We start from the raw sequence: 58353 nt of genomic DNA, 5'->3' as shown, positions 1-58353 counted from the left end.
TCTGCACACAGTGGAACTGGTTACAGTAAAAACAATGAATGCAGTCAAGGTGATTGCAGGAGAATCCTTGGAACTCGAGATAATTATATTGTACCAAATGTATCCAGTCCCACAGAAACATCTTCTTATCCTGTCTCACTATGAGGATCCTTGGTGACACATCTCTACATATAGACATTCATGAAATTGTAAGCAGTAGTATAAAGCAGAAGAACATTGCCTAAGATATTTGGTGAGAGCTAAGGAATGGCCAGGTGGTGGGAACTGAGTGCTGTTGTCAGTATACAATATACAGAATAAAATCTGTTCATTGAATAAATAGTACAATGAGACTTAAAGTCCATGAGAAGAATTCAGTACATCTTTTTGTTAATTGCTTTAATATGTAAAATAATTCCTGAGCTTTGTTCAACAAGTGTTATTCTACCAGACACTTAATTTGAAAACATAAAGATTAAAATAATCATCTTAACATGAATGTATATCCATTCAAATGCCTTTCTGTTTTTCTGAGGAGTACAGTGAAGCCCAGTAGACTCACGGAGTCCCAAATTCTGTAGTTAAAAAACACAGAGAGAGTGATCAAACAAGAGACCTCCCTAAACTATTGCTTTCCTTCATTCTCTTGTAGTCAATCGTGCCCCTGTCAGGATGCTTGGATACAGGTTGTGGGATCCTTTCCGGCTGGCTGTGTTATATTTATCTAGACCAGTAACTCTGGACAGCAAATAGGCTTTGTTAGAATGGACAGTATTGTGTCTACACAGTAGCTGGGGATTACCTATTGAGAAAATACAAACACCATAAATATCTAGGGACAGGTTGAATACATTCCTTGAGTCAAATCCAGATGTTGTACTATCTGGAAGTAGATAGGCATTGTCAGAAGTCCAGCCTACAAGTGAAACAAAGGTACTGTCAGAAAAAAGAATCTGAGTTGAGTTGCAGTTGTAAATACATACAGCTAAGTCAATACATTCAGTTAAGTCTCTTGTGATTTTAGGTCAGTAGCAAGAATCGCCTTGCCTACACATGGACTCTTCATCAAATCATGCTGGGAAACCTGGTGATCCACATGTACAGAAAGAATCTTGATTCTACCTGCATTGTTGAAGCACATCTTTAGTCGCAGCACTCTTGAGGCAGGGACTCAAAAGACAGAGGAAGCGGCAGAGGCAGAGTCTAGCAGATCACTGAGTTCAAGGCTAACCTGGTCTATGATGTTATTACCAGGACATATAGTGCTTTGGAGAGAAGTCTCTCTCAAGGAACTAAAAGAAAGTGAATAAAGGTCACCCTGCGAATATCCAATGCCACTTCCCCAGAGATCAAAGTTCAATAAACTCTTGTAATAATAGAGTACAGAGTAGCAGGAAGAGTTGACAGAGTTCAGGGGAGGCCAGTTTTCTTCTCTCACTTCCCCCAAAAGAGGTGAAAGCCCTTACCGGACTCCCGCGTGTGCATGCTGGGGTGGGTTCGAGGCTTCTTAAAGCTGTGGTGGCTGAGCACAGGTGGATTCCTCCTCCTTTTGTTCCTGGGATGGTGTGCTTCTCTTCTGACTTGACTCTTCCTAAACTGCTTCAGCTCCTCTGTTTTCTTGAAGCTGTTTTCTCTGGTCCTCTTGGTTTTGTCTTGCTCATGAGCCCCAGCTTATTCCCTCCTGATGACTATGGAGTCTTTGGATAAGGATGCTGTGCATCTCTGAATATGTTTAATACATTGAGTTATTTGAAAAATTGTGGAAGGTGAATATCTGGCCCCGGTGTAGTCATGTCAGCAAAGTCTATGCTGGAGACCATCACAGTGTGCATGTGCCAGGCTCATGATGGCCAAAGGTGCTGCTTAGCAAGGAGAACAGCAAGCTTCTGCCTCAGGGTGTTAGTGTCAGTAAAGCACAGCGTGTGCTGCAAGTTGGGGTGTGCTAAAGGGAGAAGTGATGGGACTAGGTTTCCTGTGTGCCTTTAAGGGATCCTTAAGCATTGATAGATTGGCTGTCGTCTAATTCACATTGTTTTCTTTTTTTTCCGCCTAGGATGAGAGCTGTTGGCAAGGCCAGGAATTTGGGAGACCTTTGGATAGGGGCAGTCAATGACCTGTCCCTATCAACAGGTGGCATCCTCATCTGTGAATCCAGGGTGGAATACTAGCAACATTGTGGACTGCAACTGATGGACTGTCTGTCCTGAGGTGTCAGTCCCAGGGACACCCCCTTCTCCAACACTGAAAAAGAGTCAAGGAAGAAGTTAGTGACTGGTAAGTGAGATGCTCCCCTCCTTCTGTGCCCTCTCCACTTAGGCCCTTATAGTGATGGGGAAGGCGTTCCTATGATCTCTGTTTGAGTAGCAATTTTTCAGAACAATGAACCTGTGTTGAATTACAGTTGTAAGCGCAAGCAGTTCAGCCTCTGTGACTTTTGGTAGCTATCAAAAATGTACTGTTGCTAACATACATCCTCACATAATCATGGTGGGGAAATCGGTGACCCACATATACAGAAAGGAAGGTGCTTTCACCTGGGATTTTGGTGCATTCCTTTAGTCCCAGCACTCTTGAGGCAGGGACACAGGCAAAGGCATTACAAAGGCAGTGTCAGGCAGATCTTTGTGATTTCAAGGCTAGCCTGATTAGCGAGGTCAGTTCCCAAATATTCAGTGATATGAAGAGAAACATTGTCTCAAGAAACTAAACTTATATATAAATTAATTCTATTTCTTATGTGTCACCCCATACAAGGTTAATGCCATATGCCTCAGAGGACAATGTGTTACAAACTCTGAAACAGTTAGAGCACAGAATAGTGCAAGGAGGTTAAGATTCAGGGACAGGTCAGGATGGAGGAAAATATCAGGCGATCAAATGTCAGTCCATTATGTGTACTCAACTCGGGTTCGATGAGATGGCTCCTTAGAGAAGAACACTTGATTTTCTCGCAGAATCCCCAGGTAGAATTCAGAGCACCTCATGATGGTTTTCAGTCTCTCTTAATTACAGACTCCAGAGAACTGATGCCCAGGTTTGGCCTCTCTGGGCACTCCATACATTTGTTACGCAGTAGTTCATGTGGACAACACACACACACACACACACACACACACGAAAAACAAACATGTTAAATGGATAATTTCAAAGATTGATACAATTTGAGACAAACCCAGTAATCCAAATCAACCCATCTCAGAAAGATACTCCGCCTTGTAGAATTTCTTTCAAGGTAGGATCTTGATTATGCACACATGGACCCTATGTTTCATATCATGAAATGCAGGCAGAGTACTGATGTCTAAAGGGCTCGTGTTTGAGGTTTGAAATGGGAGGAGATGTGGCGACAGCAGTAGTGTGTTCACTTTACAGTATGCACTCTAGGAAACTTACCATGTTCAGTAACTCTGACGTGAATAATCAGACAGAAACCACATTAATTACAGTACTGTTCGGCCAATGACCCCAGCATATTCCTGGCTAACTCTAACATCTTAATAAAGCCAAGTAATATTAACCTGTTATCACCGTGAGTCTGTGACCTATTGGCAATGTTCGGGCATTGAGGCATCTTTCTCCTTCGGCAGCTACATGGCATCTCTTTGAGTTTGCCTGCTTTCTCTCTACATCTCAGTTCGAATTTCCTACATGGCTTTGACCTGCTCAGTCATTGGCTGAAACAGATTTACTCATTAATGACCAGTGGTAATAAAACATATTCACAGCATACAGAGGGGACTCCCACATCATCCTAGAATCCTGAAAATTAAATTCCAGGAAAATAATCTTATTGCCACTAGAGCTTTTTGCTACAGATTTAACATTAAATAAGTAGTACCACTGACTTATAGCATATGTTGTATCTATGTCACATGTATTATTACATAATTAGGAAACATAAATTAATAATAGTAAAGTTCTAAGGAAGACATCAAAGCCCTCTCTATATACTCATGGATAAAATCGCAGTCTTAAGTTTCTACAGTCACTTATAGTGTCTTCAAGTATTTATAAATTTATAAACTATGTCTTTCCCTTCACATATATGCATATATCTAAATATTATTCTGCATTACTATGTATGTATCTACATATCTACACATTCAGCTAAGCCTCTAAACTTCGTGTATGCATGAATATCTATGTGTATCTACATCTTACCTGTGTGTGATGAATAGCGTTGTGTCCCAAAGGTTTGGGCAGCACTTACACTGCATAGCCACAATATCTCGAAATTTCCATATCTTTCTCCCTCTGAAGGAAAAGCTGTGGTTTTCCCAGAGAGGTACACTTGGCAGCATTCTCTCTCTCCTGTTGAGCCCGCCTCTTCATGGCCTCCCTCTCTGGCCTCTGCTCTTCAGTGATAGGCTGTGAGATGACTGGCCCCGGAATGTTGACTTTCTTCCAAGGAATTGGTAAGTGGCTGAAATCTTGCCGCAGGTATTGGGATTGAGGCTGGGGAGGATCTAGGGTCTTGTTTGTGGCAAAAGCAAGAGGCTCCCTGTGGAGTGAAGTGTGAGATGATGCTCTGTAGGGTGCAGGCAAAGAGGCAGGCGGTTGAGGCCCAGGGCAAGACTGGATGGGCTTGCTTCTAATTGGACGTGTGGCACTGGTGGCAACTGGCAGAGCCGACTTGTCAGAGGCCATCAGTGATGTGCTGGCAGGAGCTGGTTGGGATGACTTGAGTTTGGGTTGCCTAGCAGTGTGGGATTGAGACCTCACTGGGTAAGCTGTAGTGGGCCTGTGCGAAGCCAGGCAGTGAAGCTTTCTGGAAACAGGTCTGTCTTGAGGCTTGTCCAGGGCTAGGAAAGGCAGAGGTACTAATTTGACCTTCCCAGCTGGGGACAGCTCATCCAGGCACAGAGATGGACACCACTTGGGAGCACTGCTCTCTGTTCTCTGAGCATTGCCCGGGATTCTACCAGGGCCTCGACCCTCACGGGGCGCATCTCCCAGGGATGTGGCGGTTGGGCCTGTCCTGGGATCTTTGTTGCTGCTCAAGTTCAGCAGAGCCCGGGAGGAGGAGACGCCAGTTTTCCTCTCACTCTTCTTCCCCAGTGGGTGAAAGACCTGCACAGACGCCAGCATGTGCATGCCGAGGTGAGTTCGAGGCTTCTTAAAGCTGTCATGGCTGAGCTCAGGTGGATTCCTCTTCCTCTTGGTCTTTGGGATGGCGGGCTTCTCTTCTGCCTTGACTCTGTGACTTGATGGCTTCAGCTCCTCTGTTTTCTTGGAGCTGTTTCCTCTGGTGTCCTTGGCCTTTTCTTTCCCCTGTGCCCTTGCTACGCTGGGCCTCTTGGGTACAAATATCTGAGATTTGCTCTGCACGTGGTTGGCCGTGTTGTCTATGGTTCCAGGATCATCTTCCTTCAGCATATCCTCGTGATGGGTTCTGGCCTGAAGAGCTCCATGAAATACATCAGAGACTTTCTGGTTTTTCTTGATGCCCAGTTCAGATAGTCCACTAAAGATGCTGGTGCGTGAGTGGGCCTGGTCCCTCCTGATGTCTTTGGAGTCTTTGGTTTGGCTTGCTGTGTGATCTTCCATTTGGTCAAGGCCAGTGTTGAAGTTTAAGAGTTGGGGAAGGTGAATATCTGCCACCAGAGTAGTCATGTCTGCAAAGTCATTGCTAGACTCCATGACACTCTGCAGAGCCTCAGGGTCTTCCAGACCAAGGCTACTGTTTCCCAAAGTGGCATTTTGAGAAGCTAGCTTCTGCCTCAGGCTCCCAACATCACTGTAGTTCAAGGGCTGCTGCATGCCAGGGTATGCTGAAGGGAGGGGTGATGCGTCTTGGTTACATTTTGTGCCCTCATAGGAATCCAGAGGTGTTGATTGCTCAGCATTCATCTCATCTGCATTGTTCTTCTGTGTCTTTTCCAGGCTTGGGGCTGGAGGCAAGGCCAGGAATTCAGAAGGACTGTGCATGAGGGCAATTAATGACCTGTTCCCACTAGCAGGTGCTGTCTTCATCTGGGCATCCTGGGTGCAGGCATTGCCGAGGTCTGGACTCTGCAGCAGACACAGTGTCTGCCCTGAAGGTGTCAACCCCAGGGTTGTCTCCCTCTCCACCACTGAAAAAGAGGAAGTTCGAAGTCAGTGCCTGGTAAGTGAGATGCTACCCCCGCTTTCAGTGCACCTGAGCACTGAGGCTCCTGCAGCAGTGTTGCAGGCATTGCTATGAGCTCTGCTGGAGGAGCAGGGAAAGCAGCCCTCTTTGGAGACACATAGTAACTACTCATTTGTTTCTCATGACCGTGTGAGATCACGTTTTCACTTGTGTTTGTGTGGTGTGTACATGCTTAGTGATCATGGGGAGGTGACAGAATTCCTTGGTGTGCGCTCTTCCTTTTCTCCCCCATTTTCCTTTGAAACAGTGCCTCTCATTGCCTTGGGAGTTTGCTCTGAGACAGGTTGTGTTGCTCACTGTTTCCTAATCTTACTCATCTCCACCAGTTTCTTTCTGTTCATTGTATTACTCATATGGCCCCTGAAGCCTGGATTTTTATTTGGGTTTAGGTATCCATATCAGTTCCTCAATTCTGAAAGGCAAGCGGTTCAAAAGCCCTGACATTCCTTAAGGTTCACGTTTCACAGAATTTTTGTTACTGATGTCAAAATGTAAGACTGCGAAAGCTTTGAGCATCAACTTTGTAACAGAGAACATGTCTACATAGTCTTGGCCTTGGGTCACTGCTGAAGATTCAGAAAGAAAGAGTAAAAGAAAAAGAGAAAGTGGAAGAGAGATGTAGAGGAGGAAAAGAGACAGAGAAAAAGAGAGAGGTTGATCGTGACAGATAGGGTGAGATGCTTCAACCCTGCTTATCAATATTACACAGGTCAAAGCAGACTGTCACTAGAGCTTAAGTGTTAGAGAATGTCACAGCAGACACTTGGAGTGTGGGAGAAGACTTCCTCCAGGTCAGATTCAGGGTTCCATTTCTCTGGATACTAGTTTCAACTCAGGGGAAACTTAGTTGTACAAAAACAGATAAAATTCTCGATGTCATCTAGAATCTGGAGACATAGATTAGGAAGGAGGTGATTTTAGTGAGCTGCTGCATGGGCCTGATTAGCCTTGGCAGTGAAATGCGTTCCTGTGGTGTGGTCCTTGGACATGTCTTAATGAAGGTTGAATGTCACTCACTTTCCTGTATTCTCTCTCATTATAGAGACTGAATTTAGGGGTAATGAGCCTGAGCCACAGCCTACATGTCAGGACTCCCATTCTTCCTCTGTGTGGACATCCACTTCTGAAAGGTAGAGCTGTGTCTCCTCTGAGGGCTGATCTCACACCTCCCTTCCTGACTTTACTCACCTTGAAGACTGGTGTCTGGCATGGTTTGAGCAGATGTGGGCCAGTAGATGGGACAGGTGGAGAGAGGTGTTTGGATGTTCATTGGCTGAATCTCCTGTAGTGCCATCACCATCCCTGGGTGCAGAGAGGAAGCCTGATTCCCAGAGCAGGACACAGAGCCATAGGCCTGCAGGCACTGCCAGAATTCTTCAGCCATCGGAGGACCCAGGCTGTTCTGGTCATTGTAATAGACCTGACTTCCATCCAGGTAGCAAGGTGCCAGGATATATCGTTGATCTGGTAGATTTGATGGCGTTGCCTCTACAAGGCAGGCAGACAGTGTTGGATAGGATGGCGGTAATGCATTGATATGGAAAGTATTGTCACACTGGGCTGTTATAGACCTAGACGAGGGGGTGGTATTCTGGTCAATGACAGTTACAGGGGCATCCAGGAATGGAGCTTCCCTTCTGGTGGTGCTTTCTCTGAGATCCCAGTAGAGAACACCTGGATAGGAAAATGTCGAAGTAGAGATCTGGTTCTGGTCAGGTGGCTCAGTCAGCATGGTCGTGCCAGCTCGTTGGTAAAGACAGGCACTGTCCATGAGCTGCTGGCAGCATGTGCTGGAGTCTGATGACAGGAGCCATGCTGAGCTCACAGCTGGGGTGCAGACCCCGTAGAAATTGCACACAGTTCCTGCTGAGGGTGTGGCATTCCTCAGCACAGGCACAGAGGGCTGCAGAGCACATTCTGTCCCAGTGAAAGGTGCACTTTGGCAATTTTCTGTAGGAAGCAAGAAGAGAGTTGGAAAAAGTTGAGATGGAGGCTTTCTACCCCCTGGGAGGGACTGTGTTATCTCCAGGTTGTACTGAGTGGGAGAGTCTAGCATCTATGTTCCCTTACATATGCCAAGCAAGTGGGTTAAGATTGATCGGTGGGGCTATGAAGGATGACAATCACGAGATGAACTGTCTGCTTTTTCCTGTGTGGGCATGGAAATCCTGGTCAATCTGGCTTAATCCTCACTCAGATCTAGACACGATGCTCCTTTTCCCTGATTGTAATATAATAATGCCTGTTGGGACACTTCCTCGCAAATATATTCTACAACAGAGGTTATTATTGGGAAGAGACCCATAGGCATATTCCATACCTGGAACTTTGTCCTGTTCTCTGCAGATCTTACAGTATAGAGTGACCTAAACTCACTCTACGTTGATCAGTCTGGCTTTGAAATCACACAGACAGGTCTGCTTCTGCCTCTAAAGTGCTGGTGCTGGAGCCCCTGCCATGTCCACCAGGCCAATCTCTATTTTATTGAGTTTTTTTCTGAAATGATGTTTAACAAATGTGTACCAAATTGAGGTAATTATTCCTGCCCCCTCTCTCTTTTTTCCCCTTGCATTTCTTGTGTAATTGAGGATCTCTTATAATCTTATAACTTTTAAGCATTATTCAAATATGATTTCAGAAATACAACCTACTGACAACATTTCTTCTTGTTTGCACCAGTTTAGTGTGTCCTCTTGAGACTGCTAATGTTTTATGGGGTTCATCTCTGAATATGATTGCTTCTCAATTTAATATCTGTTGATTAAATTGTTTTCTTAACAGCTCCTCAGTAACTTAGTTTTTTTATCTCTTCTAAGGGGGAATCCGTGTGAGAATCCCCCCTCACAACAGCGTGTCAGTTGCCATGGTCAGACTCTAACTGACTGGACTTCGCAGCTTCAGTTGATCCTATCCAACACCACCAGTGCACATGAGACATGGGGAACTGGGCAGAAAGTGGTCTGGATGGAGTGTAAGAGCCAGGGACCAGATCAGGATATTCTTTCTATATGTGCCAGGGAACCTTTGTATAGACTAATCTGAACAGTACGTTTGGTTAAACATGGCTTGGGAAATGACAATGCCTTGTCTGTTTTGATTATAATCTGTGGTCGTCTTCAACATTGTGTTCTAAACTACCATTGTGGACCACCAGGGTCCCCTCTGCAGTGTGCCTTCATATATTTATATACTTTCTAGACCCGTACTGTGTTTGCCCCCTTCCCTGACTTCCTGTGGGTCTGTCCTTCCAGCAACACTGTCAATATTAATTTCAGTACAACAACTGCCTTCTCAGATTCCACAGTCCTCTTATTCTCTTCCACTCTCCATGTTTAATCCAGGGAAGTCCAAGTGACTGCACAACATGGCAGTCGCCATTTTGTCCATAGTCAATATTCATTTGGTGAGTATGGAGAGAGGCCAGTGTAGAGCATGTCAGACTTGAACTGATCTCCATCCCACCCAGTTCTCTCTGTGTTGTGATTATAGTTGTGTGCCACCATCCGTGGTGTGACCAATACTGTTAGAGTCGCCCTGAATTTTAAACTAAGACTGGAAACAGTAGTGGGGGGAGACTGTCTCATTAGTGGTGTGGAGTGCTAGATCTCTGCGTGCCTTGTTCATGTTCCCGTGTCTCTGTAGTTTAATACCATCCAAAAGAGCCTGATTTTATTCCCTCTTCACTTTCTTCTGAAAACCCAACAGTACAGGACCCAAGCATAGTGACACTGTTCACTCCTTGAGGCGGATGGAAAACACTTGAGAATAAACTTTTTGTCTAAAATCACCTACTTAGTAAGAACCAAAGCTAAATGTGACATTCAAATCTAGATATCTATATCAACATCAATACTATCCACATTCAGCAAAGATTTATTAGTAGAGTAAAAGTCAATGGAGAAGATCACATGTTTTAAAGTCTCTATCCTTACCTGACATGGTCAAGGGGAGAGGATCAGCAATCCAAAGTACAATGGAGCAAGATGATCGGTCGGCTTTTTCTGATCAGCAGACCTCAGTGGCAAGTGTGTCCAGTATCAGACAGCACTCACTGGTCACTGGTCACCTGGACCTGTGATGATCCAAAGTTGTTTACAGTCATCACCATGGAAACACCAAGATTCTACCAGGTGCTGGTAGGGTTGGAGGGAGAATGATGTCATAAATGAGGCAACAGCCAATGGGAAGGTTCGATTCCTAACTAGAAGATGGGATTGGTTGGAGAAGATGCCAGGAGACCAACAGTAGCCATGGAGGCTGAGGTGTGGGCTAGTGAAAGAGGCAGTCATGGCATGGACGTGCCACTTCCCATGGCGTTTAGCCTAGGCTATCATGGCAGTGCTCTCATAAGGTTCACTGATGAAGTGGTGTGTAATGTACACATGATGCGTCACCTTCCAACAGAAAGTGTCCCATCAGCCTACACTTACATACAGTGAGTAGTCTTGGGCAGGAGGGAGAACTGCTGTTGAGGGAACTCAGGTGATACGCCATTGCAGTGCGTCTGGCTATTGTGCCATCAGCATCTGTCCATGACCCAAGGAAGAGATCAAAGTGTTCCTTTGTGACTATGTGCAAGGTCAGGGCTCAGTGTGCTGTGTGCATGTTGATGAACTCTAAGACACTTGTCTTCTTGTTGCTTCTGTTATTCTTTTTTGTCTTGTTTGTCTGTCTGTGGGGTTAGAGAGTGGAGACATTACGCGAGACACAGGGCGATTTGGGGTTAGGAAGGAGACACAGACACGCTGCGGTCCCACGTGGGTGCACTTTAATGGGGGGGTAACAACAAGTAAGGGACAGGTGTGCAGAGATGAAAGGAGAGAAGGGCAGAGAGAGAGAGAGAGAGAGAGAGAGAGAGAGAGAGAGAGAAAGAGAGAGAGAGAGCTAGTGGTGACCCCTGTTTTTAACGGGGAACTCACAGGCGTCTGGAAGAAATGCCCTGTGCTTTTGGGGCTTCCAGTCCAGGGGGATGCTGGGAGCTGTAGTCTCCAAAAGGAAGAACAGCTTCTCCTACAGTCCTTCCTTATTCTGTGCTGGCCCATGCTGGACTGACAACTCTCTCGTATTCTTTCATCCCTTCTTTGTATGTTTTTACTCTTGGACCAGCCTGACCCATCATCATTACACTCATGGGTGATGCCACTTTGATCTTCCAGATCAGTGGTCCACTGAGTATCATGAAGATGCTTTTATTTGGATGCTGCTGGTAGGAACAGGCAACCTAATGGCTGAAGGTGGGCATGGATACAACTGTTCCCCTTTTCAGTCTCTTGTTGCTGTTGTGCTGCCTAGACTCAGCTACTCTGAATGGTTTTTAATTGATTATGTTTTAAAAAATTACCAATCCAAGTTACCACTTCTTCCCTTCTCCCAGTCCCTCCTCACATCCTCCCACACAACCCTTATCCAGTCCTCAGAGAGGGTAATGCACATTGGTTTGTGGAAAGTCCAAGGCCCTCCCTACTATATCTAAGCTGAGCAAGGTATACATCCAAAGAGAATGGGTTCCCAAGATGCCAGCCCAAGCAGTAGGGATAAATTCTGGTGCTATTGTCAGTGGCCCCTCAGTCTGCCCCAGCCATGCAACTGGCAACGACTTTCAGAGGGACTAGTTTGGTCCTATTCTTTTTTTTCTTTTCTTTATTCTTTTATTATTTTTCTTTTTGTTTTGGCTTTTCTTGTAGGGTCCTGGTCCCCCTATTCCTGGGGACAGTTTATGATCAGCTAACTAAGCTTCCTGTGTGTTTCTGTGCTCTCCCTGCCCTGCCTGGTGATTAGCTGCAGGGCATTTACTCCTTTGTTAATATGGTCATTTCCCACCTGCCTGGGCAGAGATGCTTGTGCAGTAGTTAGGAACATAAAGATCTCCCCAAGTCTGAATAAATGGCATTTGGCTGATCTTCCTTTGAATGACACTGGTCTCTGTGTGTTGTTCTTTTCAATCTCCATGCTCTTGCTGGACTCGCGTTCGGTACAGTGGCTCGCGAACTGTACCGAGGGTGTAACACAAAATCGGGTGTTACATTTTCTTTTTATTTATTTATTTCTTTATGGAAAAAAAAACATTTCTGCCTCCTCCCAGCCTTCCATTTCCCTCCCAGTCCCCCCACTTCTCTCCCCCTCCCTCTCCAGTCTGAAGAGCAGTCAGGGTTCCCTGCCCTGTGGGAAGTCCAAGGTCTCCCCCATCCATCCAGGTCTAGGAAGGTGAGCATCCAAACTGGCTAGGCTCCCACAAAGCCAGTACATGCAGTAGGATCAAAACCCAGTGCCATCGTCCTTGGCTTTTCATCAGCCCTCATTGTCCACCATGTTCAGAGAGTCCGGTTTTATCCCATGCTTTTTCAGTCCCAGTCCAGCTGGCCTTGGTGAGCTCCCAATAGATCAGCCCCACTGTCTCAGTGGGTGGGTGCACTTCTCGCGGTCCTGACTTCCTTGCTCATGTTCTCCCTCCTTCTGCTCCTCATTGGGACCTTGGGAGCTCATTCCGGTGCTCCAATGTGGGTCTCTGTGTCTATCTCCATCCATCGCCAGAAGAAGGTTCTATGGTGATATGCAAGATATTCATCAGTATGGCTATAGGATAGGGCCATTTCAGGTTCCCTATCCTCAGCTGCCCAAGGAACTAATCGGGGGACATTTCCCTGGGCACCTGGGAGCCCCTTTAGTTCAAGTCTCTTGCCAACCCTAAGATCCCTCCCTTAATTAAGATATATACTTCCCTGCTCCCATATCCACCCTTCCTGTATACCAACCATCCCATTCCCCCAAGTACCCCCCATCCTCCCCTTCTCACTATTCTCTCCCCATCTCCCTTTACCCCCATCCCACCCCACTCCCAAGATCCCAGTTTTTTGCCCGGCAATCTTGTCTACTCCCAATATCCAGGAGGATAACTATATGTTTTTCTTTGGGTTCACCTTCTTATTTAGCTTCTTGTTCCTTCCCAGTATGGCTGGATTTGGTGAGCTCCCATTAGCTCAGGTAGACTGTTTCAGTGGGTGTCCCCATCATGGTCTTGACCTCTTTGCTCATATTCTTACTCCTCCCATTCTTTAACTGGACTTTGGAAGCTCAGTTCCGTGCTCTGATGCAGGTCTTTGCCTCTGTTTCCATCAATTGCTGGATGAAGGTTCTATGGTGATATTTAAAATATTCATCAGTTTGTTCACAGGGCAAGGCCAGTTCGGGCACCCTCTCCTCTGTTGCTTAGAGTCTTAGCTGGGGTCATCCTTTTGGATTCCTGGGAATTTCTCTAGAGCCAAGGTTTCATACTAGTCCCATAATGGCTCCCTCAATCAAAATATCTCTTTCCTTGCTCTCATCTCTGACCTTCCTCCATCTAGACTATCCTATTCCCTCAAGTTCTCCTCACCCCTCCCCTTCTACTTTCCTCTTCCCCTTCCATCCTCCATTCTCCCCTCTACACCGATATTCCCAATTTTGTCAGGTGATCTTGGCTATTTCCCCTTCCCAGGTGGATCTATATACGTTTTTCTTAGGGTTCACCTTGTTCCTTAACTTCACTAGGATTATGAAATATAGCCTCAATATCCTTTGTTTATAGCTAGTATCCACTTTTTTACATACATACATAGTGAGTACATACCATATTCATCTGTTTGGGTCTGGGTTACCTCACTCAGGATGGTGTTTTCTAGTTCCACCCTTTTGCACGCAAATTTCAAGATGTCATTCATTGGTTGAGGTTATTTCCATGTTCTGGCTATTACAAATAATGCTGCTATGAACATAGTCAAACAAACGTCTTTAGAGTATGATTGAACATCTTTTGGGAATATGCCTAGGAGTGGCATTGCTGGATTCTGAGGTAGGTTGATGGCCAATTTTCTGAGAAACCACCATACTGATTTCCAAAGTGGTTGTACAAGTTTTCTTTCCCACCAGCAATGGATGAGTATTCTCCTTATTCCACATCCTCTCCAGCATAAGCATCGTTGGAGTTTTTGATCTTAGTCATTCTGACAGGTGTAAGATGGTATCTCAGAGTTATTTTGATCTTCATTTCCCTGACTGCTAAGGATGTTGAACATTCATATCTATCCCCATGCACAAAACTCAAGTCTAAATGGATCTTAATATAAATCTGACCACACAGAACCTAATAGAAGAGAAAGTGGGAAGTAGTCTTCAATGCATGGACACGTGAGACCACTTCCTAAATATTACCCCAGTAGCACAGACCCTGAGAGCAACAATTAATACATGGAACTTCCTGAAACTGAGAAACTTCTGTAAAGCAAAGGACACAGTCAATAAGAGAAAAAGGCAGCCTACTGAATGGGAAAAGATCTTCACCAACCCCACATCAGACAAAGGACTGATCTCCAAAATATGTAAAGAACTCAAGAAATTAGACATCAACATTTCAAATAACCCAATTAAAAAATGAGATACAGACCTAAACAGAGAAATCTCAGCTAACTTGGTGCAGGATCAAGTGTCTTTCATGTTATGCTTTACAGACCATTGTTTAAGCAATCCAGAACAGGAGACCAAGGCAGTACATTGAGGTAAGAGGTAAATCAGAGACCACAGGGGATTTCTCCTTCCTGGCACTCTTTAGATTTGCTCAGCCAACATTCTTTTATATTCCAAGTTCCACTGTGTTTGTATAGTATTGCCGAGCATAGACTAGGTCCTTCTCTGTCATTTAATGATAAAGATCATGTTCCAGGGGCTGGAGAGATGGCTCAGAGATTAAGAGCATTGCCTGCTGACTTCCAAAGGTCCTGAGTTCAATTCCCAGCAACCACGTGATGGCTCAAAACCATGGGTAATGGGGTCTGGTGCCCTCTTCTGGCCTGCAGGCATACACACAGACAGAATATTGTATACATAATAAATAAATATTCAAAAAAAAGATCATGTTTCACAATCAGTCTGAGAGGCTACTTCCGGGAGGCAACCACTGAATTGAACTATCCTCTTTCCTTAGGATCCTGGTTTGTTTTATGCTATATAAGCTAAATAGGAGAGTGTGCATTGGTACTTGAAGTCGTCACTATTGCCCCTCTGTTGTATCTCAGTTGTGCTCCAAGTAGCATCGCAAAGTAAGCATTTTTCTGACCAATTTGTTCATTATTATTCAATTTTGGGGTTCCCATTAATAACATGGTCCAGAGGTGTCAATGGAATAGTGCATTGTGGGTGATCTCTGATGTCTTTCTTGTGCCTTGCCCCATTACTAGGGGAGCACTTTACATAGCTGTGTTGCTGGCTTCCATTAATGAAAGAGCCCTAGGGACTTTGATTTCCTGTCCCATATACCATATCCATGTGAGTTTTTGCTTTATTTTACACATCTACATATAAAAATGATGCCCAGTGCTTGTAACCCAACATTCCTTCACTTTCAAGTAACGTGGGTAATCCCACAAGATCATTACTGTTGACTTGGGTGAGAAGGTGTTTGTTCTCCCATTCTGTAGGAATGTACATTGTTAGGTGACATTACTCACGCTGACTGCATTTTATGAAAGAAATTAACTAAAATCCACATACCCTGTCAATGAACTCCTGAAGTCTTTAACTCAAAATGACAAAACTCTTAGTTGTGCCAAGTATATAGGTGAGAGCAAACTAAAACACAGACCATGCTGTGTTCAATAATACACTCAAGTAAATTCAACACTGCATTCATGTGGATGGGTATATGATGGCCATGTTCTTGTCTTTGAGTCAGTGTAAAGAGATTGGTTTGATACTACCAGATGCGTAAGAGCTGTTATGATGTGCCCTGGCCCCATGAGAATCCTGAAAACTAGGAGCTGAAGGGACTTGTTGTATTATCTAGATTACAAAATTCCATGTGAGGGGATCTTTGCAAGCTGCAGTGGAATAGACTGCCCTCCCTATTTAGAGAATCTGCTTAGTGTGTGACTTTGCACAAAGGCTATCCCCTGATAGAATTGGCATTGGCAGGTCTGCACAGAGCCTGCTCACATGTGTACGAAACATTTCTTATCGTCGGTGGTACCGTGGTATCGTCACAGTGCCTGAAAATTATGGACTGCATCTCCAAGGAGAGCAAAAGTAAGTTAGAGAAGTTGAGAAATGGGACCCTGAATGAGTGGAAATGTGGCACTCACTGAAGCCATATGCCTGCTATATTCTATGTCCCAGAAATGATCTTAAGACTCAGGAGATGTCGGTCAAGAAACTCTTCAAGACCTCCCAAAAGATGAAGCTCTTTGGATCCTTTTATTTGGTATGAGTAAGAAGTAGATGATTGTCCCGTCCCTCTGTTTCAGATGTAGGATATCTAGAAGTCAGACTTGGACTGAACTGTAATCTCCCTTCCTGCTAGCAGGCTGGCTTTCATAGAAGGGAATTTTTATGTTGTACCGTGATGCACAACAGAATCTCCTGTGACTCAGAGGATCACAGGTCACAGTGGGAAGGGAACTCCTACTGCTTTATTGAAGGGAATGGATGGGCCTTTGTATTTCCCTTCTAAACCTTTGTGCTTCTGCGTGAGATTAGTGTAGCTGCAAGTGTTGATGGAACTGCTCCAGTCTGTCTCCTTTCTCGACTTCCTTTTCTGTGTGCTTTTGGTGCTGATGGAAAAACTGTAAAAGTTTTGGCTGCTGATACTCAGTGGCTGTGGCTGCTGTTGTGGTGAGATGATTGCCTCTTATGCCAAAATGGATCATGTACAATGCAGTCCATCCAAATATCAGGGGCTGTCATGCAAGCAGGAATGCAGTGTAAGAGCTAATGCAGTCAGGTAGAGTAGTGTAGCCTGGTGTTTTACCCTAGAATAAAATGACTATCCCATCGAGATATTTTAGCTAAGATCAGTTGGACTTGATCTTTCTAGATGGTACAGAAAAAAAGAAGTGGAGAGTTATCTGAAAGTTGGGGACTTGCAAGTATTGCTTCCGTAGGAGCAGGAGATCAGTTGGTGGGTGTAATGTGAAGTATTGTACCCTCTGTGTATTTCAGTATACAGTGTCTTTAAACACCAAACCAGGTCTACCACTCCTCCTGTCCATGCTGTTCCAAGGCGTTGGATGGGTTATTTCTCTGCACATTGCTGTACATTGCAGTTTGTTCAGGATTCGGATACCTGTGTTAGGGCCTGAACTTGGTGTCCAGTAGCAGAGCAAATGATAAGAAATACGTGACGTCTGCACACAGTGGAACTGGTTACAGTAAAAACAATGAATGCAGTCAAGGTGATTGCAGGAGAATCCTTGGAACTCGAGATAATTATATTGTACCAAATGTATCCAGTCCCACAGAAACATCTTCTTATCCTGTCTCACTATGTGGATCCTTGGTGACACATCTCTACATATAGACATTCATGAAATTTTAAGCAGTAGTATAAAGCAGAAGAACATTGCCTAAGATATTTGGTGAGAGCTAAGGAATGGCCAGGTGGTGGGAACTGAGTGCTGTTGTCAGTATACAATATACGGAATAAAATCTGTTCATTGAATAAATAGTACAATGAGACTTAAAGTCCATGAGAAGAATTCAGTACATCTTTTTGTTAATTGCTTTAATATGTAAAATAATTCCTGAGCTTTGTTCAACAAGTGTTATTCTACCAGACACTTAATTTGAAAACATAAAGATTAAAATAATCATCTTAACATGAATGTATATCCATTCAAATGCCTTTCTGTTTTTCTGAGGAGTACAGTGAAGCCCAGTAGAATCACGGAGTCCCAAATTCTGTAGTTAAAAAACACAGAGAGAGTGATCAAACAAGAGACCTCCCTAAACTATTGCTTTCCTTCATTCTCTTGTAGTCAATCGTGCCCCTGTCAGGTTGCTTGGATACAGGTTGTGGGATCCTTTCCGGCTGGCTGTGTTATATTTATCTAGACCAGTGACTCTGGACAGCAAATAGGCTTTGTTTGAATGGACAGTATTGTGTCTACACAGTAGCTGGGGATTACCTATTGAGAAAATACAAACACCATAAATATCTAGGGACAGGTTGAATACATTCCTTGAGTCAAATCCAGATGTTGTACTATCTGGAAGTAGATAGGCATTGTCAGAAGTCCAGCCAACAAGTGAAACAAAGGTACTGTCAGAAAAAAGAATCTGAGTTGAGTTGCAGTTGTAAATACATACAGCTAAGTCAATACATTCAGTTAAGTCTCTTGTGATTTTAGGTCAGTAGCAAGAATCGCCTTGCCTACACATGGACTCTTCATCAAATCATGCTGGGAAACCTGGTGATCCACATGTACAGAAAGAATCTTGATTCTACCTGCATTGTTGAAGCACATCTTTAGTTGCAGCACTCTTGAGGCAGGGACTCAAAAGACAGAGGAAGCGGCAGAGGCAGAGTCTAGCAGATCACTGAGTTCAAGGCTAACCTGGTCTATGATGTTATTACCAGGACATATAGTGCTTTGGAGAGAAGTCTCTCTCAAGGAACTAAAAGAAAGTGAATAAAGGTCACCCTGCGAATATCCAATGCCACTTCCCCAGAGATCAAAATTCAATAAACTCTTGTAATAATAGTGTACAGAGTAGCAGGAAGAGTTGACAGAGTTCAGGGGAGGCCAGTTTTCTTCTCTCACTTCCCCCCAAAGAGGTGAAAGCCCTTACCGGACTCCCGCGTGTGCATGCTGGGGTGGGTTCGAGGCTTCTTAAAGCTGTGGTGGCTGAGCACAGGTGGATTCCTCCTCCTTTTGTTCCTGGGATGGTGTGCTTCTCTTCTGACTTGACTCTTCCTAAACTGCTTCAGCTCCTCTGTTTTCTTGAAGCTGTTTTCTCTGGTCCTCTTGGTTTTGTCTTGCTCATGAGCCCCAGCTTATTCCCTCCTGATGACTATGGAGTCTTTGGATAAGGATGCTGTGCATCTCTGAATATGTTTAATACATTGAGTTATTTGAAAAATTGTGGAAGGTGAATATCTGGCCCCGGTGTAGTCATGTCAGCAAAGTCTATGCTGGAGACCATCACAGTGTGCATGTGCCAGGCTCATGATGGCCAAAGGTGCTGCTTAGCAAGGAGACATGGTCAACAGCAAGCTTCTGCCTCAGGGTGTTAGTGTCAGTAAAGCACAGCGTGTGCTGCAAGTTGGGGTGTGCTAAAGGGAGAAGTGATGGGACTAGGTTTCCTGTGTGCCTTTAAGGGATCCTTAAGCATTGATAGATTGGCTGTCGTCTAATTCACATTGTTTTCTTTTTTTTCCGCCTAGGATGAGAGCTGTTGGCAAGGCCAGGAATTTGGGAGACCTTTGGATAGGGGCAGTCAATGACCTGTCCCTATCAACAGGTGGCATCCTCATCTGTGAATCCAGGGTGGAATACTAGCAACATTGTGGACTGCAACTGATGGACTGTCTGTCCTGAGGTGTCAGTCCCAGGGACACCCCCTTCTCCAACACTGAAAAAGAGTCAAGGAAGAAGTTAGTGACTGGTAAGTGAGATGCTCCCCTCCTTCTGTGCCCTCTCCACTTAGGCCCTTATAGTGATGGGGAAGGCGTTCCTATGATCTCTGTTTGAGTAGCAATTTTTCAGAACAATGAACCTGTGTTGAATTACAGTTGTAAGCGCAAGCAGTTCAGCCTCTGTGACTTTTGGTAGCTATCAAAAATGTACTGTTGCTAACATACATCCTCACATAATCATGGTGGGGAAATCGGTGACCCACATATACAGAAAGGAAGGTGCTTTCACCTGGGATTTTGGTGCATTCCTTTAGTCCCAGCACTCTTGAGGCAGGGACACAGGCAAAGGCATTACAAAGGCAGTGTCAGGCAGATCTTTGTGATTTCAAGGCTAGCCTGATTAGCGAGGTCAGTTCCCAAATATTCAGTGATATGAAGAGAAACATTGTCTCAAGAAACTAAACTTATATATAAATTAATTCTATTTCTTATGTGTCACCCCATACAAGGTTAATGCCATATGCCTCAGAGGACAATGTGTTACAAACTCTGAAACAGTTAGAGCACAGAATAGTGCAAGGAGGTTAAGATTCAGGGACAGGTCAGGATGGAGGAAAATATCAGGCGATCAAATGTCAGTCCATTATGTGTACTCAACTCGGGTTCGATGAGATGGCTCCTTAGAGAAGAACACTTGATTTTCTCGCAGAATCCCCAGGTAGAATTCAGAGCACCTCATGATGGTTTTCAGTCTCTCTTAATTACAGACTCCAGAGAACTGATGCCCAGGTTTGGCCTCTCTGGGCACTCCATACATTTGTTACGCAGTAGTTCATGTGGACAACACACACACACACACACACACACACACACACACACGAAAAACAAACATGTTAAATGGATAATTTCAAAGATTGATACAATTTGAGATAAACCCAGTAATCCAAATCAACCCATCTCAGAAAGATACTCCGCCTTGTAGAATTTCTTTCAAGGTAGGATCTTGATTATGCACACATGGACCCTATGTTTCATATCATGAAATGCAGGCAGAGTACTGATGTCTAAAGGGCTCGTGTTTGAGGTTTGAAACGGGAGGAGATGTGGCGACAGCAGTAGTGTGTTCACTTTACAGTATGCACTCTAGGAAACTTACCATGTTCAGTAACTCTGACGTGAATAATCAGACAGAAATCACATTAATTACAGTACTGTTCGGCCAATGACCCCAGCATATTCCTGGCTAACTCTAACATCTTAATAAAGCCAAGTAATATTAACCTGTTATCACCGTGAGTCTGTGACCTATTGGCAATGTTCGGGCATTGAGGCATCTTTCTCCTTCGGCAGCTACATGGCATCTCTTTGAGTTTGCCTGCTTTCTCTCTACATCTCAGTTCAAATTTCCTACATGGCTTTGACCTGCTCAGTCATTGGCTGAAACAGATTTACTCATTAATGACCAGTGGTAATAAAACATATTCACAGCATACAGAGGGGACTCCCACATCATCCTAGAATCTTGAAAATTAAATTCCAGGAAAATAATCTTATTGCCACTAGAGCTTTTTGCTACAGCTATAACATTAAATAAGTAGTACCACTGACTTATAGCATATGTTGTATCTATGTCACATGTATTATTACGTAATTAGGAAACATAAATAGTAAAGTTCTAAGGAAGACATCAAAGCCCTCTCTATATACTCATGGATAAAATCGCAGTCTTAAGTTTCTACAGTCAATTATAGTGTCTTCAAATATTTATAAATTTATAAACTATGTCTTTCCCTTCAAATATATGCATACATCTAAATATTATTCTGCATTACTATGTATGTATCTACATATCTACACATTCAGCTAAGCCTCTAAACTTCATGTATGCATGAATATCTATGTGTATCTACATCTTACCTGTGTGTGATGAATAGCGTTGTGTCCCAAAGGTTTGGGCAGCACTTACACTGCATAGCCATAATATCTCGAAATTTCCATATCTTTCTCCCTCTGAAGGAAAAGCTGTGGTTTTCCCAGAGAGGTACACTTGGCAGCATTCTCTCTCTCCTGTTGAGCCCGCCTCTTCATGGCCTCCCTCTCTGGCCTCTGCTCTTCAGTGATAGGCTGTGAGATGACTGGTCCCGGAATGTTGACTTTCTTCCAAGGAATTGGTAAGTGGCTGAAATCTTGCCGCAGGTATTGGGATTGAGGCTGGGGAGGATCTAGGGTCTTGTTTGTGGCAAAAGAAAGAGGCTCCCTGTGGAGTGAAGTGTGAGATGATGCTCTGTAGGGTGCAGGCAAAGAGGCAGGCGGTTGAGGCCCAGGGCAAGACTGGATGGGCTTGCTTCTAATTGGACGTGTGGCACTGGTGGCAACTGGCAGAGCCGACTTGTCAGAGGCCATCAGTGATGTGCTGGCAGGAGCTGGTTGGGATGACTTGAGTTTGGGTTGCCTAGCAGTGTGGGATTGAGACCTCACTGGGTAAGCTGTAGTGGGCCTGTGCGAAGCCAGGCAGTGAAGCTTTCTGGAAACAGGTCTGTCTTGAGGCTTGTCCAGGGCTAGGAAAGGCAGAGGTACTAATTTGACCTTCCCAGCTGGGGACAGCTCATCCAGGCACAGAGATGGACACCGCTTGGGAGCACTGCTCTCTGTTCTCTGAGCATTGCCCGGGATTCTACCAGGGCCTCGACCCTCACGGGGCGCATCTCCCAGGGATGTGGCGGTTGGGCCTGTCCTGGGATCTTTGTTGCTGCTCAAGTTCAGCAGAGCCCGGGAGGAGGAGACGCCAGTTTTCCTCTCACTCTTCTTCCCCAGTGGGTGAAAGACCTGCACAGACGCCAGCATGTGCATGCCGAGGTGAGTTCGAGGCTTCTTAAAGCTGTCATGGCTGAGCTCAGGTGGATTCCTCTTCCTCTTGGTCTTTGGGATGGCGGGCTTCTCTTCTGCCTTGACTCTGTGACTTGATGGCTTCAGCTCCTCTGTTTTCTTGGAGCTGTTTCCTCTGGTGTCCTTGGCCTTTTCTTTCCCCTGTGCCCTTGCTACGCTGGGCCTCTTGGGTACAAATATCTGAGATTTGCCCTGCACGTGGTTGGCCGTGTTGTCTATGGTTCCAGGATCATCTTCCTTCAGCATATCCTCGTGATGGGTTCTGGCCTGAAGAGCTCCATGAAACACATCAGAGACTTTCTGGTTTTTCTTGATGCCCAGTTCAGATAGTCCACTAAAGATGCTGGTGCGTGACTGGGCCTGGTCCCTCCTGATGTCTTTGGAGTCTTTGGTTTGGCTTGCTGTGTGATCTTCCATTTGGTCAAGGCCAGTGTTGAAGTTTAAGAGTTGGGGAAGGTGAATATCTGCCACCAGAGTAGTCATGTCTGCAAAGTCATTGCTAGACTCCATGACACTCTGCAGAGCCTCAGGGTCTTCCAGACCAAGGCTACTGTTTCCCAAAGTGGCATTTTGAGAAGCTAGCTTCTGCCTCAGGCTCCCAACATCACTGTAGTTCAAGGGCTGCTGCATGCCAGGGTATGCTGAAGGGAGGGGTGATGCGTCTTGGTTACATTTTGTGCCCTCATAGGAATCCAGAGGTGTTGATTGCTCAGCATTCATCTCATCTGCATTGTTCTTCTGTGTCTTTTCCAGGCTTGGGGCTGGAGGCAAGGCCAGGAATTCAGAAGGACTGTGCATGAGGGCAATTAATGACCTGTTCCCACTGACAGGTGCTGTCTTCATCTGGGCATCCTGGGTGCAGGCATTGCCGAGGTCTGGACTCTGCAGCAGACACAGTGTCTGCCCTGAAGGTGTCAACCCCAGGGTTGTCTCCCTCTCCACCACTGAAAAAGAGGAAGTTCGAAGTCAGTGCCTGGTAAGTGAGATGCTACCCCCGCTTTCAGTGTACCTGAGCACTGAGGCTCGTGCAGCAGTGTTGCAGGCATTGCTATGAGCTCTGCTGGAGGAGCAGGGAAAGCAGCCCTCTTTGGAGACACATAGTAACTACTCATTTGTTTCTCATGACCGTGTGAGATCACGTTTTCTCTTGTGTTTGTGTGGTGTGTACATGCTTAGTGATCATGGGGAGGTGACAGAATTCCTTGGTGTGCGCTCTTCCCTTTCTCCCCCATTTTCCTTTGAAACAGTGCCTCTCATTGCCTTGGGAGTTTGCTCTGAGACAGGTTGTGTTGCTCACTGTTTCCTAATCTTACTCATCTCCACCAGTTTCTTTCTGTTCATTGTATTACTCATATGGCCCCTGAAGCCTGGATTTTTATTTGGGTTTAGGTATCCATATCAGTTCCTCAATTCTGAAAGGCAAGCGGTTCAAAAGCCCTGACATTCCTTAAGGTTCACGTTTCACAGAATTTTTGTTAGTGATGTCAAAATGTAAGACTGCGAAAGCTTTGAGCATCAACTTTGTAACAGAGAACATGTCTACATAGTCTTGGCCTTGGGTCACTGCTGAAGATTCAGAAAGAAAGAGTAAAAGAAAAAGAGAAAGTGGAAGAGAAATGTAGAGGAGGAAAAGAGACAGAGAAAAAGAGAGAGGTTGATCATGACAGATAGGGTGAGATGCTTCAACCCTGCTTATCAATATTACAAAGGTCAAGGCAGACTGTCACAGCGGACACTTGGAGTGTGGGAGAAGACTTCCTCCACTACAGATTCAGGGTTCCATTTCTCTGGATACTAGTTTCAACTCAGGGGAAACTTAGTTGTAGAAAAACAGATAAAATTCTCGATGTCATCTAGAATCTGGAGACATAGATTAGGAAGGAGGTGATTTTAGTGAGCTGCTACATGGGCCTGATTAGCCTTGGCAGTGAAATGCGTTCCTGTGGTGTGGTCCTTGGACATGTCTTAATGAAGGTTTAATATCACTCACTTTCCTGTATTCTCTCTCATTATAGAGACTGAATTTAGGGGTAATGAGCCTGAGCAATAGCCTACATGTCAGGACTCCCATTCTTCCTCTGTGTGGACATCCACTTCTGAAAGGTAGAGCTGTGTCTCCTCTGAGGGCTGATCTCACACCTCCCTTCCTGGCTTTACTCACCTTGAAGACTGGTGTCTGGCATGGTTTGAGCAGATGTGGGCCAGTAGATGGGACAGGTGGAGAAAGGTGTTTGGATGTTCATTGGCTGAATCTCCTGTAGTGCCATCACCATCCCTGGGTGCTGAGAGGAAGCCTGATTCCCAGAGCAGGACACAGAGCCATAGGCCTGCAGGCACTGCCAGAATTCTTCAGCCATCGGAGGACCCAGGCTGTTCTGGTCATTGTAATAGACCTGACTTCCATCCAGGTAGCAAGGTGCCAGGATATATCGTTGATCTGGTAGATTTGATGGCGTTGCCTCTACAAGGCAGGCAGACAGTGTTGGATAGGATGGCGGTAATGCATTGATATGGAAAGTATTGTCACACTGGGCTGTTATAGACCTAGACGAGGGGGTGGTATTCTGGTCAATGACAGTTACAGGGGCATCCAGGAATGGAGCTTCCCTTCTGGTGGTGCTTTCTCTGAGATCCCAGTGGAGAACACCTGGATAGGAAAATGTCGAAGTAGAGATCTGGTTCTGGTCAGTTGGCTCAGTCAGCATGGTCGTGCCAGCTCGTTGGTAAAGACAGGCACTGTCTGTGAGCTGCTGGCAGCATGTGCTGGAGTCTGATGACAGGAGCCATGCTGAGCTCACAGCTGGGGTGCAGACCCCATAGAAATTGCACACAGTTCCTGCTGAGGGTGTGGCATTCCTCAGCACAGGCACAGAGGGTTGCAGAGCACATTCTGTCCCAGTGAAAGGTGCACTTTGGCAATTTTCTGTAGGAAGCAAGAAGAGAGTTGGAAAAAGTTGAGATGGAAGCTTTCTACCCTCTGGGAGGGACTGTGTTATCTCCAGGTTGTACTGAGTGGGAGAGTCTAGCATCTATGTTCCCTTACATATGCCAGCAAATGGGTTAAGATTGATCGGTGGGGCTTTGAAGGATGACAATCACTAGATGAACTGTCTGCTTTTTCCTGTGTGGGCATGGAAATCCTGGTCAATCTGGCTTAATGCTCACTCAGATCTAGACACGATGCTCCTTTTTCCTGATTGTAATATAATAGTGCCTGTTGGGACACTTCCTCGCAAATATATTCTACAAGAGAGGTTTTTATTGGGAAGAGACCCATAGGCATATTCCATACCTGGAACTTTGTCCTGTTCTCTGCAGATCTTACAGTATAGAGTGACCTAAACTCACTCTACGTTGATCAGTCTGGCTTTGAAATCACACAGACAGGTCTGCTTCTGCCTCTAAAGTGCTGGTGCTGGAGCCCCTGCCATGTCCACCAGGCCAATCTCTATTTTATTGAGTTTTTTTCTGAAATGATGTTTAACAAATGTGTACCAAATTGCGGTAATTATTCCTTCCCCCTCTCTCTTTTTTCCCCTTGCATTTCTTGTATAATTGAGGATCTCTTATAATCTTATAACTTTTAAGCATTATTCAAATATGATTTCAGAAATACAACCTACTGACAACATTTCTTCGTGTTTGCACCAGTTTAGTGTGTCCTCTTGAGACTGCGAATGTTTTATGGGGTTCATCTCTGAATATGATTGCTTCTCAATTTAATATCTGTTGATTAAATTGTTTTCTTAACAGCTCCTCAGTAACTGTTAATTTTTATATCTCTTCTAAGGGGGAATCCTTGTGAGAATCCCCCCTCACAACAGCGTGTCAGTTGCCATGGTCAGACTCTAACTGACTGGACTTCGCAGCCCCAGTTGGTCCTATCCAACACCACCAGTGCACATGAGACATGGGGAACTGGGCAGAAAGTGGTCTGGATGGAGTGTAAGAGCCAGGGACCAGATCAGGATATTCTTTCTATATGTGCCAGGGAACCTTTGGACAGACTAATCTGAACAGTACGTTTGGTTAAACATGGCTTGGGAAATGACAATGCCTTGTCTGTTTTGATTATAATCTGTGGTCGTCTTCAACATTGTGTTCTAAACTACCATTGTGGACCACCAGGGTCCCCTCTGCAGTGTGCCTTCATATATTTATATACTTTCTAGACCCGTACTGTGTTTGCCCCCTTCCCTGACTTCCTGTGGGTCTGTCCTTCCAGCAACACTGTCAATATTAATTTCAGTACAACAACTGCCTTCTCAGATTCCACAGTCCTGTTATTCTCTTCCACTCTCCATGTTTAATCCAGGGAAGTCCAAGTGACTGCACAACATGGCAGTCGCCATTTTGTCCATAGTCAATATTCATTTGGTGAGTATGGAGAGAGGCCAGTGTAGAGCATGTCAGACTTGAACTGATCTCCATCCCACCCAGTTCTCTCTGTGTTGTGATTATAGTTGTGTGCCACCATCTGTGGTGTGACCAATACTGTTAGAGTCGTCCTGAATTTTAAACTAAGACTGGAAACAGTAGTGGGGGGAGACTGTCTCATTAGTGGTGTGGAGTGCTAGATCTCTGCGTGCCTTGTTCATGTTCCCGTGTCTCTGTAGTTTAATACCATCCAAAAGAGCCTGATTTTATTCCCTCTTCACTTTCTTCTGAAAACCCAACAGTACAGGACCCAAGCATAGTGACACTGTTCACTCCTTGAGGCGGATGGAAAACACTTGAGAATAAACTTTTTGTCTAAAATCACCTACTTAGTAAGAACCAAAGCTAAATGTGACATTCAAATCTAGATATCTATATCAACATCAATACTATCCACATTCAGCAAAGATTTACTAGTATAGTAAAAGTCAATGGAGAAGATCACATGTTTTAAAGTCTCTATCCTTACCTGACATGGTCAAGGGGAGAGGATCAGCAATCCAAAGTACAATGGAGCAAGATTATCGGTTGGCTTTTTCTGATCAGCTGACCTCAGTGGCAAGTGTGTCCAGTATCAGACAGCACTCACTGGTCACTGGTCACCTGGACCTGTGATGATCCAAAGTTGTTTACAGTCATCACCATGGAAACACCAAGATTCTACCAGGTGCTGGTAGGGTTGGAGGGAGAATGATGTCATAAATGAGGCAACAGCCAATGGGAAGGTTCGATTCCTAACTAGAAGATGGGATTGGTTGGAGAAGATGCCAGGAGACCAACAGTAGCCATGGAGGCTGAGGTGTGGGCTAGTGAAAGAGGCAATCATGGCATGGACGTGCCACTTCCCATGGCGTTTAGCCTAGGCTATCATGGCAGTGCTCTCATAAGGTTCACTGATGAAGCGGTGTGTAATGTACACATGATGGGTCACCTTCCAACAGAAAGTGTCCCATCAGCCTACACTTACATACAGTGAGTAGTCTTGGGCAGGAGGGAGAACTGCTGTTGAGGGAACTCAGGTGATACGCCATTCCAGTCCGTCTGGCTTTTGTGCCATCAGCATCTGTCCATGACCCAAGGAAGAGATCAAAGTGTTCCTTTGTGACTATGTGCAAGGTCAGGGCTCAGTGTGCTGCGTGCATGTTGATGAACTCTAAGACACTTGTCTTCTTGTTGCTTCTGTTATTCTTTTTTGTCTTGTTTGTCTGTCTGTGGGGTTAGAGAGTGGAGACATTACGCGAGACACAGGGCGATTTGGGGTTAGGAAGGAGACACAGACACGCTGGGGTCCCACGTGGCTGCACTTTAATGGGGGGGGTAACAACAAGTAAGGGACAGGTTTGCAGAGATGAAAGGAGAGAAGGGCAGAGAGAGAGAGAGAGAGAGAGAGAGAGAGAGAGAGAGAGCTCGTGGTGACCCCTGTTTTTAACGGGGAACTCACAGGCGTCTGGGAGAAATGCCCTGTGCCTTTGGGGCTTCCAGTCCAGGGGGATGCTGGGAGCTGTAGTCTCCAAAAGGAAGAACAGCTTCTCCTACAGTCCTTCCTTATTCTGTGCTGGCCCATGCTGGACTGACAACTCTCTCGTATTCTTTCATCCCTTCTTTGTATGTTTTTACTCTTGGACCAGCCTGACCCATCATCATTACACTCATGGGTGATGCCACTTTGATCTTCCAGATCAGTGGTCCACTGAGTATCATGAAGATGCTTTTATTTGGATGCTGCTGGTAGGAACAGGCAACCTAATGGCTGAAGGTGGGCATGGATACAACTGTTCCCCTTTTCAGTCTCTTGTTGCTGTTGTGCTGCCTAGACTCAGCTACTCTGAATGGTTTTTAATTGATTATGTTTTAAAAAATTACCAATCCAAGTTACCACTTCTTCCCTTCTCCCAGTCCCTCCTCACATCCTCTCACACAACCCTTATCCAATCCTCAGAGAGGGTAATGCACATTGGTTTGTGGAAAGTCCAAGGCCCTCCCTACTATATCTAGGCTGAGCAAGGTATACATCCAAAGAGAATGGGTTCCCAAAAAGCCAGCCCAAGCAGTAGGGATAAATTCTGGTGCTATTGTCAGTGGCCCCTCAGTCTGCCCCAGCCATGCAACTGTCAACAACTTTCAGAGGGACTAGTTTGGTCCTATTCTTTTTTTTTTCTTTTCTTTTTTCTTTTATTATTTTTCTTTTTGTTTTGGCTTTTCTTGTAGGGTCCTGGTCCCCCTATTCCTGGGGTGCATTCCTGGGGACAGTTTATGATCAGCTAACTAAGCTTCCTGTGTGTTTCTGTGCTCTCCCTGCCCTGCCTGGTGATTAGCTGCAGGGCATTTACTCCTTTGTTAATATGGTCATTTCCCACCTGCCTGGGCAGAGATGCTTGTGCAGTAGTTAGGAACATAAAGATTTCCCCAAGTCTGAATAAATGGCATTTGGCTGATCTTCCTTTGAATGACACTGGTCTCTGTGTGTTGTTCTTTTCAATCTCCATGCTCTTGCTGGACTCGCGTTCGGTACAGTGGCTCGCGAACTGTACCGAGGGTGTAACACAAAATCGGGTGTTACATTTTCTTTTTATTTATTTATTTCTTTATGGGAAAAAAACATTTCTGCCTCCTCCCAGCCTTCCATTTCCCTCCCAGTCCCCCCACTTCTCTCCCCCTCCCTCTCCAGTCTGAAGAGCAGTCAGGGTTCCCTGCCCTGTGGGAAGTCCAAGGTCTCCCCCATCCATCCAGGTCTAGGAAGGTGAGCATCCAAACTGGCTAGGCTCCCACAAAGCCAGTACATGCAGTAGGATCAAAACCCAGTGCCATCGTCCTTGGCTTTTCATCAGCCCTCATTGTCCACCATGTTCAGAGAGTCCGGTTTTATCCCATGCTTTTTCAGTCCCAGTCCAGCTGGCCTTGGTGAGCTCCCAATAGATCAGCCCCACTGTCTCAGTGGGTGGGTGCACTTCTCGTGGTCCTGACTTCCTTGCTCATGTTCTCCCTCCTTCTGCTCCTCATTGGGACCTTGGGAGCTCATTCCGGTGCTCCAATGTGGGTCTCTGTGTCTATCTCCATCCATCGCCAGAAGAAGGTTCTATGGTGATATGCAAGATATTCATCAGTATGGCTATAGGATAGGGCCATTTCAGGTTCCCTATCCTCAGCTGCCCAAGGAACTAATCGGGGGACATTTCCCTGGGCACCTGGGAGCCCCTTTAGTTCAAGTCTCTTGCCAACCCTAAGATCCCTCCCTTAATTAAGATATATACTTCCCTGCTCCCATATCCACCCTTCCTGTATACCAACCATCCCATTCCCCCAAGTACCCCCCATCCTCCCCTTCTCACTTTTCTCTCCCCATCTCCCTTTACCCCCATCCCACCCCACTCCCAAGATCCCAGTTTTTTGCCCGGCAATCTTGTCTACTCCCAATATCCAGGAGGATAACTATATGTTTTTCTTTGGGTTCACCTTCTTATTTAGCTTCTTGTTCCTTCCCAGTATGGCTGGATTTGGTGAGCTCCCATTAGCTCAGGTAGACTGTTTCAGTGGGTGTCCCCATCATGGTCTTGACCTCTTTGCTCATATTCTTACTCCTCCCATTCTTTAACTGGACTTTGGAAGCTCAGTTCCGTGCTCTGATGCAGGTCTTTGCCTCTGTTTCCATCAATTGCTGGATGAAGGTTCTATGGTGATAATTAAAATATTCATCAGTTTGTCCACAGGGCAAGGCCAGTTCGGGCACCCTCTCCTCTGTTGCTTAGAGTCTTAGCTGGGGTCATCCTTTTGGATTCCTGGGAATTTCTCTAGAGCCAAGGTTTCATACTCGTCCCATAATGGCTCCCTCAATCAAAATATCCCTTTCCTTGCTCTCATCTCTGACCTTCCTCCTTCTAGACTATCCTATTCCCTCAAGTTCTCCTCACCCCTCCCCTTCTACTTTCCTCTTCCCCTTCCATCCTCCATTCTCCCCTCTACACCGATGTTCCCAATTTTGCCAGGTGATCTTGTCTATTTCCCCTTCCCACGTGGATCTATATATGTTTTTCTTAGGGTTCACCCTTGTTCCTTAACTTCACTAGGATTATGAAATATAGCCTCAATATCCTTTGTTTATAGCTAGTATCCACTTATTTACATACATACATAGTGAGTACATACCATATTCATCTGTTTGGGTCTGGGTTACCTCACTCAGGATGGTGTTTTCTAGTTCCACCCTTTTGCACGCAAATTTCAAGATGTCATTCATTGGTTGAGGTTATTTCCATGTTCTGGCTATTACAAATAATGCAGCTATGAACATAGTCAAACAAACGTCTTTAGAGTATGATTGAACATCTTTTGGGAATATGCCTAGGAGTGGCATTGCTGGATTCTGAGGTAGGTTGATGGCCAATTTTCTGAGAAACCACCATACTGATTTCCAAAGTGTTTGTACAAGTTTTCTTTCCCACCAGCAATGGATGAGTATTCTCCTTATTCCACATCCTCTCCAGCATAAGCATCGTTGGTGTTTTTGATCTTAGTCATTCTGACTGGTGTAAGATGGTATCTCAGAGTTATTTTGATTTTCATTTCCCTGACTGCTAAGGATGTTGAACATTCATATCTATCCCCATGCACAAAACTCAAGTCTAAATGGATCTTAATATAAATCTGACCACACAGAACCTAATAGAAGAGAAAGTGGGAAGTAGTCTTCAATGCATGGACACGTGAGACCACTTCCTAAATATTACCCCAGTAGCACAGACCCTGAGAGCAACAATTAATACATGGAACTTCCTGAAACTGAGAAACTTCTGTAAAGCAAAGGACACAGTCAATAAGAGAAAAAGGCAGCCTACTGAATGGGAAAAGATCTTCACCAACCCCACATCAGACAAAGGACTGATCTCCAAAATATGTAAAGAACTCAAGAAATTAGACATCAACATTTCAAATAACCCAATTAAAAAATGAGATACAGACCTAAACAGAGAAATCTCAGCTAACTTGGTGCAGGATCAACTGTCTTTCATGTTATGATTTACAGACCATTGTTTAAGCAATCCAGAACAGGAGACCAAGGCAGTACATGGAGGTAAGAGGTAAATCAGAGACCACAGGGGATTTCTCCTTCCTGGCACTCTTTAGATTTGCTCAGCCAACATTCTTATATATTCCAAGTTCCACTGTGTTTGTATAGTATTGCCGAGCATAGACTAGGTCCTTCTCTGTCATTTAATGATAAAGATCATGTTCCAGGGGCTGGAGAGATGGCTCAGAGGTTAAGAGCATTGCCTGCTGACTTCCAAAGGTCCTGAGTTCAATTCCCAGCAACCACGTGATGGCTCAAAACCATGGGTAATGGGGTCTGGTGCCCTCTTCTGGCCTGCAGGCATACACACAGACAGAATATTGTATACATAATAAATAAATATTAAAAAAAAAGATCATGTTTCACAATCGGTCTGAGAGGCTACTTCCGGGAGGCAACCACTGAATTGAACTATCCTCTTTCCTTAGGATCCTGGTTTGTTTTATGCTATATAAGCTAAATAGGAGAGTGTGCATTGGTACTTGAAGTCGTCACTATTGCCCCTCTGTTGTATCTCAGTTGTGCTCCAAGTAGCATCGCAAAGTAAGCATTTTTCTGACCAATTTGTTCATTATTATTCAATTTTGGGGTTCCCATTAATAACATGATCCAGAGGTGTCAATGGAATAGTGCATTGTGGGTGATCTCTGATGTCTTTCTTGTGCCTTGCCCCATTACTAGGGGAGCACTTTACATAGCTGTGTTGCTGGCTTCCATTAATGAAAGAGCCCTAGGGACTTTGATTTCCTGTCCCATATACCATATCCATGTGAGTTTTTGCTTTATTTCACACATCTACATATAAAAATGATGCCCAGTGCTTGTAACCCAACATTCCTTCACTTTCAAGTAACGTGGGTAATCCCACAAGATCATTACTGTTGACTTGGGTGAGAAGGTGTTTGTTCTCCCATTCTGTAGGAATGTACATTGTTAGGTGACATTACTCACGCTGACTGCATTTTATGAAAGAAATTAACTAAAATCCACATACCCTGTCAATGAACTCCTGAAGTCTTTAACTCAAAATGACAAAACTCTTAGTTGTGCCAGGTATATAGGTGAGAGCAAACTAAAACACAGACCATGCTGTGTTCAATAATACACTCAAGTAAATTCAATACTCCATTCAAGTGGATGGGTATATGATGGCCATGTTCTTGTCTTTGAGTCAGTGTAAAGAGATTGGTTTGATACTACCAGATGCGTAGGAGCTGTTATGATGTGCCCTGGCCCCATGAGAATCCTGAAAACTAGGAGCTGAAGGGACTTGTTGTATTATCTAGATTACAAAATTCCATGAGAGGGGATCTTTGCAAGCTGCAGTGGAATATACTGCCCTCCCTATTTAGAGAATCTGCTTAGTGTGTGACTTTGCACAAAGGCTATCCCCTGATAGAATTGGCATTGGCAGGTCTGCACAGAGCCTGCTCACATGTGTACGAAACATTTCTTATCGTCGGTGGTACCGTGGTATCGTCACAGTGCCTGAAAATTATGGATTGCATCTCCAAGGAGAGCAAAAGTAAGTTAGAGAAGTTGAGAAATGGGACCCTGAATGAGTGGAAATGTGGCACTCACTGAAGCCATATGCCTGCTATATTCTATGTCCCAGAAATGATCTTAAGACTCAGGAGATGTCGGTCAAGAAACTCTTCAAGACCTCCCAAAAGATGAAGCTCTTTGGATCCTTTTATTTGGTATGAGTAAGAAGTAGATGATTGTCCCATCCCTCTGTTTCAGATGTAGGATATCTAGAAGTCAGACTTGGACTGAACTGTAATCTCCCTTCCTGCTAGCAGGCTGGCTTTCATAGAAGGGAATTTTTATGTTGTACCGTGATGCACAACAGAATCTCCTGTGACTCAGAGGATCACAGGTCACAGTGGGAAGGGAACTCCTACTGTTTTATTGAAGGGAATGGATGGGCCTTTGTATTTCCCTTCTAAACCTTTGTGCTTCTGCGTGAGATTAGTGTAGCTGCAAGTGTTGATGGAACTGCTCCAGTCTGTCTCCTTTCTCGACTTCCTTTTCTGTGTGCTTTTGGTGCTGATGGAAAAACTGTAAAAGTTTTGGCTGCTGATACTCAGTGGCTGTGTCTGCTGTTGTGGTGAGATGATTGCCTCTTATGCCAAAATGGATCATGTACAATGCAGTCCATCCAAATATCAGGGGCTGTCATGCAAGCAGGAATGCAGTGTAAGAGCTAATGCAGTCAGGTAGAGTAGTGTAGCCTGGTTTTTTACCCTAGAATAAAATGACTATCCCATCGAGATATTTTAGCTAAGATCAGTTGGACTTGATCTTTCTAGATGGTACAGAATATAAGAAGTGGAGAGTTATCTGAAAGTTGGGGACTTGCAAGTATTGCTTCCGTAGGTCAGTTGGTGGGTGTAATGTGAAGTATTGTACCCTCTGTGTATTTCAGTATACAGTGTCTTTAAACACCAAACCAGGTCTACCACTCCTCCTGTCCATGCTGTTCCAAGGCGTTGGATGGGTTATTGCTCTGCACATTGCTGTACATTTCAGTTTGTTCAGGATTCGGATACCTGTGTTAGGGCCTGAACTTGGTGTCCAGTAGCAGAGCAAATGATAAGAAATACGTGACGTCTGCACACAGTGGAACTGGTTACAGTAAAAACAATGAATGCAGTCAAGGTGATTGCAGGAGAATCCTTGGAACTCGAGATAATTATATTGTACCAAATGTATCCAGTCCCACAGAAACATCTTCTTATCCTGTCTCACTATGTGGATCCTTGGTGACACATCTCTACATATAGACATTCATGAAATTGTAAGCAGTAGTATAAAGCAGAAGAACATTGCCTAAGATATTTTTGAGAGCTAAGGAATGGCCAGGTGGTGGGACTGAGTGCTGTTGTCAGTATACAATATACAGAATAAAATCTGTTCATTGAATAAATAGTACAATGAGACTTAAAGTCCATGAGAAGAATTCAGTACATCTTTTTGTTAATTGCTTTAATATGTAAAATAATTCCTGAGCTTTGTTCAACAAGTGTTATTCTACAAGACACTTAATTTGATTTTTATTTATTGCGAAAAGAAGAAAAAAAACATAAACAAAAAAACAAGTTTCCACCTCCTCCCAGCCTCCCATTTCCCTTCCCTCCTCCCACCCTTCTCCCCCTCCTCCCACCCTTCTCCCCCTCCTCCCACCCTTCTCCCCCTCCCTCCACTCTTCTCCCCGTCCCTCTCCAGTCCACAGAGCAGTCCGGGTTCCCTGCCCTGTGTTAAGTCCTGGGTCCTCCCCCCTCCGTCCATATCTAGGAAGGTGAACATCCAAACTGGCTAGGCTCCCACAAAGCCAGCACATTAAGTAGGATCAAAACCCCCTGCCATTGTTCTTGGTGTCTCATCAGCCCTCATTGTTCGCCATGTTCAGAGAGTCCGGTTTTATCCCATGCTTTTTCGGTCACAGTCCAGCTGGCCTTGGTGAGCTCCCCGTAGATCAGCTCCACTGTCTCAGTGGGTGGATGCACGCCTCGTGGTCCCGAATTCTTTGCTCATGTTCTCCCTCCTTCTGCTCCTCCTTGGGACCTTGGGAGCTCAGTCCAGTGCTCCTGTGTGTGTCTCTGTCTCTATCTCTATCCATCACCAGATGAAGATTCTATGATGATATGCAAGATATTCGTCAGTATTGCTCTAGGATAGGGTCATTTCAGGTTCCCAATCCTCAGCTGCCCAAGGAACTAACTGGGAACCTCATCTTGGGCACTAGGGAGCCCCTCTAGGGTCAAGTCTCTTGCCCACCCTAAAGTGGCTCCCTTAACTAAGAATTGTGGTTCCGTGCTCCCCTATCCACCTTTCCTTTATCCCAATTCTCCTGTTTCCCAGGTCCCCCCTCCTTCCCTTCTACCTTTTCTCTCCCCATCTCCCCTTACCCCCATCCCACCCCACCCCCAAGATCCCATTTTCTCCCCGGAAATTTGGTCTACTTCCCTTAGCCAAGAGGACAACTATATGTTTTTCCTTGGGTTCACCTTCTTACTTTGCTTCTTTAGGTTCACCTATTGTAGACTCCGTGGTCCTTATTTATGGCTAGAAACCAATTATGAGTGAGTACATCCCATATTCATCTTTTTGGGTCTGGGACACCTCACTCAGGATAGTGTTTTCTATTTCCATCCATTTGCATGCAAAATTCGAGAAGTCATTGTTTTTTACCGCAGCGTAGTACTCTAGCGTGTATATATTCCATACTTTCTTCATCCTTTCTTCCATTGAAGGACATCTAGGTTGTTTCCAGGTTCTGGCTATTACAAATAATACTGCTATGAACATAGTTGAACAAATGCTTTTGTCATTTGATAGAGCATCTCTTGGGTATATTCCCAAGAGTGGTATTGCTGGGTCCAGGGGTAAGTTGATCCCGAATTTCCTGAGAAACCGAAACACTGACTTCCACAGTGGTTGCACAAGATTGCATTCCCACCAGCAATGGATGAGGGTACCCGTTCCTCCACAGCCTCTCCAGCAAAGGTTATCCTTGGTGTTTTTGACTTTAGCCATTCTGACAGGTGTAAGATGATATCTCAAGGTTGTTTTGATTTGCATTTCCCTGATTGCTAAGGAAGTTGAGCACGACCTTAAGTGTCTTTTGGCCATTTGAACTTCTTCTGTTGAGAATTCTCTGTTCAGTTCAGTGCCCCATTTTTTAATTGGGTTAATTAGCATTTTAAAGTCTAGTTTCATGAGTTCTCTATATATTTTGGAGATCAGACCTTTGTCTGTTGCGGGGTTGGTGAAGATCTTCTCCCAGTCAGTAGGTTGCCTTTGTGTCTTAGTGACCATGTCCTTTGCTTTACAGAAGCTTCTCAGTTTAAGTAGGTCCCATTTATTCAATGTTGCCCTTAATGTCTGTGCTTCTGGGGTTATACATAGGAAGCGATCTCCTGTGCCCATCTGTTGTAGGGTATTTCCCACTTTCTCTTCTATCAGGTTCAGTGTGTTCGGGCTGATATTGAGGTCTTTAATCCATTTGGACTTGAGTTTTGTGCACGGTGAGAGATATGGGTCTATTTTCATTCTTCTACAGGTTGACATCCAGTTGTGCCAGCACCATTTGTTGAAGATGCTTTCTTTCTTCCATTGTATACTTTTAGCTCCTTTATCGAAAATGAGGTGTTCATAGGTTTGTGGGATAAAATCCGGGTCTTCTATTCGATTCCATTGGTCGACTTCTCTGTTTTTATGCCAGTACCACACTGTTTTCATTACTGTAGCTCTGTAATAGAGTTTGAAGTCAGGGATGGTAATGCCTCCAGACAATCCTTTATTGTATAGGATTGTTTTGGCTATCCTGGGTTTTTTGTTTTTCCATACAAAGTTGATTATTGTCTTCTCCAGATTTGTGAAGAATTTTGATGGGATCTTGATGGGGATTGCATTGAATCTATAAATTGCTTTTGGTAGAATTGCCATTTTTACTATGTTGATCCTCCCAATCCAAGAGCAAGGAAGGTCCATCCATTTTTTGGTATCCTCTTCATTTTCTTTCTTCAATGCCTTAAAGTTCTTGTCAAAAAGATCTTTCACTTCCTTGGTTAGATTTACCCCAAGATATTTTATGCTGTTTGTGGCTATCGTGAATGGTGAAGCTTCTCTGATTTCCCTCTATGCTTCCATATCCTTTGTGTATAAGAGGGCGACTGATTTTTTGGAGTTGATCTTGTATCCTGCCACATTACTAAAGCTGTTTATCAGCTGTATAAGTTCTTTGGTGGAGTTTTCGGGGTCGCTTATGTACACTATCATATCATCTGCAAATAACGAAAGTTTAACTTCTTCCTTTCCAATTCGAATCCCCTTGATCCCATTATGTTGTCTTATTGCTATTGCTAGAACTTCAAGCACTATATTGAAGAGGTATGGCGAGAGTGGACAGCCTTGCCGTGTTCCCGAGTTAAGTGGGATGGCTTTCAGTTTCTCTCCATTTAATTTGATGTTAGCTGTTGGCTTGCTGTATATAGCTTTTATTATATTTAGGTATGACCCTTGTATCCCTAATCTCTCCAAGACTTTTAACATAAATGGATGTTGAATTTTGTCAAATGCTTTTTCAGCATCTAATGAAATTATCATATGGTTTTTTTCTTTCAGTTTATTTATATGCTGGATTACATTGATAGATTTTCGTATGTTGAACCAGCCCTGCATCTGAGGAATGAAGCCTACTTGATCATAATGGATAATTTTTCTAATGTGTTCTTGGATTCGATTTGCCAGTATTTTGTTGAGGATTTTTAAGTCGATATTCATGAGTGAGATTGGCCTGTAGTTCTCTTTCCTGGTTGAGTCTTTGAGTGGTTTTGGTATCAGAGTAATTGTGGCTTCATAAAAGGAATTTGGTAATGACCCTTCTGTTTCTATATTGTGGAATACATTAAGGAGTATAGGTATTAGGTGTTCTTGGAAGTTCTGGTAGAATTCTGCATTGAAACCATCTGGTCCTGGGCTTTTTTTGGTAGGGAGGTTTTTGATAACAGCTTCTAATTCTTCGCGACTTAGAGGTCTGTTTAGATTGTTCACCTGGTCCTGGTTTAGTTTTGGTAAATGGTATTTATCTAAAAAAGTGTCCATTTCTTTTACATCTTCCAGTTTTGTGGCATTCAGGCTTTTGTAGTAAGATCTAATGACTCTCTGAATTTCCTCTGTGTCTGTGGTTATGTCCCCCTTTTCATTTCTGATCTTATTAATTTGCGTGTTCTCTCTCTGTCGTTTGATTAGTTTGGATAGGGGTTTATCAATCTTGTTGATTTTCTCCAGGAACCAGCTTTTTGTTTCATTGATTCTTTGGATTGTTTTCTGTGTTTCTATTTTGTTGATTTCAGCCCTCAATTTGATTATTTCCAGTCTTCTACTCCTCCTAGGTGAGTCTGCTTCTTGTTTTTCTAGTTCTTTCAAGTGGGCTGTTAAGTCTCCAATATGTGCTTTCTCTGTTTTCTTTAGGTGGGCACTTAGTGCTATGAACTTTCCTCTCAGGACTGCTTTCATAGTGTCCCATAAGTTCGAGTATGTTGTTTCTTTATTTTCATTGAATTCAAGGAAGACTTTAATTTCTTTCTTTATTTCTTCCTTAATCCAGGTATGGTTCAGTAGTTGACTGTTCAGTTTCCATGAGTTTGTAGGCTTTCTGGGGGTAGCATTGTTGTTGAATTCTAACTTTAATCCATGGTGATCTGATAAGACACAGGTGGTTACTAATATTTTTTTGTAACTGTGTAAGTTAGCTTTGTTACCAAGTATGTCGTCAATTTTCGAGAAGGTTCCATGAGCTGCAGAGAAGAAGGTATATTCTTTCCTCTTTGGGTGGAATAATCTATAGATGTCTGTTAAGTCTATTTGCTTCATTACCTCCATTAATTCTCTAATTTCTCTGTTAGGTTTCTGTCTGATTGACCTGTCCATTGGTGAGAGAGGAGTGTTGAAGTCTCCTACTATTAGTGTGTGCGGTTTGATGGCTGCCTTGAGTTTTAGTAATGTTTCTTTTACGTACGTGGGTGCTTTTATATTAGGGGCATAGATATTCAGGATTGAGACTTCTTCCTGATGAATTGTTCCTGTTATGAGTATAAAATGTCCCTCTCCATCTCTTCTGATTGATTTAAGTTTGAAGTCAACTTTGTTAGAAATTAGTATGGCCACACCTGCTTGTTTCTAAGGTCCATTTGCTTGATAAGCCTTTTCCCAGCCCTTTACTCTGAGTAGGTGCCTGTCTTTGTGGTTGAGGTGTGTTTCTTGTAGACAGCAGAATGTTGGATCCTGTTTTCTTATCCAATCTCTTAGCCTGTGCCTTTTTTTTAAATTTATTTATTTATTAAAGATTTCTGTCTCTTCCCAGCCACCGCCTCCCATTTCCCTCCCCCTCCCCTAATTAAGTCCCCCCCCTCAGCCCGAAAAGCAATCAGGGTTCCCTGTCCTGTGGGAAGTCCAAGGAACCCCCCACCTCCATCCAGGTCTAGTAAGTTGAGCATCCAAACTGCCTAGGCTCCCACAAAGCCAGTACGTGCAGTAGGATCAGAAACCCAGTGCCATTGTTCTTGAGTTCTCAGTAGTCCTCATTGTCCGTTATGTTCAGAGAGTCCGGTTTTATCCCAGGCTTTTCCAGACCCAGGCCAGCTGGTCTTGGTGAGTTCCCAGTAGAACATCCCCATTGTCTCAGTGTGTGGGTGCACCCCTCATGGTCCTGAGTTCCTTGTTCATGCTCTCACTCCTTCTGCTCCTGATTTGGACCTTGAGAATTCAGTCCTGTGCTCCAATGTGGGTCTCTGTCTCTGTCTCCTTTCATCGCTTGCTGAAGGTTACTATTCAGGAGGATGCCTATATGTTTTTCTTTGGGTTCTCCTTATTTAGCTTCTCTAGGATCACTAATTATAGGCTCAATGTCCTTGGTTTATGGCTAGAAACCAAATATGAGTGAGTACATCCCATGTTCCTCTTTTTGTGTCTGGCTTACCTCACTCAGGATAGTGTTTTCTATTTCCATCCATTTGTATGCAAAATTCAAGAAGTCCTTGTTTCTTACTCCTGAATAATACTCTAGTATGTATATATTCCATACTTTCTTCATCCATTCTTCCATTGAAGGGCATCTAGGTTGTTTCCAGGTTCTGGCTATGACAAACAATGCTGCTATGAACATAGTAGAGCATATACTTTTGTTGTATGATAAGGCCTCTCTTGGGTATATTCCCAAGAGTGGTATTGCGGGGTCCAGGGGTAAGTTGATCCCAAATTTCCTGAGAAACCGCCACACTGCTTTCCAAAGTGGTTGCACAAGTTTGCATTCCCACCAGCAATGGATGAGTGTACCCCTTTCCACAACCTCTCCAACAAAGGCTATCATTGGTGTTTTTGATTTTCGCCATTCTGACAGGTGTAAGATGGTATCTTAAAGTTGTCTTGATTTGCATTTCCCTGATCGCTAAGGAAGTTGAGCATGACCTTAAAGTGTCTTTTGGCCATTTGAAGTTCTTCTGTTGAGAATTCTCTGTTCAGCTCAATGCCCCATTTTATAATTGGGTTGGTTAGCCTTTTACAGTCTAGTTTCTTGAGTTCTTTATATATTTTGGAGATCAGACCTTTGTCAGTTGCGGGGTTGGTGAAGATCTTCTCCCAGTTAGTGGGTTGCCTTTGTGTCTTAGCGACAGTGTCCTTTGCGTTACAGAAGCTTCTCAGTCTCAGGAGGTCCCATTTATTCAATGAGGTCCTTAATGTCTGTGCTGCTGGGGTTGTATGTAAGAAGTGGTCTCCTGTGCCCATGTGTTGTAGAGTACTTCCCACTTTCTCTTCTATCAGGTTTAGTGTGTTCAGAATGATATTGAGGTCTTTAATCCATTTGGACTTGAGTTTAGTGCATGGTGATAGATATGGATCTATTTTCATTCTTCTACAGGTTGACATCCAGTTTTGCCAGCACAATTTGTTGAAGATGCTCTCTTTTTTCCATTGTATACTTTTAGCTCCTTTATCAAAAATCAGGTGATCATAGTTTTGTGGGTTAATGTCAGGGTCTTCTATTCGATTCCATTGGTCGACTTCTCTGTTTTTATGCCAATACCAAGCTGTTTTCAATACTGTAGCTCTGTAGTAGAGTTTGAAGTCAGGGATGGTAATGCCTCCAGACGCTCCTTTGTTGTATAAGATTGTTTTGGCTATCCTGGGTTTTTTTTGTTTTTCCATATAAAGTTGATTATTGTCTTCTCCAGATCTGTGAAGAATTTTGATGGGATCTTGATGGGGATTGCATTGAATCTATAGATTGCTTCTGGTAGAATTGCCATTTTTACTATGTTGATCCTCCCAATCCAGGTGCAAGGAAGATCTTTCCATTTTCTGGTGTCCTCTTCAATTTCTTTCTTCAAAGACTTAAAGTTCATGTCAAATAGATCTTTCACATCCTTGGTCAGAGTTACCCCAAGATATTTTATGCTATTTGTGGCTATCGTGAAAGGTGATGCTTCTCTAATTTCCCTCTCTGTTTCCTTATCCTTAGTGTATAGGAAGGCCACTGATTTTTTGGAGTTGATCTTGTATCCTGCCACATTACTAAAGGTGTTTATCAGCTGTAGGAGTTCTTTGGTAGAGTTTTTGGGGTCGCTTATGTATACTATCATATCATCTGCAAATAACGAGAGCTTAACTTCTTCTTTTCCGATACGAATCCCCTTGATCCCTTTATGTTGTCTTATTGCTATTGCTAGAACTTCAATCACTATATTGAAGAGGTATGGAGAGAGTGGACGTCCTTGTCGTGTTCCTGATTTTAGTGGCATGGCTTTGAGTTTTTCTCCATTTAATTTAATGTTAGCTGACGGCTTGCTGTAAATAGCTTTTATTATATTTAGGTATGACCCTTGTATCCCTAATCTCTCCAAGACTTTTATCATAAAGGGGTTTTGAATTTTGTCAAATGCTTTTTCAGCATCTAATGAAATGATCATATGGTTTTTTTCTTTCAGTTGATTTATATGCTGGATTACATTGATAGATTTGCGTATGTTGAACCAGCCCTGCATCTCTGGGATGAAGCCTACTTGATCATAATGGATAATTTTTCTAATGTGTTCTTGGATTCGGTTTGCCAGTATTTTATTGAGAATTTTTGCGTCGATATTCATGAGTGAGATAGGCCTGTAATTTTCTTTCTTGGTTGGGTCTTTGTGTGGTTTTGGTATCAGGGTAACTGTAGCTTCATAAAAGGAATTTGGCAATGACTCTTCTGTTTCTATATTGTGAAATACATTAAGGAGTATAGGTATTAGCTCTTCTTGGAAGTTCTGGTAGAATTCTGCATTGAAACCATCTGGTCCTGGGCTTTTTTTGGAAGGTAGATTTTTGATAACGGTTTCTAGTTCTTCGCGACTAACAGGTCTATTTAGATCGTTCACCTGGTTTTGGTTTAGCTTTGGTATGTGGCACTTATCTAAAAACATGTCCATTTCTTTTGCATTTTCTAGTTTTGCGGCATACAGGCTTTTGTAGTAAGATCTAACGATTCTCTGAATTTCCTCTGTGTCTGTGGTTATGTCCCCCTTTTCATTTCTGATCTTATTTATTTGCGTGTTCTCTCTCTGTCGTTTAATTAGTTTGGATAGGGGTTTGTCGATCTTGTTGATTTTCTCCAAGAACCAACTTTTTGTTTCATTGATTCTTTGGACTGTTTTCTGCATTTCTATTTTGTTGATTTCCGCCCTCAGTTTGATTATTTCCAGTCTTCTGCTCCTCCTGGGCGTGTCTGCTTCTTTTTTTTTTCTAAAGCTTTCAGGTGTGCTGTTAAGTCCCTGATGTATGCTTTCTCTGTTTTCTTTAAGTGGGCACTTAGTGCTATGAACTTTCCTCTTAGCACTGCTTTCATAGTGTCCCATAGGTTTGAGTATGTTGTTTCTCTATTTTCATTGAATTCCAGGAAGACTTTAATTTCCTTCTTGATTTCTTCCTTAACCCAGGTGTGGTTCAGTAGTTGACTGTTCAGTTTCCATGAGTTTGTCGGCTTTCTGGAGGTAGGATTGTTGTTGAATTCTAACTTTAATCCGTGGTGATCTGATAAGATGCAGGTGGACACTGATATTTTTTTGTATCTGTGGAGGTTTCCTTTGTTTCCGAGTATGTGGTCAATTTTCGAGAAGGTTCCATGGGCTGCAGAGAAGAAGGTATATTCTTTCCTATTTGGGTGGAATGTTCTATAGATGTCTGTTAAGTCCGTTTGCTTCATTACCTCCAGTAGTTCTCTTACTTCTCTATTAGGTTTCTGTCTGATTGACCTGTCCATTGCTGAGAGAGGTGTATTGAAGTCTCCTACTACTAGTGTGTGTGGTTTGATACCTGCCTTGAGTTTTAGTAATATTTCTTTTACATACATGGGTGCTTTTATATTAGGGGCATAAATATTCAGGATTGAGACATCATCCTGACAAATTGTTCCTGTTATGAGTATAAAGTGTCCATCTCGATCTCTTCTGATTGATTTTAGTTTGAAGTCAGTTTTGTTAGAAATTAATATGGCCACACCTGCTTTTTTCTTAGGACCATTTGCTTGAAAGACCTTTTCCCAACCCTTTACTCTGAGTAGATGCCTGTCTTTGTGGTTGAGATGTGTTTCTTGCAAACAGCAGAATGTTGGATCCTGTTTTCGTATCCAATCTCTTAGCCTGTGCCTTTTTATAGGTGAGTTGAGACCATTAATATTAAGTGATATTAATGACCAGTGGTTGTTCATGCCGGATATTCTTGTTGTTTTTGGAAGTAGAATTTGTGTGTCTCCCTTCTTTGAGTTGTGCTAGTGAAGGGTCGCTAGATGCCTGAGTTATTGTAGGCAGTGTTGGCAATGTTGGATTCCTTGGGTTGCGGTTTTCCTTCTATTACTTTCTGTAGGGCTGGATTCGTGGCTACGTATTGCTTAAATTTGTTCTTATCCTGGAATGTCTTGGTTTCTCCATTTATAGTGAACGAAAGCTTGGCTGGGTATAGTAGTCTGGGCTTGCATCCATGGTCTCTTAGCTTCTGCAGTACTTCTATCCAGGACCTTCTGGCTTTCATTGTTTCCATAGAGAAATCAGGTGTAAGTCTGATCGGTTTACCTTTATAAGTTACTTGGCCTTTTTCCTTTGCAGCTCTTAGTATTCTTTCTTTAACCTGTATATTTTGTGTTTTGATTATTATATGGCGAGGGGATGTTTTCCTTTGATCCAGTCTGTTTGGTGTTCTGTATGCTTCTTGAATATTCAAAGGAATATCTTTCTTTAAGTTGGGAAAGTTTTCTTCCATAATTTTGTTCAAAATATTTTCTGGGCCTTTGAGCTGTGACTCTTCTCCTTCTTCTATTCCTATTATTCTTATATTTGGTCTTTTTATTGTGTCCCATAATTCCTCAATGTTTTGTGATGAGAATTTGTTGGCTTTGCAGTTTTCTTTGATCAGAGTGTTTATTTTCTCTATGGTGTCCTCAGAATCTGAGATTCTTTCTTCTATTTCTTGTATTCTATTGATTATGCTTGTTTCTGTAGGCTGTGCTCGTTGACCTAGATTTTCCATATCCAGCTGGTCCTCAGTTTGTGTTTTCTTCCTTGCTTCCATTTCAGTTTTCAATTCTTGAACTGTTTCCATTACCTGTTTGATCGTTCTTTCTTGGTTTCCCAGGGTATTATGTACATATTTACTCATTTCTTCAAATTTTTGGTTATACTTCTCATCCATTTCTATAAGGGCATTTTTCACATGTTGTTTAAGGGACGCTACTGCTTTCAAAAAGTCAATTTTTTCCACTTCTTCTGTGTTAGGGTGTTGGAGACCTTCTGTTGTAAGATCATTGGGTTCTGGTGTTTTCATGCTGATTTTCAGATTATTGGGTGAATTCTTTCCTTGATGCCTGCCCATCTCCTCCTATCGATGCTATCTAAGGGGTCTGTTAAAACTGGTTCAGGTTTCCCTGCTGGCCAGGGGCTCCTCTTACAAAATGCCCTTGCTCTGTTTCCTGGTTCCTGCCGGGGGGGCCAAGATCCCTCTCACCCCTCAGAAGGGTCTTCAAGAATAGGACCGGGCTCCTCCTCTGCCAGGGACCTCCCCAACCGAATGCCTACCTCTTTGGTTTAATTGTAGTGGGGCGATCTGTTCTCGGTGTTTCGCGCGGTCCCTGCAGCCTGCTTCTGCTGCTGGGATGGTTCCCGCCACCAGCAGCCTGTGTCCTCTGCTGCCGCTCTGGTCCCCGCCGGTTCCAGCCTGTCCCAGTTGGTCCCCGCCCTAGCCTGTGCCTTTTTATTGGTGAGTTGAGCCCATTGATATTAAGTGATATTAATGACCAGTGGTTGTTAACTCCGGTCACTTTTTTAGTAGTAGGGTTTGTGTGTTTTCCTTCTTTGATTTGTGCTGGTGAAGAGTCTCTAGATGTCTGAGTTATTGTGGTCATTGTTGGACTCCTTGGTTAGTGATTTTCCTTCTATTATTTTCTGTAAGGCTGGATTTGTGGCTACGTATTGTTTAAATTTGTTTTTATCCTGGAAAATTTTGTTTTCTCCATTTATAGTGAATGAAAGTTTGGCTGGATATAGTAGTCTGGGCTTGCATCCGTGGTCTCTTAGTTTTTGGAGAACATCTATCCAGGACCTTCTGGCTTTCATGGTTTCCATAGAGAAGTCAGGTGTAAGTCTGATAGGTTTACCTTCATAAGTAACTTGGCCTTTTTCCTTTGCGGCTCTTAATATTCTTTCTTTATTCTGTATATTTTGTGTTTTGATTATTATATGGCGAGGGGATGTTTTCTTTTGATCCAGCCTATTTGGTGTTCTGTATGCTTCTTGAACCTTCATAGGTACATCTGTCTTCAGGTTGGGAAAATTTTCTTCTATAATTTTATTAAGTATATTTTCTGTACCGTTGAGCTGCACTTCTCCTTCTTCTACTCCAATTATTCTTAGGTTTGGTCTTTTTATTGTGTCCCATATTTCCTGAATGTTTTGTGATGAGAGTTTGTTGGACTTGCTGTTTTCTTTGATCAGAGTGTTTATTTTCTCTATGTTATCCTCAGAATCTGAGATTCTTTCTTCTATCTCTTGTATTCTGCTGGTTATACTTGATTCTGTAGTCTCTATTCGTTTACCTAGATTTTCCATGTCCAGCCGGCCCTCTGTTTGTGTTTTCTTCTTTGCCTCCATTTCAGTTTTCAAGTCATGAACTGTTTCCTTTATCTGCTTGATTGTTTTTCCTTGGTTTCCTAGGGTATCATTCACTGATTTACTCAATTCCTCGAAGTTTCTATTATACTTCTCATCCATTTCTATAAGCGTGTTTTTTATATGCTGTTTAAGGGTGTCAATCACTTTCATGAAGTCAGTTTTTTCTACTTCTTCTTGATTAAGGTGTTCATGTCCTCCTGTTGTGGGGTCACTGGCTTCTGGTGGTTTCGTGTTGTTTTTCAGATTGTTGGGAGAATTCCTGCATTGGCGTCTGCCCATCTCTTCCTCCCAATACTCCCCTTTGGATCTTCTTTTACAGGATCAGGTCTTCTTGCCCACTGATGTACCTTCCCAGTGATGTCACTCCCCAGAGATGTTTCTCCACAATGATGTTTCACTCGGTGCCCAGATCGAAACTCCACGCTGCTTGGTTAGCTCGCGAACAAAGGGCCCACCCTGCTCGCTGCGGGCAGGCTATGGGAACAAAGGAGCTACCAGCCACCCCTTTGTCCTCCCGGTTCGGGTTCGGTCCCAGCGCCCTAGCAGGCTGGGCAGGGAGGCGCAATGCCCCAAAGGAGGGAGGGAGGGAGACAGGGGGTGTGGGGATCTGGATGTAAGCTGAATGGGATAGGAAGAGAGAGGCAGTTTAGGCAGTATAGACCCGGTAGGATGGCCAGGAAGTGTGGGCGGGCTGAGGTATGTTCCCAGCTGAAGCAGCACTCACTCACCACAATGATGTTTCACTCGGTGCCCAGATTGAAACTCCATGCTGCTTGGTTAGCTCACGAACAGAGGGCCCACCACGCTCCCTGTGGGGAGGCTATGGGAACAAAGGAGCTACCGGCCACCCCTTTGTCCTCCCGGTTTGGATTCGGTCCCAGCGTCCTAGCAGGCTGGGCAGGGAGGCGCTATGCCCCAAAGGAGGGAGGGAGGGAGGGAGACAGGGGATGTGGGGATCTGGATGTAAGCTGAATGGTATAGGAAGAGAGAGGCGGTTTAGGCAGTATTCACTGTAGTCTTAATTTGAAAACATAAATATTAAAATAATAATCTTAACATGAATGTATATCCATTCAAATGCCTTTCTGTTTTTCTGAGGAGTACAGTGAAGCCCAGTAGACTCATGGAGTCCCAAATTCTGTAGTTAAAAAACACAGAGAGAGTGATCAAACCAGAGACCTCCCTAAACTATTGCTTTCCTTCATTCTCTTGTAGTCAATCGTGCCCCTGTCAGGATGCTTGGATACAGGTTGTGGGATCCTTTCCGGCTGGCTGTGTTATATTTATCTAGACCAGTGACTCTGGACAGCAAATAGGCTTTGTTAGAATGGACAGTATTGTGTCTACACAGTAGCTGGGGATTACCTATTGAGAAAATACAAACACCATAAATATCTAGGGACAGGTTGAATACATTCCTTGAGTCAAATCCAGATGTTGTACTATCTGGAAGTAGATAGGCATTGTCAGAAGTCCAGCCTACAAGTGAAACAAAGGTACTGTCAGAAAAAAGAATCTGAGTTGAGTTGCAGTTGTAAATACATACAGCTAAGTCAATACATTCAGTTAAGTCTCTTGTGATTTTAGGTCAGTAGCAAGAATCGCCTTGCCTACACATGGACTCTTCATCAAATCATGCTGGGAAACCTGGTGATCCACATGTACAGAAAGAATCTTGATTCTACCTGCATTGTTGAAGCACATCTTTAGTCGCAGCACTCTTGAGGCAGGGACTCAAAAGACAGAGGAAGCGGCAGAGGCAGAGTCTAGCAGATCACTGAGTTCAAGGCTAACCTGGTCTATGATGTTATTACCAGGACATATAGTGCTGTGGAGAGAAGTCTCTCTCAAGGAACTAAAAGAAAGTGAATAAAGGTCACCCTGCGAATATCCAATGCCACTTCCCCAGAGATCAAAGTTCAATAAACTCTTGTAATAATAGAGTACAGAGTAGCAGGAAGAGTTGACAGAGTTCAGGGGAGGCCAGTTTTCTTCTCTCACTTCCCCCACAAGAGGTGAAAGCCCTTCCCGGACTCCTGCGTGTGCATGCTGGGGTGGGTTCGAGGATTCTTATAGATGTGGTGGCTGAGCACAGGTGGATTCCTCCTCCTTTTGTTCCTGGGATGGTGTCCTTCTCTTCTGACTTGACTCTTCCTAAACTGCTTCAGCTCCTCTGTTTTCTTGAAGCTGTTTCCTCTGGTCCTCTTGGTTTTGTCTTGCTCATGAGCCCCAGCTTATTCCCTCCTGATGACTATGGAGTCTTTGGATAAGGATGCTGTGCATCTCTGAATATGTTTAATACATTGAGTTATTTGAAAAATTGTGGAAGGTGAATATCTGGCCCCGGTGTAGTCATGTCAGCAAAGTCTATGCTGGAGACCATCACAGTGTGCAGGTGCCAGGCTCATGATGGCCAAAGGTGCTGCTTAGCAAGAGACATGGTCAACAGCACGCTTCTGCCTCAGGGTGTTAGTGTCAGTAAAGCACAGCGTGTGCTGCAAGTTGGGGTGTGCTAAAGGGAGAAGTGATGGGACTAGGTTTCCTGTGTGCCTTTAAGGGATCCTTAAGCATTGATAGATTGGCTGTCGTCTAATTCACATTGTTTTCTTTTTTTTTCCGCCTAGGATGAGAGCTGTTGGCAAGGCCAGGAATTTGGGAGACCTTTGGATAGGGGCAGTCAATGACCTGTCCCTATCAACAGGTGGCATCCTCATCTGTGAATCCAGGGTGGAATACTAGCAACATTGTGGACTGCAACTGATGGACTGTCTGTCCTGAGGTGTCAGTCCCAGGGACACCCCCTTCTCCAACACTGAAAAAGAGTCAAGGAAGAAGTTAGTGACTGGTAAGTGAGATGCTCCCCTCCTTCTGTGCCCTCTCCACTTAGGCCCTTATAGTGATGGGGAAGGCGTTCCTATGATCTCTGTTTGAGTAGCAATTTTTCAGAACAATGAACCTGTGTTGAATTACAGTTGTAAGCGCAAGCAGTTCAGCCTCTGTGACTTTTGGTAGCTATCAAAAATGTACTGTTGCTAACATACATCCTCACATAATCATGGTGGGGAAATCGGTGACCCACATATACAGAAAGGAAGGTGCTTTCACCTGGGATTTTGGTGCATTCCTTTAGTCCCAGCACTCTTGAGGCAGGGACACAGGCAAAGGCATTACAAAGGCAGTGTCAGGCAGATCTTTGTGATTTCAAGGCTAGCCTGATTAGCGAGGTCAGTTCCCAAATATTCAGTGATATGAAGAGAAACATTGTCTCAAGAAACTAAACTTATATATAAATTAATTCTATTTCTTATGTGCCACCCCATACAAGGTTAATGCCATATGCCTCAGAGGACAATGTGTTACAAACTCTGAAACAGTTAGAGCACAGAATAGTACAAGGAGGTTAAGATTCAGGGACAGGTCAGGATGGAGGAAAATATCAGGCGATCAAATGTCAGTCCATTATGTGTACTCAACTCGGGTTCGATGAGATGGCTCCTTAGAGAAGAACACTTGATTTTCTCGCAGAATCCCCAGGTAGAATTCAGAGCACCTCATGATGGTTTTCAGTCTCTCTTAATTACAGACTCCAGAGAACTGATGCCCAGGTTTGGCCTCTCTGGGCACTCCATACATTTGTTACGCAGTAGTTCATGTGGACAACACACACACACACACACACACACACACACACACACGAAAAACAAACATGTTAAATGGATAATTTCAAAGATTGATACAATTTGAGATAAACCCAGTAATCCAAATCAACCCATCTCAGAAAGATACTCCGCCTTGTAGAATTTCTTTCAAGGTAGGATCTTGATTATGCACACATGGACCCTATGTTTCATATCATGAAATGCAGGCAGAGTACTGATGTCTAAAGGGCTCGTGTTTGAGGTTTGAAACGGGAGGAGATGTGGCGACAGCAGTAGTGTGTTCACTTTACAGTATGCACTCTAGGAAACTTACCATGTTCAGTAACTCTGACGTGAATAATCAGACAGAAATCACATTAATTACAGTACTGTTCGGCCAATGACCCCAGCATATTCCTGGCTAACTCTAACATCTTAATAAAGCCAAGTAATATTAACCTGTTATCACCGTGAGTCTGTGACCTATTGGCAATGTTCGGGCATTCAGGCATCTTTCTCCTTCGGCAGCTACATGGCATCTCTTTGAGTTTGCCTGCTTTCTCTCTACATCTCAGTTCAAATGTCCTACATGGCTTTGACCTGCTCAGTCATTGGCTGAAACAGATTTACTGATTAATGACCAGTGGTAATAAAACATATTCACAGCATACAGAGGGGACTCCCACATCATCCTAGAATCTTGAAAATTAAATTCCAGGAAAATAATCTTATTGCCACTAGAGCTTTTTGCTACAGCTATAACATTAAATAAGTAGTACCACTGACTTATAGCATATGTTGTATCTATGTCACATGTATTATTACGTAATTAGGAAACATAAATTAATAATAGTAAAGTTCTAAGGAAGACATCAAAGCCCTCTCTATATACTCATGGATAAAATCGCAGTCTTAAGTTTCTACAGTCAATTATAGTGTCTTCAAATATTTATAAATTTATAAACTATGTCTTTCCCTTCAAATATATGCATACATCTAAATATTATTCTGCATTACTATGTATGTATCTACATATCTACACATTCAGCTAAGCCTCTAAACTTCATGTATGCATGAATATCTATGTGTATCTACATCTTACCTGTGTGTGATGAATAGCGTTGTGTCCCAAAGGTTTGGGCAGCACTTACACTGCATAGCCATAATATCTCGAAATTTCCATATCTTTCTCCCTCTGAAGGAAAAGCTGTGGTTTTCCCAGAGAGGTACACTTGGCAGCATTCTCTCTCTCCTGTTGAGCCCGCCTCTTCATGGCCTCCCTCTCTGGCCTCTGCTCTTCAGTGATAGGCTGTGAGATGACTGGTCCCGGAATGTTGACTTTCTTCCAAGGAATTGGTAAGTGGCTGAAATCTTGCCGCAGGTATTGGGATTGAGGCTGGGGAGGATCTAGGGTCTTGTTTGTGGCAAAAGAAAGAGGCTCCCTGTGGAGTGAAGTGTGAGATGATGCTCTGTAGGGTGCAGGCAAAGAGGCAGGCGGTTGAGGCCCAGGGCAAGACTGGATGGGCTTGCTTCTAATTGGACGTGTGGCACTGGTGGCAACTGGCAGAGCCGACTTGTCAGAGGCCATCAGTGATGTGCTGGCAGGAGCTGGTTGGGATGACTTGAGTTTGGGTTGCCTAGCAGTGTGGGATTGAGACCTCACTGGGTAAGCTGTAGTGGGCCTGTGCGAAGCCAGGCAGTGAAGCTTTCTGGAAACAGGTCTGTCTTGAGGCTTGTCCAGGGCTAGGAAAGGCAGAGGTACTAATTTGACCTTCCCAGCTGGGGACAGCTCATCCAGGCACAGAGATGGACACCGCTTGGGAGCACTGCTCTCTGTTCTCTGAGCATTGCCCGGGATTCTACCAGGGCCTCGACCCTCACGGGGCGCATCTCCCAGGGATGTGGCGGTTGGGCCTGTCCTGGGATCTTTGTTGCTGCTCAAGTTCAGCAGAGCCCGGGAGGAGGAGACGCCAGTTTTCCTCTCACTCTTCTTCCCCAGTGGGTGAAAGACCTGCACAGACGCCAGCATGTGCATGCCGAGGTGAGTTCGAGGCTTCTTAAAGCTGTCATGGCTGAGCTCAGGTGGATTCCTCTTCCTCTTGGTCTTTGGGATGGCGGACTTCTCTTCTGCCTTGACTCTGTGACTTGATGGCTTCAGCTCCTCTGTTTTCTTGGAGCTGTTTCCTCTGGTGTCCTTGGCCTTTTCTTTCCCCTGTGCCCTTGCTACGCTGGGCCTCTTGGGTACAAATATCTGAGATTTGCTCTGCACGTGGTTGGCCGTGTTGTCTATGGTTCCAGGATCATCTTCCTTCAGCATATCCTCGTGATGGGTTCTGGCCTGAAGAGCTCCATGAAACACATCAGAGACTTTCTGGTTTTTCTTGAGGCCCAGTTCAGATAGTCCACTTAAGATGCTGGTGCGTGACTGGGCCTGGTCCCTCCTGATGTCTTTGGAGTCTTTGGTTTGGCTTGCTGTGTGATCTTCCATTTGGTCAAGGCCAGTGTTGAAGTTTAAGAGTTGGGGAAGGTGAATATCTGCCACCAGAGTAGTCATGTCTGCAAAGTCATTGCTAGACTCCATGACACTCTGCAGAGCCTCAGGGTCTTCCAGACCAAGGCTACTGTTTCCCAAAGTGGCATTTTGAGAAGCTAGCTTCTGCCTCAGGCTCCCAACATCACTGTAGTTCAAGGGCTGCTGCATGCCAGGGTATGCTGAAGGGAGGGGTGATGCGTCTTGGTTACATTTTGTGCCCTCATAGGAATCCAGAGGTGTTGATTGCTCAGCATTCATCTCATCTGCATTGTTCTTCTGTGTCTTTTCCAGGCTTGTGGCTGGAGGCAAGGCCAGGAATTCAGAAGGACTGTGCATGAGGGCAATTAATGACCTGCTCCTACTGACAGGTGCTGTCTTCATCTGGGCATCCTGGGTGCAGGCATTGCCGAGGTCTGGACTCTGCAGCAGACACAGTGTCTGCCCTGAAGGTGTCAACCCCAGGGTTGTCTCCCTCTCCACCACTGAAAAAGAGGAAGTTCGAAGTCAGTGCCTGGTAAGTGAGATGCTACCCCCGCTTTCAGTGCACCTGAGCACTGAGTCTCGTGCAGCAGTGTTGCAGGCATTGCTATGAGCTCTGCTGGAGGAGCAGGGAAAGCAGCCCTCTTTGGAGACACATAGTAACTACTCATTTGTTTCTCATGACCATGTGAGATCACGTTTTCTCTTGTGTTTGTGTGGTGTGTACATGCTTAGTGATCATGGGGAGGTGACAGATTCCTTGGTGTGCGCTCTTCCCTTTCTCCCCCATTTTCCTTTGAAACAGTGCCTCTCATTGCCTTGGGAGTTTGCTCTGAGACAGGTTGTGTTGCTCACTGTTTCCTAATCTTACTCATCTCCACCAGTTTCTTTCTGTTCATTGTATTACTCATATGGCCCCTGAAGCCTGGATTTTTATTTGGGTTTAGGTATCCATATCAGTTCCTCAATTCTGAAAGGCAAGCGGTTCAAAAGCCCTGACATTCCTTAAGGTTCACGTTTCACAGAATTTTTGTTAGTGATGTCAAAATGTAAGACTGTGAAAGCTTTGAGCTTCAACTTTGTAACAGAGAACATGTCTACATAGTCTTGGCCTTGGGTCACTGCTGAAGATTCAGAAAGAAAGAGTAAAAGAAAAAGAGAAAGTGGAAGAGAGATGTAGAGGAGGAAAAGAGACAGAGAAAAAGAGAGAGGTTGATCATGACAGATAGGGTGAGATGCTTCAACCCTGCTTATCAATATTACAAAGGTCAAGGCAGACTGTCACAGCGGACACTTGGAGTGTGGGAGAAGACTTCCTCCAGGACAGATTCAGGGTTCCATTTCTCTGGATACTAGTTTCAACTCAGGGGAAACTTAGTTGTAGAAAAACAGATAAAATTCTCGATGTCATCTAGAATCTGGAGACATAGATTAGGAAGGAGGTGATTTTAGTGAGCTGCTACATGGGCCTGATTAGCCTTGGCAGTGAAATGCATTCCTGTGGTGTGGTCCTTGGACATGTCTTAATGAAGGTTTAATATCACTCACTTTCCTGTATTCTCTCTCATTATAGAGACTGAATTTAGGGGTAATGAGCCTGAGCAATAGCCTACATGTCAGGACTCCCATTCTTCCTCTGTGTGGACATCCACTTCTGAAAGGTAGAGCTGTGTCTCCTCTGAGGGCTGATCTCACACCTCCCTTCCTGGCTTTACTCACCTTGAAGACTGGTGTCTGGCATGGTTTGAGCAGATGTGGGCCAGTAGATGGGACAGGTGGAGAAAGGTGTTTGGATGTTCATTGGCTGAATCTCCTGTAGTGCCTTCACCATCCCTGGGTGCAGAGAGGAAGCCTGATTCCCAGAGCAGGACACAGAGCCATAGGCCTGCAGGCACTGCCAGAATTCTTCAGCCATCGGAGGACCCAGGCTGTTCTGGTCATTGTAATAGACCTGACTTCCATCCAGGTAGCAAGGTGCCAGGATATATCGTTGATCTGGTAGATTTGATGGCGTTGCCTGTACAAGGCAGGCAGACAGTGTTGGATAGGATGGCGGTAATGCATTGATATGGAAAGTATTGTCACACTGGGCTGTTATAGACCTAGACGAGGGGGTGGTATTCTGGTCAATGACAGTTACAGGGGCATCCAGGAATGGAGCTTCCCTTCTGGTGGTGCTTTCTCTGAGATCCCAGTGGAGAACACCTGGATAGGAAAATGTCGAAGTAGAGATCTGGTTCTGGTCAGTTGGCTCAGTCAGCATGGTCGTGCCAGCTCGTTGGTAAAGACAGGCACTGTCCATGAGCTGCTGGCAGCATGTGCTGGAGTCTGATGACAGGAGCCATGCTGAGCTCACAGCTGGGGTGCAGACCCCATAGAAATTGCACACAGTTCCTGCTGAGGGTGTGGCATTCCTCAGCACAGGCACAGAGGGTTGCAGAGCACATTCTGTCCCAGTGAAAGGTGCACTTTGGCAATTTTCTGTAGGAAGCAAGAAGAGAGTTGGAAAAAGTTGAGATGGAAGCTTTCTACCCTCTGGGAGGGACTGTGTTATCTCCAGGTTGTACTGAGTGGGAGAGTCTAGCATCTATGTTCCCTTACATATGCCAGCAAATGGGTTAAGATTGATCGGTGGGGCTTTGAAGGATGACAATCACTAGATGAACTGTCTGCTTTTTCCTGTGTGGGCATGGAAATCCTGGTCAATCTGGCTTAATGCTCACTCAGATCTAGACACGATGCTCCTTTTTCCTGATTGTAATATAATAATGCCTGTTGGGACACTTCCTCACAAATATATTCTACAACAGAGGTTATTATTGGGAAGAGACCCATAGGCATATTCCATACCTGGAACTTTGTCCTGTTCTCTGCAGATCTTACATATAGAGTGACCTAAACTCACTCTACGTTGATCAGTCTGGCTTTGAAATCAAACAGACAGGTCTGCTTCTGCCTCTTAAGTGCTGGTGCTGGAGCTGGAGCCCCTGCCATGTCCACCAGGCCAATCTCTATTTTATTGAGTTTTTTTCTGAAATGATGTTTAACAAATGTGTACCAAATTGCGGTAATTATTCCTTCCCCCTCTCTCTTTTTTCCCCTTGCATTTCTTGTATAATTGAGGATCTCTTATAATCTTATAACTTTTAAACATTATTCAAATATGATTTCAGAAATACAACCTACTGACAACGTTTCTTCATGTTTGCATCAGTTTAGTGTGTCCTCTTGAGGCTGCTAATGTTTTATGGGGTTCATCTCTGAATATGATTGCTTCTCAATTTAATATCTGTTGATTAAATTGTTTTCTTAACAGCTCCTCAGTAACTGTTAATTTTTATATCTCTTCTAAGGGGGAATCCGTGTGAGAATCCCCCCTCACAACAGCGTGTCAGTTGCCATGGTCAGACTCTAACTGACTGGACTTCGCAGCCCCAGTTGGTCCTATCCAACACCACCAGTGCACATGAGACATGGGGAACTGGGCAGAAAGTGGTCTGGATGGAGTGTAAGAGCCAGGGACCAGATCAGGATATTCTTTCTATATGTGCCAGGGAACCTTTGTACAGACTAATCTGAACAGTACGTTTGGTTAAACATGGCTTGGGAAATGACAATGCCTTGTCTGTTTTGATTATAATCTGTGGTCGTCTTCAACATTGTGTTCTAAACTACCATTGTGGACCACCAGGGTCCCCTCTGCAGTGTGCCTTCATATATTTATATACTTTCTAGACCCGTACAGTGTTTGCCCCCTTCCCTGACTTCCTGTGGGTCTGTCCTTCCAGCAACACTGTCAATATTAATTTCAGTACAACAACTGCCTTCTCAGATTCCACAGTCCTGTTATTCTCTTCCACTCTCCATGTTTAATCCAGGGAAGTCCAAGTGACTGCACAACATGGCAGTCGCCATTTTGTCCATAGTCAATATTCATTTGGTGAGTATGGAGAGAGGCCAGTGTAGAGCATGTCAGACTTGAACTGATCTCCATCCCACCCAGTTCTCTCTGTGTTGTGATTATAGTTGTGTGCCACCATCTGTGGTGTGACCAATACTGTTAGAGTCGTCCTGAATTTTAAACTAAGACTGGAAACAGTAGTGGGGGGAGACTGTCTCATTAGTGGTGTGGAGTGCTAGATCTCTGCGTGCCTTGTTCATGTTCCCGTGTCTCTGTAGTTTAATACCATCCAAAAGAGCCTGATTTTATTCCCTCTTCACTTTCTTCTGAAAACCCAACAGTACAGGACCCAAGCATAGTGACACTGTTCACTCCTTGAGGCGGATGGAAAACACTTGAGAATAAACTTTTTGTCTAAAATCACCTACTTAGTAAGAACCAAAGCTAAATGTGACATTCAAATCTAGATATCTATATCAACATCAATACTATCCACATTCAGCAAAGATTTACTAGTATAGTAAAAGTCAATGGAGAAGATCACATGTTTTGAAGTCTCTATCCTTACCTGACATGGTCAAGGGGAGAGGATCAGCAATCCAAAGTACAATGGAGCAAGATAATCGGTCGGCTTTTTCTGATCAGCTGACCTCAGTGGCAAGTGTGTCCAGTATCAGACAGCACTCACTGGTCACTGGCCACCTGGACCTGTGATGATCCAAAGTTGTTTACAGTCATCACCATGGAAACACCAAGATTCTACCAGGTGCTGGTAGGGTTGGAGGGAGAATGATGTCATAAATGAGGCAACAGCCAATGGGAAGGTTCGATTCCTAACTAGAAGATGGGATTGGTTGGAGAAGATGCCAGGAGACCAACAGTAGCCATGGAGGCTGAGGTGTGGGCTAGTGAAAGAGGCAATCATGGCATGGACATGCCACTTCCCGTGGCGTTTAGCCTAGGCTATCATGGCAGTGCTCTTATAAGGTTCACTGATAATGTACACATGATGGGTCACCTTCCAACAGAAAGTGTCCCATCAGCCTACACTTACATACAGTGAGTAGTCTTGGGCAGGAGGGAGAACTGCTGTTGAGGGAACTCAGGTGATAGGCCATTCCAGTCCACCTGGCTTTTGTGCCATCAGCATCTGTCCATGACCCAAGGAAGAGATCAAAGTGTTCCTTTGTGACTATGTGCAAGGTCAGGGCTCAGTGTGCTGCGTGCATGTTGATGAACTCTAAGACACTTGTCTTCTTGTTGCTTCTGTTATTCTTTTTTGTCTTGTTTGTCTGTCTGTGGGGTTAGAGAGTGGAGACATTACGTGAGACACAGGGCGATGCGGGGTTAGGAAGGAGACACAGACACGCAGTGGTCCCACGTGGGTGCACTTTAATGGGGGGTAACAACAAGTAAGGGACAGAGATGAAAGGAGAGAAGGGCAGAGAGAGAGAGCGAGCTCGTGGTGACCCCTGTTTTTAACGGGGAACACACGGGCGTCTGGGAGAAATGCCCTGTGCCTTTGGGGCTTCCAGTCCAGGGGGATGCTGGGAGCTGTAGTCTCCAAAAGGAAGAACAGCTTCTCCTACAGTCCTTCCTTATTCTGTGCTGGCCCATGCTGGACTGACAACTCTCTCGTATTCTTTCATCCCTTCTTTGTATGTTTTTACTCTTGGACCAGCCTGACCCATCATCATTACACTCATGGGTGATGCCACTTTGATC

General features: G+C 44.2%; 1 protein-coding gene across 1 annotated transcript; it reads right to left on the bottom strand.

Annotated features, from left to right (window-relative positions):
* Nucleotides 1–21452: 21452 nt before the first annotated feature.
* Nucleotides 21453–57203, bottom strand: LOC121443179 (uncharacterized protein C2orf78 homolog). The gene is made up of 5 exons (XM_041644854.1): nt 57197–57203; nt 54447–55208; nt 52478–53230; nt 25024–25299; nt 21453–23320 (listed from the first exon to the last, which is right to left on the bottom strand). The coding sequence occupies exons 1-5, from the start codon at nt 57201–57203 to the stop codon at nt 21453–21455; spliced, it is 3666 nt and encodes a 1221-aa protein (XP_041500788.1).
* Nucleotides 57204–58353: the final 1150 nt, after the last annotated feature.

Source organism: Microtus oregoni, unplaced genomic scaffold, assembly GCF_018167655.1.
Source record: "Microtus oregoni isolate MIOR12 unplaced genomic scaffold, Mior012 000102F_ref0000329, whole genome shotgun sequence".
NCBI lineage: Eukaryota > Metazoa > Chordata > Mammalia > Rodentia > Cricetidae > Microtus > Microtus oregoni.
Note: the sequence above shows the minus strand (reverse complement) of the source record. Positions and strands in the feature narration are given on the sequence as shown.

What these genes read in the sequence shown, in the direction of transcription:
- LOC121443179 (XM_041644854.1), bottom strand. An exon ending in GCCAGACACCAGTCTTCAAG is followed by an intron (nt 53,231 to 54,446) that starts GTGAGTAAAGCC and finishes CCTCTTTTTCAG; the next exon opens with TGGTGGAGAGGGAGACAACC. An exon ending in CACGGCCAACCACGTGCAGA is followed by an intron (nt 25,300 to 52,477) that starts GCAAATCTCAGA and finishes TGCTTCCTACAG; the next exon opens with AAAATTGCCAAAGTGCACCT.